The 60,950-nt window shown below is 42.2% G+C and overlaps 1 protein-coding gene across 4 annotated transcripts; it reads left to right on the top strand.

The window, feature by feature from the left end:
- The first annotated feature begins 549 nt into the window (after positions 1 to 549).
- Positions 550 to 30,977, top strand: bcl11bb (BAF chromatin remodeling complex subunit BCL11B b). Of its 4 annotated transcripts, XM_034228707.1 has the most exons (4): positions 563 to 972; positions 1,067 to 1,373; positions 8,491 to 8,868; positions 26,133 to 30,977. In XM_034228707.1, the coding sequence occupies exons 2-4, from the start codon at positions 1,310 to 1,312 to the stop codon at positions 28,187 to 28,189; spliced, it is 2,499 nt and encodes an 832-aa protein (XP_034084598.1). In that variant the 5' UTR covers positions 563 to 972; positions 1,067 to 1,309; the 3' UTR covers positions 28,190 to 30,977. The 4 variants fall into 4 exon arrangements, with proteins under 4 accessions (XP_034084599.1, XP_034084598.1, XP_034084596.1 ...); XM_034228708.1 differs by having other exon boundaries at positions 550 to 1,373; positions 8,494 to 8,868; XM_034228705.1 differs by having other exon boundaries at positions 563 to 1,373.
- Positions 30,978 to 60,950: the final 29,973 nt, after the last annotated feature.

The following is a 60,950-nucleotide window of genomic DNA, read 5'->3' as shown; positions in this document are numbered from 1 at the left end:
GTGGGTGAACTTGATATTCCAGCAATTTAAAAACAGTTTGCTTCTGGTATGCATGATATGAATGGATAATTTGTTCAAACAATTAGGTTTCTGATTAAAAAACACAAGAAAGAAAATGGAAATATGATAGGATTTGATTCTCTTTTGGGGGTAATGTATATTAAAGGTCATAAAGAGAAGGTAATATAAGTGATTTGGTGGTCACTTCGTTGATACTAAAGGCAGACATTGTGACACTGCCTTTGAAAGAAGTAATAATGACTTTGTTTGGAGCTCATCAGCTCGAAGGAGCCACGGCCAGCTGCCCCAACCAGACTGTGTCCGCGCGTTTTGCTCTCCACTGTTTACATGCAAACGTCACGGACGCACTTGGACTTGTATCCCATCCCACCCCAGTGGAGGCAACCTCAGCCACACACACCCACCCTCACACACACACAAACAAAAGCTCAGGGCTTGCATATAGTCTGCGCACACACGGATCCTCCCAAACACAGCCACCGCTTTCATCGTGTGAGTCAACGCGAAGTAGCCTCACACTGTAAGGAAACTGGGAAACATTGGACCTCTTGCTTGTTGGACGACGACGAGGAGGAGGAGGTGTCTTGTCTGCCCGCGTGCACTCTCTCTCCCCCCTCTCTCTGCTTCACACTCCCTCTCTCAATCAACTAGGCTCCTGCCAGCAGAGCCAAGAGTTGCCGTTCCGCGCGCCGATGCCAAAACGCACGGGAGGAGTCAGTGCCAAAGGGTCATTTTAGCGCACCACTGCTGAAATGGAAGGACTGTAGGGAATCCTAGAATAAACAGCAGCCATTTGACCCCAGATGATATAATCATATCATTAAAAACTCAAGAAAAAAGGGGAGAAGGGGGAAAGGAGCTAAATAAGAACCCATCACCCAGTGGAGTGCTCCGTACTTCATCTGTCACCACGCTCGCTGCAGAAGTGTCCAGGATTTGTATCTGCAAAAGGTCAATGCAAAAACATACCTGAAACACATTGGCCGCTATAGTAGCCAACTGCTTCCATTACAAACTTCTACTTCTTTGGCTTCCTTAAATCCAGGTGTTGCTTCCTCCCGAAGACGCTGCAGGACATTTTTTTCTTTTTGGACAAACTCGTCTTCCATCCTCATTGCGCTCCTGTCCTCGCCTCCTCGAGCGCACGTTAAAGTTGCAGCAGAAGAAGAGTGGAGGGATTAGGAGAGGGGGAAAGTTGTTCACCTGCAAGCCAGAGGGAACCGACACCACGGTCCAAGCCGAATCCAAGTGCCGTTCACCGGGCGATGCCAGAGTAAATGCCGGGGCAATGTCCCGCCGCAAGCAGGTGAACCCGCAGCACTTATCGTTGACGCACAGGGAGACAGTACGAGGTGAGTTCAATTCCTGCAAGACATCTCACTTCATACATGATTAAGTGTACAATGTATGGTTTATTACTGGTATTAATTCAGATTTCGAGGTCTAAATTAAAGTTGTTATGTTGCTATTGATACGAGAGTTGTTTTAATCTTTGAAAATGCGCCGAAGAAGAGAGAAGATTGCCGATAATAACTGAAATTAGTCAAAAATACATTCACCAAGTTAAAACACGTGTACACACATGAATAACACTGTTGTTTTATGTAGCTACTTATTAGATAGAAATAAAGTAATTTTATATCTTGATAATAACGGTTTTACAACTTTAAAATGTATTAGGATAATTCTGGTGTATTTCATATGCCGTTTGCAGCTTTATATGACTTTACACGAGAGATGATCTCATGACATCTACATTGGGACTGTCTGGCTAAGTGTGTGTGAGTGTGTAGCATATGTTTGTTTGTTCACGCACGTGTGACCGTGTAATGCATTTCATCACAAAACAATTTTGATTATGTTTTTCCAACATGTGGCTGAATGTTTATGCCTACTTTCTCTAAATATTCACTCCTTTTCAAACAGTTATTTTATCAAGTTTCACATTTGTTTTGTGATTCTGCACCACGTTACTTCTTAATTCCTTTAAATTCGACTTGAAATGCGTTTTATTTTAAATTAAATCTCCTCTTTTCGACATTTTATCAGTTTTGAATATGTTTGGTTTGACACAAAGGCCTTTCTGCACTTTAAGGTAACCTTCGAGGAGCATTGCAGAACTCAAATCGAGCACGGAAATCAATTAATTTAGCTCTCACATCAGAAAACTAAAATCAACACGCCATAAACGGACAATCTAAACTTGTATTATTACGATATTTCAAAAACAAAGGGGTCATTTAACTTAGTTTGAAGCTTTCCAAAGCTGCGACCAAAAAAAGGAACAGTGATTTAATTGCGCAGATTTAATCTGAAGAAGGTTTTTTTAATGTCTTTGTGGAGCATATGATAAAAAAAGTCCTATAATCCAATTTCAAATCAATTATATCAATCTAACCTTCATCTCCCAGCGCTGTGCTTTGCCTAAATCCAATTTCATAGAGGCCTAATCTGGGTAATTCATTGCAGAAATTCATGATGTAATCTCTGGCCAATCTGTTTTGTGTTGGAAAGACGCATTCCGTCCCTCCCGACACATTTAGCATTTAAGCTAATTATTCACCCCACTCACTTTATCTCTCTCATGTCACTGACCTATCTCTCATTTCGTCCCTCAATTGAAATAATTACGGTTATTTGAAAGAGCAATCTGAAATCTAAATGTTTGCTTTAACCAGTGTTGTTGTTTTCTAAATGAGAAAGTGTGGTGCATCCCTCAGCAGATTTCTAACAAATATTGCTCCATCAGTTTATTCTCTGTCACAGTCACTGCCTGTCAGTTAATTAAGGAAATATACCCCTCAATACCTTTACAAATGTGCAAAATTCAAACAGTTTCACCTCCGGCATGTGTGTGTCTGTTCAACATTTACCTGCATGAATCATGACCAATAATTGCAACGTTTTTTACACATTAAAATGTGCCAAATGGTACATATTTGGACTATCTTAAATATTTGCCTTCCCTCCTTCCAGCCATGGGTCACTTTGTTTGACATCTTCCTTTCATTTCTTTTTTTTTTACACATTAGCACCTGCTGTACAGTCAGCAAATTCTTCCCTGGTGCTGAATGCAGATTCTTGCATAATTAGCCTGATAATTAGTTGTCACAGATTCGCTTTAAATGTCCTAATTTCTTTGTCCGAGCCGTTCAGATGTCCCCGGGGTGCATCGGATCTTGCCTGAAGCTTTTAATTACTTTTCACAGAACATTTTAATCACCGCTCACCTGTCAGCGGAGCCTTATGAGTGTCAAACAACAACTTAAGTTGAGATATTCTGCAAACGCTGACAAATGTTTGATGTTCAGCTTGATCATATGAGGAGTAGTGTAAATGCTAAAAGTGGTTATTAGAGTGCAGATGCTGGGCCTTGAATCTGGTCCTACCTGTTCTCTGACATGGAACACTGTCTCCTGTCGATGGCCTTGATGACCTAAGAGGCTAAAAAGTTCAAAATTAAGGAAAACATCTCAATATGCAGGTATATTTTTGTTTGTTTACTTTCTGATGTTATCAAGGAAAACTGAATTTTTAATATAGCAACAAATATATTTTTCTTTCCATCCAATGTTGTGAGAACAATGCTCGCCTGTGCGGCTGTGTGCACTGATGCTCCTGTATTTGCATGAAACGCCTAAGCCATGTTTACCATTCACCTTACAATTTCTAACTGATTTCACATCTGCTGCTGTGATGGACAGAAAGCGTATGATGGACCTATCATTCAATGGCCTTGGGCTATGTGTCGCTGTGGGCTGTTTCCTTAAGCAGGGTGGGGTCTGGAGAGGACCTCAGCATGGAGGATCTGAGCAGTGCTGGGGAAAAAAACACACATTTGATTAAGTCAACACCTTATAGAGAGCTTCGGGTACATATGTACAGTTTTATTGTCAGTTTCGTGAACTTAATGCTTAATTTGAAAGGTGTCAACTGTCAAGACCAGTCACGAGGTATCTCTTTACATAAGTAATAATATGAAGATTCTGCTGGGTGCCAACATATGTCAGATCAGTTGGTTATCCACTGTAACTAAACACAGTCTTGTGCCCTGCAGACATGCCGCTCATAGGTCATACTCTGCTTGGAAGTGCAGAGAACCTGAATATCAGCATATTTCTGGACAGGCTTTTATTGGAAGACTGCGTTCAGGGGATTTCTACTTGTCAACAAGGGACACTGAATGCACACAATGTACTCACTGCATATTATGAACTGTGAAACTGCCCTCAAAATGCGTGACCGCTGCATATGTTCACAAACAAACCAATCACATGTATAAGATATTTGGTCCAAGTTAAATTTGACCTTCGGTTTACAGCACATCCTTTGTTTTATTAAGGCTAATGCAGGCTAACACCCCCTCTAGGCTTTTTGTTTTAGGCTCATTGATTCAGCTTGGAGTCACATCCATGACAACGAAACCTATCATTATCATTATGAATTACTCACACATTAACGTCTGGTGTTTAGCACCAGGCCTCTCCTTGTTCTAGAGATTGGTCTTTTTTTTCTAATATCGGAATTATTAGAGGACTGTTTTCTTGACCTAGCCCTGGAAACGTCTTGTGATAACTGTTTACTCTCAGGATTGGCATTCTACTTGTGAAACAGTTAATGTTTTCGCTTTTATTCCCACCATATGGCTGTCAAATTGCTGAGGGGGGAGAAAACCCAGCGTATACGCAATGCAACGCCACACTAAATATTCACACACATTGTGGTAACCGGATGATAATCTCACAGGGGATGATTGGTGAGCGACGTGTGATTTACTACGAGCAGTTTGTTCTTAGATTCTCTTTCAATCGAACACATTAAATCAATTTTGCAACGCCGTAAAGCTCCTTCTTTTTTACTCTTATTATTATATCTCTTAAAAAATTGTTTGTCAAATTTGATTTATACCCCTAAATGTCATGCCCCACAGCTTGCAAGCGATTTAAGTCACAGTCAGCTGCAGAGCCTTATTTTTGCTCACTTTCAGGCTGATCATTTAAGATTTATGATAAGAAATGAGACTGCAGCAGATTAAATGGTGATAAGATAATGAAACACACAGGCCTGGCCTTACACAACACACACTGGTGCAGCTTTCGTTGGCAAACGCAACCGAGAACAAATAAAAAAGGGCTAGGCTAAGCGAGGCCGCTTGTTGTTTGAATTTTTGATTGCAACCATCTGCAACGTTGCTGGTGTCATTTATTTTCAATGACAGCGTGCATCTTATCCCACTTTCCCCTGTGGGGTTTACACGTATGTGTGTGTGTGTGTGTGTGTGTGTGTGTGTGTGTGTGTGTGTGTGTGTGTGTGTGTGTGTGTGTGTGTGTGTGTGTGTTTAGCTCAGCAAATGGAAGGGGGAAAACAAAGAAATGGAGACAGGTCTGAACCCATACAGTATGGTCGACTGTCATATGAGTGCCCCTGGCCTTATACTCTGCCTTTTACCAGCAGAACACAGTGTGCAGCTGGTATTAAAAAAATGTTCTATAAGGTCAGGAGTCGAGCGGAAAAACAGTTTCACGCTTTCTGTTTTTAACGCCGCTCGGAAGAATCTCATCAAATTCACATCGTTAATTAAAAACAAATGTTTCACATCCAGCAAAATTACAATTCCACAGTTTCCTATTCGACTTTTAAGGCAGAGTGAAACATGTCAAACCAGATTTCCTATCACCTTCAGCTCAAGCTGCGATCACAACAACAGAAACACCTTTATAAGAGCATATAAGGACAAGCACAATAATGATCGATTAGAAGGATTTATATGGGCAATTAATGTCAGAGGAACTTTATATATATGATGCACCTTGGCAAGCTTTACCTACTTAGCTGGTTTAAACCTGGCCAATAGTCAAGAGGGCGTCACATATTATTTACAGGTTTTCGCACTAAAATTACAACTCCACAGATAAAGAAAAAGCTGCAAATGAAACAATTCCTCGCCTGTGGCAACACCATTTGATCATTCAGTGCTTATTGTGCGTTTTGAATATATTTTTCGACCTTTCGCACAACTGGAAATATTGGTGAAAGAGGCCCATTGTCTTCAGCTGTGTCTCCCATCTGGTAAACATTGTGCAGCGGCAGTGTGCAGCAGCAGTGACTGACTGACTCTCTCCTCATCAAACTGATAGGGGGTGCTCTAAGGCTGCCTGACTTAACTCACACTTGATAAGACAGAGTAGCAGGAGGAATACTCTGTGTGTGTGTGTGTGTGTGTGTGTGTGTGTGTGTGTGTGTGTGTGTGTGTGTGTGTGTGTGTGTGTGTGTGTGTGTGGGACAGAGACCAAGAGAGAGGAATAAAGTGTGTGTGCTATCATGTCAGACAGCAGGGTTTCATTGCTATCATCACGCCTTCTCAGCGATGGCATGTTTGACATGTGTGTGCTATGCTCCCTTACCTATCGAGCGTGTTCCTCTCACATAGCAGTTTATACAGAGAGAATTAGACACTGTCTGTCACGATGATAGGCTACATTTAGTTTTATTCTTTCCATTTCAGTGTGTCCACCAAGGTTGCTTTTTTTTGCAAGCATTCCAGGTTCAGTTCCTTCTTGCACCTGGCTTTTTTTTTTTCTCACACAGGTGAGCCTCGGGATACACGAGTGAGCGGGTTTCGGGGAGAGGTGTGGTTTTAATAAGAAGTCCGACTGATATTCCAATGGCATGGTGACAATGCCAACGCCTATTCATTTACGGCCTTCCACCCCCAGGCCGTGTTACTCAATCATATGTGAACAAACAGGCCTCATTCTATTTGTCTCTTGCATCAAGTCCAAAAGCAGGTGTCTGTCAACTGTCTCCCCCCCCCCCCACATTTCCAACACATCGAGGCTCTTATGCCACCTGTCTTGCTTTCAACGGCTGAAGTGAGAGCGAGCGCCATGTTGTTAGCTCCTGCACAGTGCTACTTATATGCATCGCACATATGCGCACATGCACGCACGCGCTTGTGTGAACACTCTGGAACATTGCTTCATGTGAATCGTGGTCGCAAGCTGTGAACTGTAGGTAAATATGTGTTTGTGTTCCTTCTTTGCCGCCAAAGATTAGGAGATGGAAATTATTTGGCAGGCGTCCAGGAACCCATCTCCATTTAGAGAAAAGATATTTGGCATCGGATCATCACTCCAGGGCAAAGCGAGTGGACTGGAACGCATGTGTGGGTGTGTGTGGGTGCAGAGGGGGGTGATTCATGGTGGCAAAGACTTATTTGAAATAATAAAAAGAAAACTGGGTAAAACTGTGTAATATTCAGCTGGAACTCTTCCCTGAGTTTAACGGTTATGACGGGGAATTTAGAGGAGCAACGCCTCCCTGGCAGTTTGAGATGGGTGATATAAGAGTTTAGGATCTCTGCTCTGATAACTACACACACACACACACACACACACACACACACACACACACACACACACACACACACACACACACACACACACACACACACACACACACACACCCTCTTTGTCTAATCTTTGCAATTATTAGGGTGTCATGTTTGGAGAAGAAGAGAGGCGAAAAAGGGGAGGGATGCGGGGTAATAAAAGTAGAGGAGCTGCAGAGACAGGCAGACGCTGCTCTGCTCCTCTCCTCCTCTCCCAGGCATCAACACCTCTCCCTGGGTACCCGCTCACTCAGACGCCCCTAGAGTATCTGGAGCTTCTGATTTCCTCAGGGTTTTATTTTTTTTAAAGAAGAGGACACATTTTCTGGTACATCAGGGTAGTCTTTAAAAAAGGAAAAACATTGAGGTTGTCCATGAGGGATTTACGTTAAGCTGAGGGACTGAGTCTCCACCATAGGGGAGGTGGCGGGGAAGAATGTGTAATGGTTATTAATGACCGTGTCAGATCTGTGAAGAATGAGATTTACTCTCTTAACAGGACCTCGGGTTTGGCTTTATAGATTTTCTGTCTGTGGAGAATAGTGTGTTCATACTCACCTGTGATCTCCTCCAACATTTAGACATATTTTCTCTGTCTCATTCCGAGATAACACACACACACACACACACTGAAACACATACACATGCCAGTGGTGGCTGTGGCCTCTGCTACGCTACATTTTGTTTTACTGCACAAATCCCACGTGGTGAAAGCAGCCATCTAGCTATGACAGCTTAGTGTAGCGAAGGCCCTTACCGGAAACCCAGCATGCACCGAGATGAATAGCTTCCTGGCCACAAACACACACACACATACATAAAGAAGCACACGCACGCATTTTGAGAATATGTGCTGCTGGGTCCCGCCCACGCAGATCTCTCCTGGATAAGCTGTGCAGGTGTTTGTCTCAGCGGAGTAGCTTTACAGAGTGCATGCAAGTGACACAATTGTGAATGCAATGATCTCGTGTAGTATGGGGGGCTGGCTTTTAGCAGGTAAAACTCAACTTGCCTGTGTCTTTTTTGTCTTTCTTTAATAAAAAAAATGTTTATACATCTTCTTCTTTATTTTTTCCCAGCAGTAGAGGCCAATCATGACTCAGGGGCGGGATCTCCTTCTCCGCAGCCGTCCACCCCCAGCCCTCGGAGGGTGGGCCCCGGGGAGCATGACATGCTGACCTGCGGCCAGTGCCAGACCAACTTCCCATTGGGCGATATCCTGGTTTTCATCGAGCACAAGCGCCGCCTGTGCCGAGGGCTCCGAGGGGGACCGGGGTCCTTCTCCAAGCCTGGGGAGACTGGCAGGGACAGGGGCATCTCCATCTCTCCCAGGTCGCTGGAGCTGAGTGGAAGGGCCATTCCGGTGGAAGTGGGCATCCAGGTGACCCCCGGCAGGGATGAAGATCTGGAGAGGAGGCTGACAGCGGCCAGGGGGATCTGCCCCAGCCACAGAAGAGGTATGGAGACTATAACACAAGTTCAATTACATGTTTAAATAGAACTCTTTTGTCAGTATATATGCACGTCTTAAACACACATGTGTAAGAACACCTACACACACATATCTCTCACCTGTTCAAGACAGATAGCTCCCTTTAAAGAATCCTGGCTGCTTGTTATTTTGACAGTGGCCTTCAGGAGGGATTAATGTAGCCTGGGATGATTTCATTAGAGTGAGTGAGAGCCGCACTGTATGTCTATTCTAAGTAAAACATCACACACACACACACACACACACACACACACACACACACACACACACACACACACACACACACACACACACACACACACACACACACACACACACACACACACACACACACACACACACACACACACACCACACACACACACACACACACACACACACACACACACACACGCACACCGGCAGGCCTGAAGGACTTCTTCAGCTGAAACCAATTGTGAAAGGCGAGGAAGAAGGTGATAGAGGAGCCGCCCCCAGTGTGTGTGTGTGTGTGTGTGTGTGTGTGTGTGTGTGTGTGTGTGTGTGTGTGTGTGTGTGTGTGTGTGTGTGTGTGTGTGTGTGTGTGTGTGTGTGTGTGTGTGTGTGTGTGTGTGTGTGCGTGTCGGGGTGTTTGTAAAGAAATATGAAGGAAAAAAAAGAGGTTAAGAAAGCTGATTAAAATTCATCTGTGTGCGTGGTGAGGAGAAGGGGATTAATAAAGCAGGAAGGCCGTTCTTCTGGCTGTGAGGGGGGGGTTATTGGGGGGGATGAGGCCTGTGGACTTCCAGCGCTGCAGGGAAACCAGTTCAAAGTTATCAGAGGAGACAGTTGCCACCATCACACCCAAAGCTGGGAAGGCTGTCCAGGATTACACAGACTCCAGGAGACTAAGAGAGGCAGGGTGTTGTAGAAGTTTCCAGGCAGAATTACATGTAAAAAGATTATACAGTTAAACTGCTCACCAATGTGTATTCAACTGGAGACTTAAAGTGTAGAGCTTTATGTGCATTTTATCAAACCATATGGATGTAGTTATAATAAATATATATCAAATGATTAAATAAAGTGTCAAATTAACAGCAACACAAGAGAGTAGCTATATGCATGACTTATAATGGTGTGTTTACTTTCCGAATATAGCAGTCTTGACACTTAAATATCTATTATTTGCTTGGCGACACTACCGCTAAACATTTTTACTGGATATCACTTCAAAACGTTCCCAGTACATTTACATTAAGACAATAATGTTTTGTATTACATGATTTTTGGAAATATCATTTTTAATATTCAAATGAAGCATTATCTAATGCTAACTTTTAAAATAGAAGAAATCTACAGATGCTGTAGGGCTTTAAACCAGTCTGTTAAATTGTGTAAAAAAAAGTCATATTGGGACACAGAAAATTATAGACTTACACAGTTGGTTAATTTGAGCTCAAAGCATGGTGTAGACATCTTGTGTCATCACTCGAGAAATCAGCCTATATGCACAGTTCAACTATGTGGCCAGCAGATGTGTGTGGTCACCAGCTTTTGCAGTGGGAAAAATGTATTGAGAGAGATCACACCGCACAATATTTTGAAAACAAAAAATATGATAATTTTTCAACGTATTCCTTTAAATCAGAAATAAAACTTTGAAATTGAATGAGCGACAAACCGCCTAAAAGCCCCGCATTAAAAAAGATATTGCAATGAAGAGGACTGAATGCATTTTATATGGAAGTTTGTCTGTCAGGTGGTCAGAGGCAAAACATTTAGTCAGCCTGTGAGTCAGCCTGTTGGAGCGCAGTCAGTGACAGACAGACAGACAGTCTTATCACTAAGAGAACAGGACATGAAAGCACTCCAAGCCCCAAATGACAGAAAGGAGGAGAGCTTTGTTCAACACATTAGATTGCCACTCAAGGCAGTCTCAAGTTTCAACCAAATTAGATTACATTATTAGGTCTAATTAAGTCCAACGTGTTAGCGGCACACACACTCAAGGAAATATCATGACATTTGCTTGCAAGCCTTGCTGCCGGAACACCCACAAATATTTGCAGCACAGGTGATGGAATAACACACACCTGCACACACATAACTACAGAAATGTTATCATAATGTACTATTGCGTGCACGACATACTTGAGCTGTATGAAAAACCTTTTAACCCTTTCCTCTCCTGGATTTTTTTTTCTTCACCTGGTTGTGTTTTATAACATCCTGTCTGGCCTCTTTGTCTGTCAGCCTGCTTGCTTAAACTGCAAACATGCTGCAAGGCTAGCAGATTCAACCCCAAAATGTGCAAACACACACACACACACACACACACACACACACACACACACACACACACACACACACACACACACACACACACACACACACACACACACACACACACACACACACACACACACACACACACACACACACACACACACACACACACACACACACACATCTACACGGTGTAGATGAAAAATGGCCCTTCCGTGCCCTATTTTTTTTTTCCTTGAGTTTCTCTTGCTGATGCATGCACTCTGTGTGTATATGTGTGGGCTTTGTCAGAGTATGCTAATATATGTGCGTGCGCCTTGTATGAATTTGTGCATGTGTGTGAGCGCAACGTCTGTTGAAGAATGATGCTTGTCACCAGGCAAGCGAGAGGTTGTCGCTAGGGGAGCGTTACCAATGCTAAGGCGACCCTGGCCCTGCTTTGAACCCCCTCCCAGGGCGGCTCGCAGGGCCCCCTCGGAGCACTTTAAGACATCCAGAACATACGGGCAAAGTCACATCATGACAAGCTGTGTCTGTCTCTTTCAAACATTATGTATAGAGATCATACGGTTAATATTTCATGAGAATGCCTGAACGACATTGACATTCTCAAACATCTTTGCTGGCCACTCCTGATGTCCCCGCTGTCCATTTTTTTTGGGGGGGCTAAATGCAAGGATGATTCGATACAGATACTGAACCAAACTAATGATCAAAGAATTTAAATAAGTTTCCCGCCGCTTTCAAACGGTCACACATTCACAAACTATTGTTGTTGCAGGTGTGAAAGTGTGTTAAAGTGCACGGGAGCATTGTTATAAACGTTTTTGTTTTAACACCTGGAATGACTCATGGTGGTTTCGTGATGAGAACAAGTAGTGGAAGTAGCAATCCTAACCATGCCCAGAGAGGTCAAATCTTTCTCTGTCTCACAAATAACTCATCCCAGCTTTCACACCTCACTACTGGTGTGCTTGTCTCTCCCCTCTTCTTTCCCCCCTCCATCTTTTTTTTCTCTCCTCTCTTTTTTGCCCCACCACCCAATGCTCCTTTAATCACCTGGCTTGCTCTCATTTCCATATTAAATAGGCTTTAATCATGAAAAGCAATCAAGCTTTTGCATATTCATACCTTCCCCTGTACGCCGGCTTCCCTGTCTCGCTCCAGTGCCAAGCAGCCAGTAATCAGTAGGCAGGCGGCGTAATGCCATAGCCCCGGCCCATCGCATGAAAACACACACACTGTGTGAGTTCGAAATAACTTCACATGCTACTTACGCATTATCTCTACTCCGAGAGAGAGAGAGAGAGAGAGAGAGAGAGAGAGAGAGAGAGAGAGATAGAGCAAGAGGAAGAGGGGTAGGAGATAAAAAAAGAAAGATGGCGAGACTGATCCCTGATTTGAGCTGCGAATATTTGTACAGAGGCTCAAGGAAAAGTCGATTTGCATAATGACTTTGTAGTTTTGCATTAATCACATTTGCATATGAAAATGCGTTAATTACTCCTGATGATTTTTTCAAAAAACTTGCTTCATTTGATGTCCAAGCTCTAGGGTTGTGATTAGGGGTTACATGGTGGCAGTTGTGTAAGTGGTGTGTGTGTGTGTGTGTGTGTTTGCATTTTTGGTGCAGTCTCAGTGTATTTGTGTGTTCTTACATGAGTGTTTTGAATGCTTGCCAGATAATTTATCGTGTCTGCTTTTAGGCATGTGTGTCTTTTTTAATTTTCTCATTTGTGTGTGTGTGTGTGTGTGTGTGTGTGTGTGTGTGTGTGTGTGTGTGTGTGTGTGTGTGTGTGTGTGTGTGTGTGGAAAATATTTTCCTAATTCCTCTGTGGGAAAAAAGGAGTGCACTCTTTCCACGATTTGAATACACACATAACCAAGAACACACTCATTCATGATAGACTATGTCCTTCATATGTGTCTCTTCTTGATGCTGCAATAGTTGAAAAGAAATGTAGACCATTATGTTAGAGGTAATTAAAAAAGGAATATCATTTATAACTTTATATATAATACTTTTGCCTAGAAATATAATATATTTGAATGCTTTTTCCTATTACAATGCAAAACCGAAGCAAGGCTGAATTATTTTTTATTTTTAAAACATTTTATGCAGTTTTTAAAATGCTTTGCTAAATTAAAAGTCAGAGATACATCTAAGAACAATCAATCAAAAATTTATGCATGTTCATTTTGTGTGATTATGAATATATTAGCAATTGCTTTTGCAGAATGTTGCATTTCACCGCACGGCCACTTTGGCGAGCTAGTTGAATGAATCTTAAAGATGCACAATTCACTGCGTTAAAATTACCTTATTTGTGTCAATTTCATTTCTGCATAGAAATGTGTAATAATCATGCAATTAAATATTTCCTTAGATTAACACAATAACTTTTTTTTTTAATTGAAGGTCAAATAATTCTTAAATTACATTTGCAGTCATTTATTAATTGCTTGGAAGTCTATGAGCTACTATGAACATGTTGGTTTGCGTACACATCTTTAGGTGTGTGTGTGTGTGTGTGTGTGTGTGTGTGTGTACAATTACAGTATACGTGTCCCTGCCTGTGTATGGGCCCCTAGAGTTGTTGGCCCATAATAATGCGCCTCAGACAGGACCACCCCAGGGGCCGTCTGACTCTGCTTGTGTCTGTCTGTTTGCTGTATCCAGCAGGGTCAACTGGGTCTATAAGAGCTGCTAAAATGGCACAGCTGCACACCTGACACACACACACACACACACACACACACACACACACACACACACACACACACACACACACACACACACACACATTCACATAATACATATATGCAGTAAAATGGAAACTCAACGTGCATGCACACAGATAAGAGATGCACGCACACAAAACATGTGTGCGTGCCGGAACGCACACAATAGCTCCCATCGCACATTAAGGCCTGCATCTCCCACCAAACACACTCATGCACACACACACACACACACACACACACACACACACACACACACACCCACACACACACAACACACACACCACACACACACACACACACACACACACACACACACACACACACACACACACACACCACACACACACACACACACACACACACACACATACACACACACACACACACACACAACACACACACACACACACACACACACACACACACACACACACACACACCACACACACACACTCACACACTCACACACTGCTTAAAGGCTCCCACATGAAGGCATCAAACGCTCCATAGCCAGCTTTATGGCACTCATATGGCAGCAGATTTGATATTTTCCTACCACAGCAGGGGAATAAAACTCGCCACTAATTTGGACTGCGAGCGCCACCGCTAACTTTCAGCATGTGCCGACTGACTGTGTCTTCCAGATGTGTGGACTCTTTGCTCCTTAACAGCCTTACTTAAGAGGCATTAGAAACCTCACACCCTGTCCCCGCTACGCATGGAGAGTGATGACGGCGCTTCGGTATTCAACACAAACACGCTGCCTTCTTTGTCGAGCTTTGACTGAAGTGCTGATGTGAACTTCATGGTCTTGCCGCCGTGGACCATAAGTTGCCTTGTGTCAGTGGGAAATCTGTGAATGTGTTTATGTTCTCTGCATAAATAGCTATAATCAAGGTAATTTGGCTGCTGCACTGTAGTTATTCAAGCTCGCATCCCCTCTCTGCTTGTGATATTTGATAACAGGTGTGCTGTGATCAGTGCTGAGTAATGTTGTACATTCTATAAAGAACCTGCTGTAATTGCAGCATGCGTGTGGATGTACATTTTCAAACGCAAGACCCCAAACGAGAAACCTGCTCTGCAACATGTACACCTTTCTCCCGTTCTGGAAACACTCTTTCAGATAAAATCCTCATGGGTCTGTGTGTGTTCAGCTATTATGCAGTCTGCCAGACATTAGTGCATAATACGCCCCTTTCAGGAGGTAAACGGGGGAGATTTTCTGACCGGGGCGTTCACTCACATTTTTCTATTGAAAAGTAGTTTGTGTTTGCCTTTGGGAGGGAAAAAGAGCTGCCATTAGTGTTTGTGAAAAGGAAAAGAAATGGCGCTTGTTAGCAAGTCAGACATGGGTAATCCTACTTTGCTACACTGTTGTTGTGCCTTTCCTCTTATCTTATTAGCGTCCCACTCTGATTGGGTGGGATTGTGGGAGAAGAAAATGAGGAGACAGCATTTATGGCCGTATTTTCCTTTTACAGGCTGCTTCACCGCAAGAGATATTGAAAGCCTTTCATGGTACACTTACGACTGCCCTTATTTCATCCACTTATTTGTCTCCAGCAATTACTCCGTGAGGGAAAACTAGACACAGGCAAACACATAATGACCGTAAGATGCCTTCATGTCAGTTTGTCACTTAGATTTAAAGCAGGGGTGTGCCAGGAACAATATTTAGTGTGCAAACAATACATTGTATAATGATACAACAATGTTACATGATCATTTTTCTGTCATACACCTTTTTCTTGTAAGCAGTTATGCTTATGAATGAAGAGTAACAAATGGCAATGTAATATTAAAGGGTCCTTTAAAAAAATAAAGTAAGATTGTGTTCTTATACCTCTGAGATGTCTACCTCTATAGCACTGTATTGAAAAAGGCAATTAAAAATGTAAAAGCCACATCTCTTCCCTGAAACAGTGTCACTGTGAATTATTCTCACAGGCACTACTTTTTTTTGGTGGAAAAAGTAGTTCCATTTCCATTGCAAACTGTTAACAGAGGATAATCCGGAGTGAGGGGGACATTTTATTTGGAAAGACTATGATGTTGAATATTTCAAACATATTTTTTCAATGCTGTGAGCACCACAGATATATATGAATGGGGTGGAGGCAGAAATATTTCACAAATACCTCCAAACCTGGGGTAATAAAACCTTAAGTATTTGGGTGGTTAGATTTTTTAAGTTAAAAGACTCTTTGGCACCTAAAACGTGATTTTTAATTTTTTTTTCATTTTAGCTCATAAAACCTACACTGTCATCTTTGAGAAAAAAGGAAGAAACATCTGCTCTGGTCCGCTTTTTTTGGATGAAAGAGGGCTTGCACTGTCATGTCCATAGATGGCTTTTCAGACAGGGGAGTTAACTACTCAAGGTTAAGGGGCTACACTCTCTGTATTCTGCCATAATTCATATTTTCCAGAAAGCTCTCATGTCTGTGTCTGTCTTTCCCAGAGCAGAACAGAGCAAGCCAAAATGAAATAAAGCCTAAGATGTTATCAGGGTGATTGGTGCCAGCGGAGCTTGTCTGGGCCTGTGGTCTGGCGGGGCAGCGCTGGCCCGTACGTATACTCGAGCTCGTATGTGTGTGAGAGAGGGCGTGAGTGTGTTTGTGTGTGTGTGTGTCCTAAAGGCACTGGATAGATGAAAGCTTTCTTTAACCATAAGCTATGCAGGAGCCGTGCCAGGAGCAGGAAATGTATCAGCGTGATAACAGCCAGAAAGACAGAGAGAAAACCAGAAGGAAAGAAATGGCAGAAAGAGAGAGAGTGTCAGTCCCACAGACACATGTCACTTCATAAATATGTGTTGGGTGTGTGTGTTGAGAGATGAATCTACAGTATGTTTGCATTTGTGTGTGTGTGCGTGTGTGTGCGTAGCATTGAAGGTTAGAGACAAGTCAAGAGACGGTTTGACACACCTAAGTATGTTTCAGGACACATGAGAGAGAACAGAACTCACCTGGGGACATGACCGTTGCAATGCTAATAATGCTGTGCTGCCGGCCTTCACTGGATCACAAAAGGGGCTTGCAGATAAGAGGAGGAGAGCAAGGAAAAAAAGGACACAAGAAAAACCAAAGCAAGTCTTGTGTTGCGGAAGTTTTTTAGGAAGACAAAGCTAATTCATTTTAATCTACATTTTAATTTTCAAAAGTGATATCTTTTTTATAAATAAAAAATCACTTTTAAACATGTTTTATGTATGGGTACATGGACTGCTTTTGCAGTGGGAAAAATGTATTGAGAGAGATCACACCGCACAATATTTTGAAAACAAAAAATATGATAATTTTTCAACGTATTCCGCATTGAAGGTTAGAGACAAGTCAAGAGACGGTTTGACACACCTAAGTATGTTTCAGGACACATGAGAGAGAACAGAACTCACCTGGGGACATGACCGTTGCAATGCTAATAATGCTGTGCTGCCGGCCTTCACTGGATCACAAAAGGGGCTTGCAGATAAGAGGAGGAGAGCAAGGAAAACCAAAGCAAGTCTTGTGTTGCGCATAAAAGCTAAAATGTATTCTCTTGTAAATAATTGTGCTTATTGTAGAGCATGGCTTGTTTTTTATCAAGACAAAGCTAATTCATTTTAATCTACATTTTAATTTTCAAAAGTCATATATTTTTTATAAATAAAAAATCACTTCTAAACATTTTTTATGTTTGGGTATATGGACTGCCTACCAACACATAGACTGGGAAATAAGCCTACTATTTGTTTTTGCCACTATTTACAAGCCACTCAGATTTGTCATCCCTTCCCATGTCACATGTAGGCTCATTATAGTATATTATATTATAACACAGTATAGTATTTTGAAAACTGTAGCATGCAAACACGTTCTACTACTGTAAACAAAACCACAAGTATGAACTTTTAAAATAATCCTAATATGTCGTCTTTAATAGTCTGAGGGTATCACATACAGCATTGCTAAATTGACACAGAACTTGAGCCATATCTTACTTGCATAGTAAATTATTAAAAGTTTGTCTTTTGGGGAAATAGGCTTATATTATTATTAAATGTGAAGATCGACACCATTGTCATGTCTGTACGGTAAATATGAAAGTATATCCAGCAGTTAGCTAGCTTAGCTTAGCCTAGCACAAAGAGTAGAATGGGGGGTAAACAGCTAGCCCGACTGTTACAAGGTGACAAAATCCACCTACAAGCATCTCTAAATCTCAGTAATTAACATGTAGTATATTGTATATTCAATCCACACAAAAAGTGAATTGCAAAACAACAGAGCAAGGCTCCAGGAAGTCACTGCTGCTCATTTGCAAGAAAAAACCTCCTCTAAAACCACAACATAGTTTTTACACTTCGGCTAACCCAACCAGCTCCCGGGTGTAGCCTCATATTTAACGGACAAATATGATAAAGAAAGGGTTTTTAACAATATGTGAGACATTTGCTTAGAGAGTTCCAAGCACACCCACATCCTGCTTTTGAAAATGGGCTACAAAACCCTTATTTTCAAAGATCGAGTGGAGCAAATCAAGAGAGCTAAATATCAGTGTTCCATTTTAAAAAATGTACGCTTTCCCCTTTTGTTACTTCGGTTTAGTAACATTAGTTAGATAGCTTGCAAATTGGTGTCAAATGACGCAACACAGTGTGCCCTCTCCTTTGCTTTGTGTTCTTGCACTGTATCCTCTCACAGGCCTTAAGTACCCCTGACTACATATTAAACAGTGGAGTAACAGTGAACTAGATCATGAATGTTTCAGGCTCTCTTTCCCAATCACTGGAATGCACTGTACGCCATGTCTCAAGCATGCGAGGGGCAAGTTTTATAGCGGGCTGATTGGGTTGGAGAGGCCTGTGTGCTTCATTCAGGGCCACGGTGGTATTTTCCTGTGGGCTGCTAGTTAAGTGGGACTGGCTGCTTGGCTCCAGTGGGCAAAAGCCAGCTGGGGACCATTACTACTGCTGAAAGAATAAAGCACCCTGTACCATAATGGTAGTCTGAGATACACACAGTGAGCATGGGCATATACATGCAAACACATGCATATGGCAAAGATCTGTACTTAATGAGTATTATCATTCGCAAACATTTGTCCTGATGCATAGTTTAATCTAAAAGTCCAAAAATATGTCTTTTAGGTCTTACTTTGGTCAAATTCAAAGATATTCATTTTAAAACGATGATACAATTAGAAGAATCAGGAACTATCCATATTAAAATGACTTTTAATCCTATGTCAAAATACTGAAGTAAAGGTATACTTAGTGTGAGTGTGACAAATCATAGTAGAACACAGCCATGGAGAATTTTGCATAAGGACACTCACAGGTGGAAATGAACACTGCATCTCCATTGCGTTTGTTTCATTTAATTTAGTTTGGTTCAGTCCATTGACCATTGGAGGCAAAAACATCCAAAAGCCGAACACAATACATTTCACGCCCTGTTTGTATAAAATGATTGATCCGATGAAAAATGTAATAAACCCACAAAGCAGAATTCGTAAGTCACTCACATGTCAAAGTCAATTTCATATTCACTGCGACTGAGTAGGAAATTGACTTTCTGGACAAAGTCAGAGCTCCCGAGGGTATGACTGGAGCTCATTTGGATGTAAAACCTCAAACAAACATTGTGTGAGTCCACAAAGTCGCTCTCCGTTTCATTGTCAAAGCAGCGTGACTTTTTCCTAGTCTTTTGATGCCATCACCTATCCAAATATTTTGCTGTTTTTGTAGCATCAGTGGGGACCTCCTCTCCTTATTATTCTATTACTTTTTGGTTGAATTGATCCTTTAATTAAGCATGCTTGCACCACTACACTCAGTGATGACGCCATTTGTTCCTTTTTCTGTCTGTTCTCCTTACTGCTGTGTCATGCTAAGAGATAGAATGAGAGATGGTTGTAATTCTATTGAAAATGGAAATGCAGGTGATAAAGAAAAAGAAAGTGCAATCCGTCTTCTGTTTCCATTCCTTTTTCCCTCTTCTCCTTTTTCTCCCTCCGCCCTCCCTTTTTTAACCCTCCTTCATCCTCTCCTCCATCTTGCTCCTCTCTCTTACATCTCCTTCGCAACCACAAGCACGACTGAGTGTCATCCATTTGTCAGCGTCACATGACAGACAGCAGACCCCACAAGTGTGCGCACATACCCCAAAAAAGCACAGACGCTGGGACTAGTTAGGAGCTGATGCCGATGAGTCAGGCTTACAGAAATGCCACAGAAGGCTTAGCTAATGCACTTTATAGAGCTTCCTTTTTCTTTTCATTCTTTTCTGTCTGGATCGCTCCCTCCCTCTATGTCCTAGAAGCTGAGCAAAAAGTCATAGCTCTTCGCTGACAGAGAGGTCTTTCCAGTTATTTTTCATAGCGTGTCCCCTGCGCCCTCGCTGCAACGTGCTCCCTCCGCCGTGCTACATGAGAGCCTCCTCCACTCATGCATTGTGGTGCAGCTGGATACTCGCTGTGTGTGCCTGTGATCAAGTTGTCGGAGATACCTGATCCCTTTTATTGTTCGTTTGACCCGCATCCCAGGAGGCATGAGGGTCAGGGTGGAGTACCCAGATCCGTTTTGTACAGATGCTAGTACGTGAGAGGAAAGGAAGACAAGGAAGACCAAGAGATTTAGGAAGTGAAAGGGATTTTTACGCACTTTCCAGCAAACGCATTAAGGAGCACTGTTTCTTTAAAAACTCTTTAAAAGCTGGTCATATTGGCTGCAGACAGACAGACAGACAGACAGACAGACAGACAGACAGACAGACAGACAGACAGACAGACAGACAGACAGACAGACAGACAGACAGACAGACAGACAGACAGACAGACACACACACACACACACACACACACACACACACACACACACACACACACACACACACACACACACACACACACACACACACACACACACACACACACACACACACACACACACACACACACACACACACACACACACACACACACAGATGTATATGGTTAGCAGGCCGAAGCTGGTTTCAGTTAGCATGGAGCCAGTCACACTGTGTGAGAGCCTTACCCTCTGCCTGCTACTGCCACCCTCCACAGCCTCTTTCCTTCTCTCTGTCTCTCCGTCTCTCTCTGTTTTTAAAACTGCATGTGTGACAGTCGCCGTGGCCGCAGTGCCCCCTGAAACACACACACACACAAACACACACACACACAACACACACACACACACACACACACACACACACACACACACACACACACACACACACACACACACACACACACACACACACACACACACACACACACACACACACACACACACACACACACACACTTGCAGAGACACGCAAGGTTGATCTGCATGGCCTTGCTTCTCCTGATTAGCCCCTTCCATGACAAATAAGCCATCAGAGCATACTGTAGGAAGGAGGAGGAGGAGGAGGAGCCGGAGGGACGGATGGGAGATGTGAGGTGGAGGAAAGGAGCAGAGGTGTAAAGGGCGTGGGGGACGAGGTGAGGAGGCTGGGACCCCTGGGGACCCCTAGATCACAGCCATGCTAATGAGGAGCTGCTTTGCCAGCAGCGGAGGTGTCAGCTAACCCCTGACAGGTGCACACACACGCGTGCTCCCAGGGCTCGGGCTTTGCGCGTGCACATGTGTATGCTGCGAGGGGTGTGAGGGAGGGGCTGCAGGTTTGTGTCCCAGTGGCCTAGCCTGCGGGCGGCTTTGTTCTGTATGCAAATGTGTCGCGGTGGTGTTCTGTCGCCCTTGATGGAATGTAGGAGCAGTACGGCGAACCTGAACCCCAGGAATGCTGCAGTGCACACACATGACATACTGTAGCACATCCTCACTCACTTCCTTGTTAACGACCTGCACTGTCTGTTTCTGCAGTAAGGCAACATTACTCACACTCCAAACTTTGCCCCCTGGATGTTTTTCACCCCGCCTCCCGCAGAACTGTCCATGCCAAAATAATGCAGTACAGCAGGGAAGTTGGTGGGCTAGCGTTCAAATGCTACTTATTTTCAATTATGATTCTTTTTTTCACCGAGCTTTCTGAGAGTTAATTTGGCATCAGCGAGCTTTCATTACCAGCCACTCACTGCTCCTAGTTTGCCCATGTTGTCGAAAAGCTGAGCCTTTTGGATTTTTGTTATTCTTCTGCGGTTTTATTATAAGTCCCTCTGGATTATAGCATCTGATAAAGGCCCCAAAATGTAAAGTGCAATGTAAATGGAGTGAGCTTGTGCTTTAGGGAAATATAAATCAAACTCAGGCTGCAGGGAAGGCATATGTGAGTTCTTAAATTAAACACAAATCCACATGTCTGCACCATACGCCTGGTGTCTGCTTCAACCGCGCCAAGCTCACACCGACTTTTCTACACTGGCCATATGCAAACAGTCAATATCGTGGCTCCCCTTCATTCACTGGCATTTTGTTTGTACTTTTGAAGGCAAAATAATGGCTATAAAAGGCAATCTGGAAAGAATAAAATCTGATGTAAAGCTCAGATCTAAGTCCCTGAAGACTGGGTTAATTGGCTCGGTGGTTTAGTAAAAAAAAAAAAAGAAACCCTGGAGAGAAGGGGAACATTATTACTGGCCCACCTCAGCTCCATGCATGTGCCAATGTTTTAATAACTTCCTCCAGGCCTCCTGGCCCTTAGCCCTTGTTTTGTTGCACAGGACAAAGAGCTGCCCTCCTTAAGCTGGTCTCTATTGTGTTCGTCTGTCTTCATGGGAAAGCCTGTCCTGGTGGACACCTGGGCAGAAATATTAAAGATTCAGACTATTTCAATGGAATGTCATCATGCTGAAACATTTACAAGCAGTTGTACTGCCAGCAAAATGACCCACACCGGCAGAAATTCAGTTCCTAATGCAGCACCGTATTACAGAATCCTGCTGTGACTCCATTTCATTTAACCTTTCATCTCAGCCCCATTCACAGAACAGTGCGAGTGTGTGTCAGTACGTGTGTCTGTGTGCATATGGCATGCCAGAGTAAATTGGCCGATTAGGTCCAGCATCAGTGACTGCGTGGAGTGGAGAATGTAACTCTTCTAACTGGTAGTTGACCTTGGCGGTCAGCAGTGGAGGGGTCCCTGCCTGCGTGTCAGGCAGACGACTGTAATTACCACAAAGTGAAGCATGACACGGCCCACCGTGATTCTTTAATGAAGGCTTTTATTGGCTTGAGCACTGAGCGGCGACAACATTCACACTCTCACAGCATGTGTGCAAGTGTGTGTGAGGAGAGGAATCGAGTGAGGATGTGTGCCACTTAATGTCTATCGATAAAATATGTATCTATCTCGTGATACATCAGTGCATAAAGTCCTCCATTCAAAATGCAGCTTTACTAAAGGTTTTAAAGTACCAGGCTCAAAATAAACGTAAAAGAAAAAGTACCCGTTGCAATTTTCTAGATAGTTTATATTAAATTGCAATAACTATGTGCAATAAGTGTGTGCTTTTTTTGGTACTTTATAGAATACTGGGTAGCCTGAGCATTTGACCAAGACATCAATTCATTTCATCTTAACCTGACGCATTATTTTTATTTTTATTTGTAATTGATAATCAAAATAGGAATCTTCAAATCTACCAGATTATAGTGGAGTAAATGATTTGCCTATGAATTGTAGAAGGTAACACATGGTTAGACTCATGTTTTTAAGTAGCTGGAAACTAAGTATTTACATGAGTAAATGTACTTAGTTAATGTACATCTACCTATGTATAGCTTTAATTATTTTATATGCTGCTGAAGAGTCTTTTCTTACACGTTCTCTGTGTTACTCCCCTCCCCCCGCTTGCTTGTTTGGGAAGTTGATGAAATTTGTCTTTGGCCGTCATTAGACAGCAGCCATCAGCTGCCACTCTATTAGCCGCCACGCTTCCTTTAACAACATATGGCACGGCTGTGTAAGATATGACAAGATGCAAATGTGTTGCTGTAGTGGTGGAGGGGGTGGGGGTGGGGAAGAAGGGGCTGGCATATGATTGGGTAGCTTGTATTGATGAGGCCATGTGGGACTGCACACCCAAATACATCTATAAGAAGAAGAAACCATTTGATACATTGAGAGATCTTCAATTCCTTTCCCAATCTCACGTCTTCATTTCATATTGATCCACGCCTGTTGATGAGATTACACTGATTCCAAGTCTATGGACTCCTCTTGGTCTCTTGGGGCATGTAAATACCCTCTATGTGTGTGTTAGTGTATGTGTGCCCAAGCACGTCTGGCCCTTAAAGTCCCTCCACCTCTCTTCTTACCCCTCCTCCTCCTCCTCCTCCTCCTCCTCCTCCTCCTCCTCCTCCTCCTCCTCCTCCTCCTCCTCCTCCTCCTCCTCCCTCTTTTGCTCTCTTCTCCTCGTCCAAGCTGTTAAGCTGTCCAGCTCTCTGCTGCCAAGCGGCCGTGTGAAGCCTCGCCAAACTAAACACGGGCAGGTAGCCCGCTACTCGCCCCACACACACATGCACACACATGAAACATACATCCACATACATGTCCACACAAATCCACAAGCTCTCACACGCACGTTTGTAGCAGGAGTCAGGTCATGTGGCATCCCACACAAACAGTGCGAGTGATGGCTACATCAGAGCCTCGCTAATAGCAGAGAAAAACAGACAGAATCAGTAAATGAGCCCCTCATTAACTTTTTCTGACCTCGTATCCCCTGGGGAAAGCCAAACCAATCACACCGCCAAATCAGCTTCCTGTGCTAGACACTGATCCGCTTTCGCTCATCTGTTCCTGCACCACTGCTGCGAGAGAGGTTGGACACAGAGGAGGAAAGTGGGAAGAGAAAATTGCCACGCATGTCTGCATGTGTGTTTTACATTCCTTGACAATGGGTGGCTGTGAGGCAGCCATCTTCCTGTAAGGGCTTTTTTCTTGATCACATAAGACTCTGGGCAGAAGTTACTGTCCTTCTTTGTTTTCCCCCCTCCGGGCTCCTGGCTTTGGGACCACTGTACCGACTCGACTCCGCTTGCGGTAGTCGTTGATGATAAAGTAGATGCAGATGCCTTTCAAGCAAACATAGGACTGTGTTCAAGGCTAGCCTGTGTTGAATTAGATGAATCCCAACCGAGGCTCTTTTTATGACTCATAAGCGGGCTGACAGGGCCGTGCCATAGTGACTGATAGATTCATTTGGCATTATTAAGTCATGCCATTTAAGGGGTCAATTTGTCAATGAGCGACATGGAGCTTTGGTGTGTGCGTGTGTGTGTGTGTGTGTGTGTGTGTGTGTGTGTGTGTGTGTGTGTGTGTGTGTGTGTGTGTGTGTGTGTGTGTGTTTACAGTCATACCAAATCACTTTACTGTAGCTGATATTAGTGACGCAGAGCTTTACTTCATGTGGATGCTTTGTTCAGACCGGAGGGGTCTTTACTGTTTACACATCGTCTCCATCACCTCTCCTGTCTCTTCTTTTGTGTGTCTCTCTTTCTTTCTAATGCTATATCTCAACCCCCCCCCCCCCCCCCCCCCCCCCCCCACACTTTCCAATATTTCCTTTTTTCCCCATTGGTGTGCTTTTTTCCATTGCCTCCCGTCTCTCCATATGGAGATGACAGAGTAGACGAGATGGATCTGTATATTAAAGCCTAGCTGACATTAACATTAGCATAATGTGTTGTGGCCTTAGGGCAATACCTGCCATCTGCATTAGCCTGTAGACACACATACACACAAACACACCCACACACTAAAAATGTCATACACTTACAGACAAAGCCCATGGAAGACCCTCATACAAAGACACAAACAGAGGATTAAAGGGGAAACCTAAACCTTACATTAAGAATATCAACGTGTTACTTCAATGATCTAGGAAAGTTTAACCAATATTTGAGTTTTCTTTTTTATACCCCTTATTCTATGCTCAGTTGTGTAGCAAACAATGTACTAATACACGCATATCAGGTATAAAATACATCTTTCACAGTTTATTGTACACAGAGCAATTACCTTATTCTTGATGACATCACACATTTTGAGCACTTTAGTTTTTGGATTTCGGTGAGATTGACATGTATGAATCTTTAAAATAGGCCTAGCACCTCTTAATACAGCAATCTATTTTCCTTGGTGTCCCTCACATGTTCACACAGGTTGATAAGGAACATGCAAGTAATATGTTGGTTTGAATGAATGCATAAAATTGTGTTTTTTTTACAGCATATCTTCTTTTTTTTACAATACTGATGGGGATTTTGTTTCTTTTGATCTACAGATAAAAATGAGCCATCCAGCTACATCTGCACTACCTGTAAGCAGACATTCACCAGCGCCTGGTTCCTGCTCCAGCATGCCCAGCACACTCATGGCATCCGCATCTACCTGGACCACCACCCAGTCAACTGCTCCCTTACTCCGCGCATGGCTCTGCCTCCCCCCTTCACTGAAGCCCTGCCTCGCTCCCCTCTCCCCAATTTCCTTGGCGATGCCAACAACCCATTCCACCTTCTCCGCATGGCCGCGCCCCTACTAAGGGAACACCCCCCTCCCCCGGGATACATGGAGACCCGACTGCCTGCAACACCGCCCTTTATCAGCCCTAACCCGCCCCCTAGACTCCCTCTAGATCGGCTGGGAGAAGAGATGGGGCTGCTGTCCCAGCACCCCAGTGCCTTTGAGAGGGTGATGCGGATGACCCCCATGGATCCCCCTTCCATGGACTTCTCCCGACGTCTGAGAGAACTGGCGGGCAACACGACCAATAATGGGGGGCCCACTCCTCCTCTATCGCCCAACCGTGTGCCACCCATGCACCGCTTGCTGAGTCCCATGCTTTTCCAGCCTGGTGCCAAGCCCCCGGCGTTTCTCACCTATCCCCCTCCGCCCACTTCTCAGGGGGGACACAGTTCTTCCAGCCCTCCCGAAAACCAGGGTCAGAACCCGAGCCAGGCGAAATCAAAATCCTGTGAGTTCTGTGGCAAGGTCTTCAAGTTCCAGAGCAACCTGATCGTCCACAGACGCAGTCACACAGGCGAGAGGCCGTACAAGTGCCATCTATGTGACCATGCCTGTTCCCAGGCCAGCAAGCTTAAGAGGCACATGAAGACACATATGCACAACAAGTCTGGGTCCATGAGTGGTTCCCCAGAGCAGGGAAATAGAGAGGATGGAGGAGAAGGTGAGGAAAAGAGCAGGGAGGGGAATTCAAGAGGGATGGGCATGGACAATGAGGAGGAGGAGGAGGAAGAAGAGGAGGAAGAAGAGGAGGAAGAAGAGGAAGAGGAGGAAGAACTGAGGAATGGCAGTCGGCCAGATTCCAACTTAAGTGACGACTCCCAGGAGTTCGGCCCGAAAAGGCCGAATGGCCCCAGACATTGTCCTGGGGAAAAACAATTGAGTGATGTCAGGGATAGAGTAAGTGACAGTGGTGGGGTGGGCATCATGCACCCGTACAACCACCTGGACAATCACCTTAGACTTAACCTTAGCAAGAGAAGCATGGAGAGACAGCCCAATGGAGTCGCTGGAGAGAGGGGTGAAGAGAGAGAGAATGAGAAGCAGCAGGACAGACAGCGAAATGAGCAGATGGAACAGAGGCCTGTGATGAACGGCAGAATCAGTGTATCCGAAGTAGACTCCTTCCCCGGGTTGTTCCAGCGTCGGCCCACCCCAATCACCAGCCCGAATCCCTCCAACAACAAGAGGATCAAGATAGAGAAAGAACAGCTGGAGCTTCCCCCAACCTTACCCCTCATCTCCCCTGAGAATGTCTACTCTCAGCTTCTGGCTGGCTACGCTGCTTCGCGCCACTTCATCAGAGAACCCTTCATGGGATTCACAGATTCCCGTCAGTCGCCGTTCGGCACCTCCTCCGAGCACTCCTCCTCAGAGACGGGGAGCCTCCGTTACTCCACCCCGCCCGGAGAGCTGATGGAAGCAGGAAGTGCCTCGGGCCGCAGTGGCAGCAGCACTCCTCACCTCCTGCGGGGACCCGGACCCGGCAGGCCCCCCAGCTCTAAGGATAGGAGGAATGACACCTGCGAGTACTGTGGCAAAGTGTTCAAGAACTGCAGCAACCTGACGGTGCACAGACGCAGCCACACGGGGGAACGGCCCTACAAATGCGACCTGTGCAGCTACGCCTGCGCCCAGAGCTCCAAGCTGACACGCCACATGAAGACCCACGGGCAATTTGGAAAGGATGTGTACCGCTGCGACATCTGCCACATGCCCTTCAGCGTCTACAGCACGCTGGAGAAACACATGAAGAAATGGCATGGCGAACATTTGATGGCCAGTGAGGTCAAACTGGAGGAGGCGGACAGAGTTTAAGCCAGCAACCATTAGTTATACAGCCAACAATGTACACAATGTACACAAGCAAACACTCTCACACACAAACACGAAAGCAGACACATGCACACACGAGATCCCTATAACCACTTCTTCAGTTATAGGGCTTGGCTGGATAATCTCTCTCTCTTAAAAAAAAATGAGACTGATTGATGTTCATCTTTTTTTCTTGTCACAGAAACTGCCACCTGAGAATTTAAACAAAGGGAAACTTTAATGAGAACTTGTCTGGAATGCACAACTTGGTGTTTCTTGGCAAACTGTCTGAGGATTTGATCAGTTAGCAATCCATGGAGCCTTTCTACTGTGCAATAATTTCTGTATTTATTGGATTTTTGTAATGATATTTGGCATGTGCAGGTACATCTTTGTGGGATTTCATATGGAGTTAGTTTTGAAATGTGCTAAAATGTTTTTTTTTCTAAAATGCAATGGGAAGAAGTCATCCTTAATACAAATGTTCTCTTTTTTTCTCCTTTAAGGAAGCTTATTATCATGTGCGAGATAAATTGTGTAAAGCAGTTCGCTTTTTAAAGTTAAAATAATTGTTTTCTATATTAACTGCAGCAGCGACTACAATCCACTCCCTCATGCAGGCCTAAAGCACTGAATGTCAGCCTGACAATAAAACATCATGCTGGATTTAAAAAATCCATCATAATCTTAAAGACCTGATTAATTTATTCAGGGAATTTGTCCTTTTAAATATTGGCGTGTGAAGAATTCCTTAATGCAGTTACTGTATTGCTGTCCTGCTTTGGACAGGACACAAATCAAGGTTGCACTTCATAGGAGGTACCTTTTAATTGATGCTTATTACATTCCCAATGTAGAATTAAAAATACCATATTTAATATGTTGAATAAGTTAAGACTACTTGTGATTAATGTGAGAAGGAGGACAGTCCTGTTTATGGTTTGTAAATATATTCATTTTTTTTTACATGTCAAAGTAGCCCCGACTGTACGTGAAAGATGGCCTAAAAACGAAACAATCAGAAGACCAGCTGCTTGCATCACCCACCGTATATGCTAAGTGTAACATTCATTTTTGCTTTATCAGACCCACTTAATTATCTCACCCACTCCCACCCCCCACCCCATATGTGCTAACTCAAAGGCAATTTGTTAAGCTAAAGCAACTTCAACAATTGTAACACGTTCTAAATCACTCTGCATCTTCTTCTCGTGTCCGCGGTGGCGTCTCTCTCCGACCCGGGTCGACTCCCTGTGTGCCCTTAGGATCTGCAAAACAGTTCCAAATGAAATTCATATCAATATGTGTTAGCGTGTGTGTTCTTCTCTCCGCAGTGTGCTCTAAGCCTCGCTCTCCGACGGCGTCTTTTCACAGTTCACTAGCTCAGATTCATGCATTAGAGCGGCTTTTAAAAGGAAGCCTGTTCATTCGCCTCACAAAGTGATACGGGTTTAACTCCCAGTAACAGATTCTGAGACAGTGTGCATGTTCGTGACTTTTGGGGATTACTTTTTTTATTTTCTGCATCGTTCATCCTGAAATGAATCTGGTAAAGAGAGAGGAAAAAAAAAATAGGCTATATGAGTTATGATAATTTCGAGCACAGCTGCAATGGGGGCAGGCCAGGCGACCTTGAGTAGGGGCTATTCTTATAGTAAAATGAAAGATTGGAACGGAGAAATGAAGAGAAAGAAATAGAGGGAGAGAGAGCAAGACTTGGCCAGGGAGAAGAGTCATTCAAATGAAATTGGAAGCATATGAAAAGTGTGTTTTTGTTCGTACCCAAATGCACATCTACTGGTCACATCTTATAACGGACAGTCAGTGTGAGACAGAGCGAGCGAGAGAGGGAGGGAGACGGGAAACCACATGAAAGGAGATTGAGACTACATCTTTCATTTTCGTGCTGCAAATCATCACAATCATCTTCACTTGAAAGTTCGACGTGCTATTGTCAGGTTTTGTGTGCGCCATTTTGTTTTGGTAAAAGAAAAGGGTGCAAATTCCTATTTTTTGCTGATTTTTAGAAAGGAAATGATGCGAAGACCACAGATCTGTTAGTCCAAAATGAGGCATACAACAATGAAATCTATCACATGCACAGATGAATAGTGAAACCCTAACAGAGATCCAAATCACACATGGACGTTCAGTCTTACAATATGTTTACAGTGTTGAAGTATGCCATTAATTAAATACTCTGTGTAAGTGTTTAAAAATGATGATAAAGTATTGTTTTTTGCCAATGTTCTTTCAAATGTTTTTGAATGCCATAGCAGTTTTGTATGATTATCCTGGTGGAGGGATTTTATCTTCATGAATATGTTTCTGTATGATTACTTGTTCACTGTATGGGAAGACAATTTTTTGGAAATGTAATATTGCAGAATCATGCCAGATTATCTTTTTTCCCCTAACAAACGTGGTGCCATTATTGACTTTCGGTCTCTTTTTTTATATTTAATTTTGAGTGAATTTCCTGTTGTTGATTTGGTGAAGCTATCCTCCATGGATGTAAAATAAAATTATATTAAAACAAAAAAAGATTTATAAGAATAAGATGATCCTAAAGGAAGACATTTCGGCAGGGGAATGCAATGCATTATGTGGAAATCCTTTTCCAAATCAATCAGAGACATTCATGAACATTATGTTTTGTTTTTGTTTTTTCTCAAGGTTGGTTGAAGGTCATGTGACGGCACTTACAACTGTAATTTTCATATTTCACTTTTCACACCTTTCACTTACACTCTTTGTACAAAAAATGGTTTCCTTGTTCTTTTCTTTTTGAGTGGGGGGGCGGGGGGGGGGGGGGAGTGCATCATTGTGAAAAAAAGTGATTTCAGAACAGTACACATCTGCTGTTTTGAACATATATGTATTTTTGTAATGTGTTGAAAAATCAATACAAGAAAGCCAACACTTCAATAAATGTTGCAATTGCTCTATGATTGAAGCAGCTTTTTATTCTGTTTATTTCATCTTCCTTTTTTCTAACACACACTGGCACAGCTCCATAGTTTTAGTGTACAGCTACACAACTATTTTTTTACAATACCAGCATTACTGCCTATTCCTCAAGACATGCCTCATCTGTTAACACCAACACAAATGTGTTATCTACTTCTGTCGGAGGGCGAAAACAAAATAACATTGTTGGAAAAATACCACACATGTGAATCATGCATTTTTACGCTATATCAACAAGGTTACATACTAACCATCAGAAATGGCTGCTATTAATGTAGTACTCCTACTCTGATGTTGTCTTTAGGGTGTGGTACCTTGTTTCACTGCCAGCAAACAGCTGCTAGCCCATACTGGATTAATACTTAGAAAGATGTGCTAATTATAAAAAAAACGATTCTAATATGGTTTCCACAACATTTATTTTGTTCATTGCGGAAACTACAGATTCAGAGATTATGAACAAATATATGTATTTATCAATGAATAGAGTATATGAAGCAGGAGGGAACATCATTTGTCTTGTTTAGTCATATTTTACCAAGACAAGGGTTTATTCTACATCATTGCTTTTTCTGAATGAGTTCAAACAATACTCTACATGATAACTTTACATGATTGCATTCACAATAATGCGTTCTTGTTTCTCATGAGTTATTGCTCCACAAAGTCAGAATTCATATATATATTTTAGGGTTAGGAAACCAACCAGTTTTGGAAATACTTGAATAAAATAATTAAACCTTAATGTTGTTTTCATCAGCAGCTACAAAATTCAACTGAATGTCATCGAAATAAAACCATTGTAATAAAAACTCTAATAAAATCAGCATTCAGTGTTTTTGGCTATCCCATCCCTGGAAACGAGAAAGTCTGTAACTAAATTAAAGCAATACAAGAACAGAAAATTGCCACATTTCGTACTAAGGAATTTAAATTTTAGAAACCGCTGACTTTATCTCCAAAAATGCATTAGTCATTAAAGGCAATGCAAACTGTGGTAGAAGTTAGTGTGATATATAAATGTCTCAGAGTTTAAATGGTTGAAATACCTACCATGTTGTCAGTTAGGAATCTTGTCGTTAATGGGCAAGGCAAGACACATCAAGACACATAGATTGTAGAGTCTTGATCATTACCTAATTAAAACATATTTTACATTGTGCCACTTAACCACTGCATTGATTAAAAATGTTTTTTCAGAAATGACACCCTTGTTCTTAGAAAACAATAGAAATGAGAGTGTGACTCACAACTTTTTTTTTACTGAAGGTAGCTGTTGACAGCCTCATGCTTCATAAATGAGTCCTGGCATGAGTGTGGGGACCCATCAGGTATTTCTTGATATCAGGCCAACAGCAGTCAAGCCTGTCCTCGCTTGAGCCTACAGGCCATTGGATAGCATAACAGTGTGTTTGTGAGAGTGTGTGTGTGTGCTAGCTCACAGAGAAAGTAGAAGAAGAGAGAGAAGAAACACAATAGAGTGGAGATAGAGGAGAGATAAAGGAAAGGAGACTTGTGCAGGGCGGGTTTGTGTGAGAAAGTCAAATCGGGAGGAATTTGAGATGTTTGCCAGACCTTGCCACACACAACAGGCCACAAACTGCGTCAGTGTCACAACATTATGTATAATTCAATGTAAAACTGTAATTTCAACGTCAAAATAGTCCGAAAATAATCAGCTACAAATTGCCTTACCCTGATGATGTTTGGAAGTTTTGCTGTTTGCAGGAGGGATCTGATTGTGACTTTTCCTAACAGTGTGTGTGTGTGTGTTTTTGCCTGAAGGCTGACATCTGGGAGCCATGTTGAGGATTTTGGTCTTATGGTCAGCAGAAATGTGCATGTTGAGAACATGTGACATTCCCACAGTTCTTAACCTAGCCATGGCGCAACTATTGACGTAACAATTGCAATAGCGTGACAATCTGAAAACGGTTTGTGGTGGCAGATGTTTTAAATGGTTGAAGAAATTGATTAAAGGTCATAAAGTCAAATGATCTTCTCTTTCTTTTTGCATTCATCTATTTAAACGCATATCAATCAATCAATGTTTATTTATATAGCCCAATATCACAAATGTTACATTTGTCTCAGTGGTCTTCACAGTGTGTACAGAATATCAGTATGACAATACGACACCCTCTGTCCTTAGACCCTCACATCGTACAAGGAAAAACTTCCAGAGAAAACCCACAGTTTAAAGGGAAAAATGGGAGAAACCTCAGGGAGAGCAACAGAGGAGGGATCCCTCTCCCAGGACGGACAGACGTGCAATAGATGCCGTGTGTACATCGAAGAGATAATACATTTGCAACATAGGTAGTCCAAATGTTTGGAAATGCATGTGTCTATAATAAGAAGATGAATCCACAAGGATATCCATCCAGGACTTATGATCCAGGACCACAGCCACGACTCAAGATCCAGGACACAGGAGCGCAGGATCATCCATGACTCCGGATCCCGGCGTATATAGACACCAAAGAGAAAGACATTTGGGGAAGCTGGGTTAATCGGAACATGAGAGTACACAGGTATAGACAGAGAGAAGGAAGAAGTAAGATGTCCCCCGACAAACTAAGCCTATATCAGCAAAACTAGGGGCTGAATCTAATCAGCCCTAACTATAAGCTTTATCAAAAGGAAGGTCTTAAGCGCACTCTTAAAAACGGATAGGGTGTCTGCCGCCCGAACACGAACTGGAAGCTGATTCCACAAATGGGGCGAAGCCTACAAGCTAGTTCAGGCAGTCAACTCGAGCACTTATGCTGCATTCATACATAACGCCCCTTGCCACTCTACAACCAACCAAACAGAGTCTCCTTAATACGCCGCTCTATTTAACCTGCCAGATCTCTCTCCATGCATTGCTTGCTGCTGCTATTGCTGCAGCTACCTCTACGTCGCTGCTGCTCGCCTGCCCCACCACCACCCCAGCTTCCACCCCAGCTTCCACCTGTAGGCTTGGGGGTTAGTTATTTGATCATCACTCATCGTGCTATGTATATCTATGGAGTGATGATGCCCGAGCCTAGTCGCCAAACTTAACTATATGCTGCTTCTAATAAACATGTTAAAGAAACACGTGAGTTGTCTGACTGAAATGTGGAGCTTGATAAGAAAAGGCTCTGGATAGAGGATGCATTGTGTATGGCATTGCACATATTTTTCTTATCAAAGTGACATTCAGTTATGTAATTGTATTGCACAATTGTAACTCATATCATAACCTCAAGCATCCTATTATAAAGCTTATTTTGGCCCATACTGAAGTGTCTATTTTTTTAAAGCGCTACTTTCCATATAATCAGGTGGCCACACATTCCGGCCACTTCTCTGCCACCAGCCCATCTTGCGCAGTTCACATGTGACATGAGGTTAAAAAAGCTCTCTTTTGAGCTTGTTTAGGAGAAGGCCCCCCCTTGCTGTGTGCCCAGCGCCGTGGGAGAAAAGTGGCCTAAAGCTCCAGTGGTGAGGAGGTGCCGTATCCTCTTCACCATGAAGCGCTGGGCAGAGGCCCTGTAGTCACAGACAGAGAGTCGCGGAGCGGGCGATGGGAAATCATGGCTTGGAGTAAAACCACGTCCTCGGGGAACAGGGTGTCAGCAGGGATTGCGGTCCACGTCCTCGACCACACGGAACCACAAGTCCACCGCAGAGACCTGACTTTCAACTGGATCACAGGGCTCAGGCCCCACTGGCCCCTCTGTAGATATACACTCACTAATCTACCGGCCCTGACCAGTACCCAGTCAAATAGCGCTGCCCGCACAGCAAGAAGACTGGGCTTCGCCCTGCGACACAGTGACCAGAGTAAATCCGGCCCAGCTGGCTGCTCTCGGGAAAAGAGGGTAAAAAAGGAGGTAATGGATGGCGGGAAAGCAGGGAGAGCAATTTGGAAGGGTGGTCAGATGACAGAGAGCAGTGTGGTCGAGCGTGGTCACTCAACAGCTGTGGCTCGGGAAGATTATGTCTTCTGGGGGAATCTGACCCAGAGCAACAAAGGCTTTGTGGTAATGTTGAGTGTGTAACTAAAGGACAGGAAATGCAGACTCTTTTAAGAGGGAGGAAAAACACTGAAGCCACTCGGTGGGAGGTTTTGGTCGTTTACGTCGTAACCATGTCGTCAAGCATCAAAACGGGACTCATCTCTAAACAGAAATGACAACTTATGGTTCCTGTAATTACTTCCCCCTATATTCAGAAATTCATAAGGAAAACTAGAATCCATTGTTTGACCTTAAACTTTCCTTAAAAGTATTTTGCACTGCCAATGATGGGACGGATGAGTGAACGGACATGAAAACTGATGTGATCCACTTAAATTGATTTGACTACAACCAACCCTGTTTTTACCACAAAGGACTTGTCCACATGTAGATGGGTATTTTTGTAAAAGTAACTCTTTCTATGGTTTTTGGTGTCTTGCTCACAACCAAACGGCGTTTAAGGTCACTGAAAACGAAGCTTTTGAGAACTGGTGTAGATGGAGAGATTTCTTTACTTGTTTGTAACCCAAGAGTTTTGGCCTTTTCAGGTTTGGAGCGTCATGTCACACAACAGTGGCTTCAATACATCCATGAATATCATAATTGATCAAATAAACTTACTAACACATAAATGTAAAGTTACTTTGTCACTATATCAGAAAGTGCTACAGAGATTACTGCTTCATTATCCAACATTCCCACAACCCAGACCGCGCCACTACCAACTTTGCCAACCCTTACCCTAACGGTTACCCTAACCTGCCCACGTGGCATTGAAAGCGATTCAATTGCATTCAATTGAAATCAATTTAGCTTTTGATATGGACATTCTTTTGAGAACAAAGGGAGTATCAAGCCTTGTTTACATAGATTCCTACTTTTGGACTAGGCCTAAAACAACTCATTGGGTAATGATCGTCAAAGCCTTCCTTAACTTTCGCCATGGAAACACAGTCAAGCAAAACGTTTATTTATCTCTGCCTTTCAGCCACACCCTTGCTGTCTGTGCATTTAAGTCTGCTGCTTTCTTTTCATCTCATAACCTCACTTGTGTCTTTTTTCCTTTCTTAGTTCTTTTGTTCTCCGTTTCCTCTCCCGCCGCGAGTACTTCTACTTGATTGATTCATTCCAGATAAACTTTCTCTCTGCATAGCTCCCTCCCCCTTATTTCAAGAGATTGTCTCTCTTTTCCTCACCTCTGTCCCACTGTCAGCGTAATTCCATTGGTGTCAGACCTCCCATATGGGCCCAGACACAGGTAGATAGCTACCGCGGTGGGGAAGCTTCTCTGCTGTCGGCTTCCTGACGCCCGACCTGCCCCCCCGCACACCTTGCCTCAGGGGGGTCAGTGTCATTGTTGGCATTGGGGCACATGCTCGTCGTGGTGCAATATTAAATCTTCTCATTTGATTTGGACTGTAATTATGTCGTAAAAACAAACTGGCTGTGAAGCCGTGGCCCGCCAGTATGATCTACTTTCATCAAGTGCAGACTGGCTTAATTATAGAGTGCGCTATACACCCATCTTTCACTGGGCAGCTTTTCCTGCTGCTTCTTTAAGCCATCACATTCTTTTATTGTGCGTTAATCACAAGGCAATTGGGCCGTGTGCAATGGCTGGGGGTAGATTTTAACACTGGTTTGTACACATCCTGCACATTGTGGGGGAGAAAACACAAGTCAGGAGTTAAGCAGTTGTACATGGTAATGGAATCTGATGCCTCCTCTATTTCAGCGATGTACTTAATGATATGGTTTTCATACCACAAAGGTATTCAAATGTGAGGAATCTCTGCGGAGAATAAAGGATTCACTGTTCTTTGTGCACTTCAAATTGAGTGTGTGAGGTGAGACGGATAAATGAGGAAATTTGACAATAAATGACCAAAGCTCATCAAAGGAAATCACGCTGATGTGAACGACTGTAAATAAAACTTGGATATTTCCCCCTTGGGATTTTATTTCTGTTTCATTATTTTAAGAGGGAGCCATAAAACACATGAAGGAATAACACTCAAGTATGAAGATCTATTAATTTTATAAGCAAATTATTTTCTCATATAGACGTTGCTTTTTACAGCCAGACATCTGAAATGCATGTTTGTTTAGGCCTGTATGTGCCACATGGTTAAGTCGAACCAGATTCCACCTTCACATAAACTCGCACAGGAGGACGCCAGATGCCAACATGCGACATATGGCAATATGTATATTCATTTTTATTTTGCCATGCTTCATGCAATATGTTTTGGAGCGCTGCTTCAAATCACTCTAACGATTAAATGATTTGCACTGTGTATTACATGTCTCAAACTGATTTTCCATTTATATGTTTCCAGTTAAATCATGTATGGTTATAATGATGTCCGTTACCAGGAAGGCCTTATGGTTGATCATTAATATAATAATTCCCTCTAATAATTCTCCAAAAACAGAACTCTAAAAGCCGTTGTTTTCACAGATTAAAAGCCAAGTGATAATTATAACCTTGATGTCAAATGCTCATTGACGACCAACACGAGAACACAGCAAGGTTTTCTGTTGGAGATGAGTGTGTGAGGCAGGGATAAAGGAAGGAGCTGTCTGGGGGATGACCCCTTTATTTCTTAATAGTTGAGCAGAAAAAGAGGGGAGACTATGAAAGCTGAAGGGTCACCAGGGGAGAACTCCCTTGTTTTTGTCCCGCTCCCCCGGCCTTTTATGATGGGTTCATCTGTGTTGTGACAGGTGTGTGAAGTAGGCACCTTACTAGAGGTAATTGCCATTTCTCTCCTGTGGGTCATTGTTTGTCCCTCTGCCTGAAAAGACCATTAGGAAGAGAGGATTTCAGCACCAGAGATACAGATGAAGACTTTGTAATTCTCTTGTTCTCCCAGGGATAAATTGAATAATTATAAAATATTCTGAGTGGATCCATTAACGGCGTGTACATAAACACACCCTGCTGATGCTGCTGTTCTTCGGCTGGAACACATGGCTGTGGCTTCACTGCAGAAACCATTATGGTGCCACGGAGGAGAGTCATAAAGGTGATTAACAGTTGCTTCTAATTAAAGATCAATGGAGAGTCTTTCTGAGGTGATTTGTTATATGAATTAGGATGCCCACTGTCCATTAATGACATCAGGCAATGTCACTGTAACAGATTGGCTATTGATTCACCCTTGTTTGAAACACAGCTTGAACCAAACCATAGATCATGACTGCCCAACACATTGGGATTTGTTTATGAATGCCCCTTGATTCAGTGTGGCAAAAAGTCTGACGACCACCACATGTTCGGAAAGGCATGGCTTTTATTAAACGTATGCATTGCATCAGAAGATGGATGTGTGGCATATGTCTATTTAATGCTGGATGTGAGGTAGTACGATTTGTAACCTGAAGTGCATACTCCCACATCCTGATTCAGTAATCAGACTTCATTAGAGATCAGCAATGCATCACATGGGGTAAAAGGTGTAGAGCTGATTTCATATGACCATTATTCTAAACATCTACTCGGAGTAATTCTATGCACTTTACACTTCAAGGCTCTGAACTACTTACAGACCGTTCTCACAGTGCATATATTGATTTGTCACATCAGGAAAAGCACTGCTATACCTGATGATATTAATGTGGTTCCATTGTGTGGCAGAATGTTAAATCAGAGCTGAGTATCCTATGAAATGCAGGCGTTAGAGTTCCCTGGAGAATATTTCCGTCTGAATAGGCACTAAAATAACCTGGTTTTGGTAACGTTTTGTTGCATCATAAGATACACTTGATCAACATTTGCTTAACATTTGAGAACTAAAAAGTCTGTTCTTGAAATGAGGCATGAACAATCCAGTGTGCAACATCGAGGGAGTCTAAAGGCAGAGGCCGGATGACCCTGACGTTTTTCCAAGACAACCATTACATTTGTCTAAAGTTTACCTTTAGTGCATGCAGAAAGGAATTGCCTTTGCTGCTACTAGAGAGTAGTTAAACCAAGTTGGACCAATACACAGTTTGTCTTGTCAAAATATTGCCTCTGTTGTCCTTTTAGGTTGCCTCTTGGCAGGACTTTACATTAAAAACCAGGGTAAAAATTACAAGTAACAGTTCCTTGCTCGCATGCACCTATTGGGCCCTCATTGATGGTCCCAACCCCCTGATTGCTGTGTCAGCATGGTCCTTATGTGGGGAGAGTCTTTACGTCGCAGATTGGTACTGCAGTGCATTAGATTACACCGTTTTGTACAACAAGTCCTCCAACTCATACGACCAAATAGGTCAATTGTTCAGCAGCTTATTACGACCTATAGTCACGTTTTAAAGTTTAGCACCTCTAGTGGTCGTGTAAGAAACAACAATTTGCGGCAATTGCAAACGCTCCGGAGACTCGTATATTCACAAATAACCCTCTATGGAAAATCCTAAATTGTAGAATAGTTTGGCCATTAAAATGCTTTTTGATTAAATTTCTAGCGAGAAGTGTATATTGTACTTTTAGAATCCACGTCCACCAGTGGATGTGTAGGATCTATAGTTTGATAGATATTACGAAGATTATTTGAGGTCTCGCCAGGAGAACGTGTATGTCTTTCCGTAAAGTTAGCGTCAACCCTCACAGGGTGAAAAAAGTATTTCCGGTCTCTAAGTTTTCATAATAAAACCGTATTCCCCTCACTGTCAAATGATTTCACAGTGATATCTGCCGTACTCATCCACTAAAACACATCAGTTTATCCTTGTTAATTACACAACATGAATTGGTTTAAATTGTGTGCTTTGCTTTTGTGTTTTTCCCAGAGATTTTCCCTTCAGATAGGCTAAAACATCAAACTACCCACAATCCTCAGCTATCGTTGAAGCTCAGTGATTGGATGTTTTAGCCGCAATGCACGTTGGGATATGGTGTTTATGCGATGTGAAATCCGAAAACATTTAAAAAAGAAAAAGAAAATAATACTTTATTCCGAGTGTGCTTGCTTTTCTCTTTGAAAGTCATCACATAACGGCATTGTAATACACGGTTCGGCTGCATTAAATATAACACATATGCTGTAGTTCTCTATTTATAGAGCCCTGATTAGAAGACTTCTGGACAAACTGGAAGAAATGCCGCCGAAACTGAATATGTAACGTGGATCATAAATATATCAGCAATGCTGGACCCGTTGGAGTCCAGTTTTGGATAATCTGACGTGGTTTCATTCCATTTCAAAGAGCTGTTTGACGCTCTGCGTAACCTTGGCGCACTGCCACTCCAACATCCAATCACAAAGCTTGAGGACTAATCATGGGGTTTGTCAAGCAAAGCGGATGTTGTAGTCCCAAACGATAGCTGAGGATTATGGGTAGTGTAGTGTTTTCGGCCATCCTAAACTGCCAAAAAACTATTTGTTTCTCCGAATCGAAGGTTAAAAACACAAAAGCATTGTACACAATTTAAACCAATCAATGTTGTGTAATTAACAAAGATAAACTGATGTTTTTAGTGGATGAGTAATGCAGATATCACTGTAATCATTTGACAGTGAGGGGAATATATCCGGTTTTATTATGAAAACTTCGAGACCGGAAATTGTTTTCACCCCGTGAGGGTTGACGCCAACTTTACATGGATGCTGCGGAAAGACATAGTATATTGACGTTCTCCTGACGAGACCTCAAATCATCTTCGTAATATCTATCAAACTATAGATCCTACACATCCACTGGACGTGGATTCTAAAAGTACGATATACACTTCTCACTAGAAATCAAATCAAAAAGCATTTTAATGGCCAAACTATTCTACAATTTAGGATTTTTCAGAGAGGGTTATTAGTGAATATACGGCCCTCCGGAGCGTTTGCAATCAACGGGAGCATATGCCGCAAATTGTTGTTTCTTACACGACCACTAGAGGTGCTAAACTTTAAAACGTGACTATAGGTCGTAATAAGCTGCTGAACAATCGACCTATTTGGTCGTTTTTTGGAGGAGGACAGGCTGGTTTTGTACCTATAGTAGGTAAATGTATTGCCTTGGGACAGCCATAAAACCCAGAGGCCTATCGTGTGGCTTTACTGGAAGGGTAAACATTGGAGCTGACAAATATTATAAGCACATCTGTGCAAACTTAAAACTCCAATTCTTTGTCAAAAAATCATCTAAAAGAAGAAAACTTTGACCCAACCCATGACATGAAGAACATATCCTGAAGAAACTGACAAACCGCACCTCTATACGAGACATCTGAATGTGTTTGATGGAGGCACATCCCTTCATTAACATCTTACTCCTCTATACCCAGCTTGAGACTGTGCCAAATGTGCCGTGGTTCTGCATTGTGACAATTTCCGGCACTTCAGATGTGTATTTCCTGGCTTTCTAATCAGAATGCTATTTTGTATCTCAAAAGGGGCTCCATTCAGCCCAGCATTAACAGCCCTCGTCTGAGATAATGTGGAGGCTTCGGGCCATAGGCCACCAGCTGCATCCACTTGTCAGTCTTTGGTACAGATGCCCTGTCTGTCTGCTGTGGCGAATGAAACTCGTGGACTAAATTGGCACTTATTGTGCAGAATGTTTTTATGTACGTATTTTAATGTGCCTCATCCAATTCCTTAACATGGCTTAATTATATCTGCTGACAGCCATCTCAAATTTAAAAATGATTTAAATGGAGTGCTCCTGTCCCTCTTTTAATTCATATCTTTGAGTGGCCGGCGGAGAACAAATGGAAAGGCTATGTATCTACTCTCAAGCAATTTATCTCAAATCTGCTGGATTCTCTCTGCATCATAGTACTTTCTCATTCAAATCAAATGAAGAGAACTCAATTATGGCAGATCAATAATTCAGCGTTCTCAATTATGCTTTAATTGTAAGAAGCAATATCATCCAATCTTATTGTGTGGCTAGGTGTTGTTGCCTCGGCAGAGCTTTAGCTGATTGTTTATATGAGATTAGAGCCGTGTATCACGGGAAAGATCAGGCAATGTCACAGAGCCTCGGATAGCCAGCAAGCGCCACACATAAACACACTCGTGCACACTCCTGAATACACACACACTCTTAATGACACAAACACGTAACATAAAGCCAAATGCTGCCACTAAAATTTGCATGGTGCTCAGTAATGCATTAGTGAACATCACTTGGCAATCTGTTCATACGGGCTTAATTGGATTTTAATACCGCCTCTGATCTTGTTTTCTAATTAACGGCGGTGGCTGGCAACCAAGCAGAACCATGCACCCAGCAACACCTTTGATCCCGGCCATATGGAGTTCCTCCAAGCACGCCGGGGATGTAAAAATCCCTCACCTAGACGTGGGCGAACAACAGGCCCCCGAATCAAAATGGATGGGGTGAGGAAAATGAAGGAGGGTGGAGAATAGAGGAGTGTGGCAAGGGGTGTTGAAGGAGGAAGGGGGGGGGGGCGGCACAAGGTGGCGGTGGGCAGTGGCATGTGTCACCCACACATCCCAGCGGCATTGTTATTGATTAATTTCTCTCACGATCAGTTGTGATCACAGATACATAAAACATGAGAGAGGGGACCGAATGCCTGTACACCTTATCATCCTCGCTGCCATTGCAACGTGAAAATGTCAATAGCTTTTCTAATCTGTTTACTTCTCCCCTTGTGGCCACTGCTTTATGCTTTTGATGAAGGGCTGCCAAAAACATGTCCTTTTTTTACCCTTGCTTTTCCTGTTTTGGCAGACAGAGTATGGGTATTAAACTTTACATCTGCATAGTCACCCTGGCTCTCTTGCTTTCATTGTAGTTGTTTAAAAGGATCACTTAAAGACCCCGCACAGTTTTAAAATGTTGATTATTTAAAAGATATTAAGACAGCTTTGGGGCTCGTTTATTTAACCAGTTTTGGAAAGCTAGATATGTGGCATCAGCATGTTAACCAAAGGGACCCTGCATCCTTAGTGCTACCAGAAACATCTAAATAATGAATGCTCATGGTGCAATCGATGTTAGAAAACGTATTTATTTGTTTTTAAATATAATATACTTTGAAATATATTTTAAGCTGTATCCTCCCTCCTACTGTATACTGTACATTAGAAACACCGTTTATCCTACCAAAAATATTTCCTATACACCTACCTGCTATCTCAATTCCGTTTCAAGGTAAACATATTAGCTCCTGGACCTTTTTTCCCAATTGGAAATGCTGATAGAGTTGTAAACTTAAATAAAATTGAGCAACGGAACTCCTTATGTTGAGGCAACACACTTGGTAGAAAGAACATCATGGTTTTGCATAAACAAATTATGTTTGTAATGTTATTAAAGGAATTGATGTAAATCAAAAAATATATACACTTCTGCGTTATTTGATTACAACATTATTTCGTATATTTAATCATAATAAAGCTTTGTTTATACAGCACTTTTCATCCAGCATGTGCAGCTCAAAGTACTTTACAAAATGGCACACATCACAAGTTAAAAATAAACCACAAGAAATTCCCCTCAGATCAGATGTTAAGACCTTTTCAGATATACAGCATAGCAACAAAATATAAAATGTTAACAGGTTAAGAGACACAAGGAGGTAAATAGGTATGATAATAAAAATAATATACAATAAAATAAATAATGATTCCTCTCGTAAAAATAAGACAAGTCTAAGTGAATCGATTGCAACAATATTAAACGACTTAATGAAATAAAGTAAACATATATATACACAACAAAAATACAAATATAACAATAACATTTCAAAAATAACATTATCCAGGACAATGTATGTATCCCTTGAAATATGTTTTGTTGTATCACAACATATTTATTTAGTAGCTCGAATTAGTCATACAGGAATGTGTTAAAATGTATACATAATAGTCTTTTCAATACGCCATTATGCCATTGAAGGTATATTCTACGTTTAACAATATGCCATTGTCATGAAACATATGGCCATTATTGGAGGTATGGGATGGAAACATCTGAACATAAGACATACAGTATATGTCAAATGCTTTGGCTTTTGAATAGACTTGTGAAGATGTATGATCACGCTCACTAAAAACGTATTTAATTGGGATATTTCTCATGGCCATCCCTGGGTAACAGTGTTGAAATCCTTACTTTATTTGAACGATTCATCTTTCAATATCCAGAACAGGTTACATTGTGATATTCAGGAGTGTAGCAGAAAAATGTTGTTCATTTATAGAGATGAAATGGTCGGTTGATATATGTCGTAAACAAAAGTTACACACTTATTGTCTCATAAAGAACAACTGCGGTGTAGAACTTTATGTGAAGTATAATTTAAACAAAAGACAAAGACCCCTATGTGGGCAGTTTCGCTCAGGAACACATTAGCTCAAGAGAGCGGCAGGTTTAATGCCACTCCAGAGGAGGACACAATTTGTTTGTTGCATGAGATGATGAGGCACACTTATGTTTTACTATCCTGTCTATGAGATGCACTTTTTGGTAAAATTACCTCCATTTATTTTTTTCGACTTGGTGCTGTGAAAAAAATAATCTTTTCGAATTGAAATAGTTCTGTAGCTGTTTTTATGTGTTTAGCTGATAATATTTACTTTAAACCAAGCATTAAAGTAACTTGAAGGTGATGACATTTTGAAGTGAATTGGTTTTCTTGATGTCTTGTACACTAAAAACCTAACCCTAATCCTAACCCTAGTTTAGTTTAGCACAAATACTGCTAGCCGGGTTCTGTCCATAAGCAAGTAAAATCCAGCACCTTTAAAAGTCCCCGATTATCACCTTACATCTTTCTTTTTTAATCCACACAAAAACCAAAATGTAAAAACAACAGTTTGTGGTTTTTACAAGGGGTGGTTTTACAAAGGGTTACACAACTATTCTTTTGGCTGGGATCATTTTCTTCCTGGAGTCTCCGCAGGTTGCCTTGCAATCTCATTTTGATACCGCGGCTCCTGCAGAGTAAACAAATGAGATATGACGTGTTAATTAGTGAGCTTAAGAAGTGCTGGTAGGCATATTTTGTAATGGTTAGAGCCAGGCTAGCTGATTTCCTCGTTACAGTCTTAATGCTAAGCTAAACTAAGCTAACCAGCAACTGGTGTGGCTTCATATTTATCAAAAAGACATCAGAGAACGCTATCAATCTTCTTATCTAACTCTCGGAAATAAAGCAAAAAGTAAATTACTCAAGACCCCAGCCCCTTTCTGAAATACACTGCAACCCTGAAATTATCAAGACATTACTCAAGTCTATGTAATGTTGTGATGAGCCCATTGGCGATAAAGACACTCATTCTCCATTATAATTCAAGGCGAGTATGGACTTTTGTTTGCATTGCGGCTGGCCCTAAACTGGAAAAAAATAAACATCAAAGGGTGACAAAAAAGCAAACAAAAATGTAGAGACGACAAGATTCTGTAATTTATGTCAAAGACTAACGCAGAAATTGTCAGTTATTTATGACCGGATTACAAACCGGCTTTGTGACTGCTGTATAATCCGCATGTCCTGCCTCTAACCAGGAGACACCTCTTAAAAATGTTTCTAGTAAGTGACACTATGCTTCTGACATGTACAGTTTCTTCTTGTGTGCTAAACGTGTTAGGGAAAAACATCCACATGGTGTACAGACCTGATTAACAAGACATTATCCCAGAGTTTATATAGTAAGCATCACCAGTGTTTTAGTTTCTGTGCATCCATTTTTGTACAGTATGTACAGTATGTACCCGAGGGAATGGAAACTCCTGAGCATCATTCTACATTATGTGAAAACAGTGTACAGCATATCTGTGAGAAGTCAAGACAGCTGGATTTGCTGTGTATTCTTGAAGACATGTCACAAGTCATCCTGCACAATTTGACAGTTTTTCTGACTGGTGGGGGAGATCACCAGTATTTAACCTCTATGGGTGGTTAGAGCCTTGACTTGAATGTGATGATAATACACAAGACAATATGGCAGTCAACCATGCATGGTGATTTTGTTTAGTTCAGCAAGCTGCCATTTTGCTGAGAGAAAGCAGCTCATTAACTATGCACATCAATTAAAAAAAACCTGAGCAAATGTGACACATTTCATATCTACAACAGTTTGATTGACAACCAGAAGGATGGTGTTAATAAAGGGTGACACATTTTCCGAATACAAACGGATACAGTGTTTTGGGTAAGTTTACAGTGACATGCAGTGAGTGTAGCAATATCATTAGACTGGGGAATGTGATTCTTAAAGTAATGTATTTTAAAGTGTTGATCATGGCAGCAGCAGCTCTGATTAAAGAGTGTTTAACTCCACACACACATTCTCCTGCTTATGTTTGGCAAATCAATCCAGCTTTTATTCTTACTTTTGCAGAGAGGCACTCTGACATCATATGGCCTTCTACAACAAAAGCAGAGAAAAAGGAAGGCCTTAAAGTCCCCGTGAGTGATTGCACCTGAATAATGATGCCTTTTTACATGCTGGTTGTTTGTCCTTCACAGGGCAATTATTTGAACAACGTGTATAGACACTTTTGAGGAGGATTGTGACACATTGTGCCCTGGCTAATGACTAGAAATGCATCAAGACTAAAGTGGGGTTTCTGATGAAGATGGTTGATAAGGCCTGAAGGCCTTTTCTTCATTTTATAAGGAACTCTTTATTTTTATAAAAAGAGAAATCCTTGCCCTCCTTAAATTATCAAAATGTCCTTCGACCAAAACATGTCACAAAGTTTCTCTTTTTTTTGTTCAATCAAAGACACTTTCAAGCATATTATGTTTAAGTGGTGTACTTGATTTGGGAGTCTTTTCTCTTACAACTTAATGGGTGGCGGAAATGTCCTTTACTGATGTTTGAAACAATCACATGTTAATGAGTAACTCACTTTCTGCCATGCTACTGCCTCTGGTGTGTGCTTGTGATGTCTATTAAAAGGTCAATAGGAAAGTTAACCAGTTAAGCCCCGAGTTTTTCAGGCCTCAGGCTCGAAAATGTAATTCCCAGAACAATTGACTATATCTTCACTTCTAAAAGGGGTAAATTAATCATCTTTTTTCTCAAAGCAATGATAAACCTGTGAGTTGGATGTAGAAAAGTCAGAATCAATATAGATTTTTTTTATTTTAAAGTAAATTCAGATTGAATATAGTAAAAAAAAAGTAAATTATAGTGTCCATCCAAAACAAAAACATTACTTATAGTGAAAACCACCCTTGAATGATGGGATAGTAGACTAAAAGCTTTAAGAATCCAAACTATAACATATAATAAGTACCCTGTATCAAGATTGATGCAAAACAATTGACATTTTAACTTTTTAGAGAGGTTTAGCAAAAAAAAAAACACTTCTGGGGTCATTTGGGTGCATTTCCATATGTCTGGCCCCCCTCGGTCGATTTTGATGATTGACACCTCTTTTTAACCGTTAGAGCCAATAGAATCGAGGGGAAGTTCCTAAAATCCATCTAAACATTACCCATTGGTGAATGAGTGGTGCGTAGCTAGAATGCCCAATACCGGAAGCTGTCATACACTCTCGTAGCAGCTAATATGAAATCTCCGTCAATGACATAAAAATTGATTATCAGTAATCCAGTGTTTCCCCTACCATTGTCTTGGGGGGGCGCCACCCCAACGGAACCCCGCGCCCCCCCTGACATTCAAGGTGTTTTTATATATATAGCGCCAAATCGAAACTGAAATAATCTATCTACGGTCACTTTTCACATTGAACATGTGCTCTATAAACTAAACGCTTATGTTATTTATCCAATGTATGTGCATGTTTCAGTGTCCACTGCATTGCTTTGCGCATTCACATTCTTTCCTCCGCTCTGTTTCCGAAGGGCGGGGCTCAGCTCCCCACACACACTGAGGCCCTTTCTCATTTCATCAAATCCCCCTCCTCGACTCCTCAACTCCTCGGTCCTCCGGTAGTGACCCGGAAATGAATTTCAACGCGCCATGTTGAAGGACATCTCATTTCTCTAAATGCACTTCGAGGATCGAGCGTCGAGTAGGCTCTCTGGAGGAGCTCTAACCGAGGAGACACTGATGCATCCTCCACGGTCCTCCACGGTCCTCCACGGCTCCTTCGCAGATGCATTTCCGGGAACAGAGATGTTTCAAAGAGTCGTGACGCACGGCCGGACTTATCTCAGCCAATGACAGCTCTGCATGCATCCCTGGATATTATTTTAGAAACTGCTTTCATCGCAACGCGATGTTTCCAGTGAGAACAGCTGTGAGGTCCGTGCAGAAAGCAGAGCAGTGTTTATAATATATATCACTCAGTATAACAGGCCTACTCTTTTTATTTGCTTTAGTTTAGTAGATATCTACAAACGATAGAGGTTTCTCAATACTCACATTTCCCCTCCTCGACTCCTATCCTCGACTCTTATCCTCGAGACTTGGTGCCGCCCACAGGAGATGCGAGCAGAGGACTGAGGAGGGGAACCGAGGAGAGAGGAGGGGAAGCAGCAGGCGGTTAGAGAAATGAGAACTCTTCTCCTCTGAGCGGTCATTTTAAAGAGACGTCCATTAATGATGACAGGAGGCACAGCAGCCCTCTGATGGACAGATGTGTTCATGACGACTATTTACTTTTAATTCATTGACAGTGCGGTATAATGAGACAATAACAGGCTACAGATGCGGACATATACACACACACATATATTTATATAAATATATACAATTTCAGAATCAAACAAGTATGAGAGAGCACTCTCATAATAACGTAACACAATCAGAGACTGGATATATCCCCCCCTCTCTCTGGTCGCTGAAATGGGGAATTGAAATTACGGGACAAAAGTTGTATTTACAAGTATTAAAAGTAAGCATAGGACACCAAACCAACTGAGACCCGTCTGTCCGCCGGATCTACGCACTGTACAACACATACCTACACACTGTACCACACACACTAACCTACACACTGTACCACACACACTGCTCCTAAAGCATAATCAGGCTACAGCCGTTGTGTATTTTATTATGTGAAGCACTAATGGTCTTAGAAAAATATCGACTCTTTGTTTGTAGATATCTAATAAACTAAAGCATACAAATACAGAAAGTAATGTAGGCCTGTTATACTGAGTGATATATATTTTACACACTGCTCTGCTTTCTGCATGGACCTCACAGCTGTAAACATCGCGTTGCGATGAAAACAGTTACTAATATAATATCCAAGGGATGCATGCAGAGCTGTCATTGGCTGAGATAAGTCCGGCCGTGCGTCACGCCTCCACCGTTCCCGGAAATGCATCCGTGGAGGAGCCGTGGAGGATGCATCAGTGTCTCCTCGGTTAGAGCTCCTCCAGAGAGTCTCCTCGATGCTCGATGCTCGGTCCTCGAAGTGCATTTAGAGAAATTAGATGTCCTTCAACATGGCGCGCTGAAATTTATTTCCGGGTCACTACCGGAGGACCGAGGAGTCGAGGAGGGGAAATTTGAGTATTGAGAAACCTCTAGTGAGAACAGCTATGAGGTCCGTGCAGAAAGCAGAGCAGTGCTTACTTTTAATACTTGTACAACTTTTGGCCCGTAATTTCAATTCCCCATTTCAGCGAGAGGGGTGGGGGGGGTGGGGGGGGGGGGGGGATATATCCAGTCTCTGATGGTGTTACGTTATTATGAGAGTGCTCTGTTTGATTCTGAAATTGTATATATTTATATAAATATATACATATATATATGTGCGTGTGTGTGTGTGTCCGCATCTGTAGCCTGTTATTGTCTCATTATACCGCACTGTGAATGAATCAAAGTAAATATATAAGTGGTCATGAACACATCTGTCCATCAGACAGAGGGCTGCTGTTCCTCCTGTCATCATTAATGGATGTCTCTTTAAAATGACCGCTCAGAGGAGAGGAGTTCTCATTTCTCTAACCGTCTGCTGCTTCCCCTCCTCTCTCCTCGGTTCCCCTCCTCGGCTCCTCCGCTCGCATCTCCTGTGGGCGGGACTAAGTATCGAGGATAGGAGTCGAGGAGGGGAGTAGAAACTGCGACACCGCGTTGGCAGAAGGAAGAATGGAGAGAAATATGTGGAAATACCATAAACTAAATGTTACCTCTCATTTATCATATATGAAGAATGCATTTTTAAACATCATAAAGCCAATCTTAAAATGATTAAACAAACGCCTGTTTGCGACTCCTCAGTGCACACAAAAACATAACTTGGAGAAATAAATAAATACGGATATGTTATTTAAAACCACCTCGAATATGTTGTCTTAATGTTATGAAATGTTTTCTCATAAATGATGCGGTAAGCAGGAGGACAGAATTACGTCTAAACTGACGCCGTTTTGCATTTCTATAGGTTGTAGATACGAGCATGGTTTTCTATACTATCACGTTTAATCATGTTTTATGCCGTTTGCCAAGACTTGATAAGTCGCTCGTAAAACACAGGAGGTATGGAAAAAGAACACCATTGTGTGGTAAATTGTACACACACACTGTCAATGTGTGTGTATAACACAACACATTAGTTGTATTTCCTTTAACTGGTGGATTATGGATATATAGTTGCTGATCGAAAGCTGGAACACAAACCACCAAATACAAACAAATAATTCAGATCCAGTCGTCATGACTCCACTCCGGAGGGATTCCCCCGATCATTTCTTACAGTTTCTCATCCAGGGGGTGTCTCCTGTCCCCGGTACAAACACACTGCCTGAGGAAGGCTATGTGTATTGTTTTTGTCATGAACCTTTTTCGGACCATTTATTTATTTTGGTGACTCTGGTTCAAACGGCATCCACCAAACAATATGATTTATCTCGACCTCCCCAAAATAACCTAAATCTGACACGGTATGAGATGTCTTTTTTAGCTGTTCTGTCGTCATTTCCTGCGATCTTCTTCATGCAGTCAGTCAAAATGAATTAATGAATGGCCGTTTGTTTGACTATTTATAGGCAAATATGGGCGTTACGTGAAGCCCGCAAAAGCTGCACCGCATTTCGAGTCGATTGTGATTTATAAAGGGAAACCGGCGTAGGAAGTGCTGTACGCACTTTCCTCGCCGGTACGCAATGTTTTGTGAATCGGAAAATGTCGGAACATTTCTGTACCTATTTTTTGGATTTCTACTACGTAAGCAACCTTCCCACGTGAGTCCTATGCACGGCGTTATAAACGAGGCCCCAGGTGAGGTAAAGGACTCTCTGAGTGATTGGATAGTTAACTTTACTCTAAGTTATCTCAGTGAGTCTCAAATTGTTTGATGATCTATGTAAACAAATATTTCCAATGCACACCTTTATCTATTTAATATAGTTGTAAAAAATAAAGTAATAAAGCATTGCAATGTGTAGCCTACTATTGGACAGTAAAAAATATAATACAGTTTAAAAGGGAGTGATTAGTAAAATACGCATAAATAAAAAGAAAGAATGCTAACTAAGAGAGAAGAGTTTATAAAATAAACAAGTTTAAATTATTTGTTATTGGTTGTGATCATATTCTAAAGATGTTTGGATTAACCAAAGCAGTACACCTAGGGGAAACACTGACACAGACACATTGGATTAATCTATGGATTAACCTTCAGCATCGTTTTTATCGTTTTAATGCCATTGAAGACAACTTTTGATCAGAAAACAACAGAGGTAAGACGTTCCGTAAAGCTAATTTATTTGTTGTTGTTTGTTTTCGTTTCGCCGCGAGTTCTGATCGCTCAGTGATGATACGTATATGTCTGTAATCTGTGGAATCTCAGTTTGCTAATCGATATCTTGTTTGTGCAGATCCGATAAGTAATAAGGGTATTATACCGTGAGTTCTGTGCAAAGTGCGTTAATTTTTTTTCGCAACCAATCACATGAATCTCCCGCCCTGGACACACAAGCACAAGGTTTGATTGGCAAGAGCTTGTACTGGCATATGATTTGATTGGCTGACGCTTCCGTCCAAGCTTCAAAAGTAGAACATTGCTCTACTTTTGAAGCGTGCGACGGAACCACAATGCAGTTCGGCAAAGCATGACGTCACCCCATTCAAAGTGAATGGGCAGAAGCGTTGAAGCTTCAACACACGCCGCCGTGTGGACAAAAAATGGGATTTCAAAATCTGATCGGATCTGATTGAGATTAAAAGTTTTGAACTCCTGGGCCCAGTTCAAAACCAAAAAACAGGATTAGGATCACTTTGATATCCGATCAGATCAGGAAATCCAATCCAAGCTTTAATCTGGATAAAATCTTCAAAACGGGTAGTTCAAACCGACAACACAGGATTGGGATCAGTTTGATCCCAAAAAACTGGATTATCCTGATCCCACCAGAGGGGTGGGTTTCCAGTGGATTACCAGAGCAAAATGTACTGTACCATTTATTTAAAAATATGTTTCAATATAAATAAGATGGCAAAGTTTGTTAACTGAAATAATACACCATTTTTAGCCTTCATGGCAAATCAATTTTATTTTTCATTTGTTGGTCACGTTTGTGGTGGCCTATTTTGTTTTCAACCAAATGTTGACATAAATGTTTATGCTCATGAAAGTATCACAACAAAGATTGTCAATCACAAATGTAATTTAGATTAACGACAAAATATCTTCAACAAAAAAAAAGTCCATCATCTGTCATTACCTTTCAAAAGTAATTGCGGACAATAGAAGTCTCTGTAATGTGTTCTCTTGTCTTCCTTGTATTATTTTTCATGTCCACTAGATGGCGATCGGTAGGATTAAAGCACTGATATTCAGGATCTAGTCATCTTGAAAAATCGTAATCTGGATCAGGCTGATCCTATCCAGGGACAAAATCTGGCCGATTTGGATCACAACAAATGGGATTTCAAAATCTGATCGGATCTGATTGAGATTAAAAGTTTTGAACTCCTGGGCCCTTGGTATCTGATCAGATTATAAAAAAAAACATAACATTTAGATTGTATGACAAAGTGTTTATTTAATATCTCTGGCTAGCTATAGCTAGGCCTACTTGCTAACGGTTTAGTTTACCCCCGACATCCAAAGTAACGTCAACGTAGCTGTAATTTATGCTTTGCTTACATGTTCGCATAACTTGGAAGTTTACTTACATATCTTGTTTACCTGGCTCTGGGGTTGTTGTGTGGGCCACCACTTGAGAATTGTCGTGTTTTTTAAGAAAAAAAATCCTTATGTCCATCTTCAAAAACTCAGAGTCCGACTGACAGTTTCAACATTGTCACAGCTCACAGGATAGGTACCTGTCAGCCAATAAAACAGATGTTTATTTCCATTCAACTATCTGGTTGGTCTGGTGTCTTGCCTCTGTTGCATTCACTGAACACGGGAAATTACAATCCTGCCGTCCTCTCTAGTGTCATGATGAGGTTCAGGTTAATGTTAATGTTAATGTATTATATTAAGATAAAATGAACTTTTATTAATCCATCGTGGGGAAATTGTTTCTCTGCATTTGACCCATCATAGTGTTACAGTAGAGCAGTGTGCTGCCATTTTGAACGGCGCCCGGGGAGCAGTGTGGGGAACGGTGCCTCGCTCAGGGACACCTCGGTAGCACTTGGTCTTGCCGGGACTTGAACTGGTGACCTTCCAGTTGCCAAGCCAAGTCCCTATCGACTTCGCCACCACCGCTGCCACATTATTGAGGGAGAATAGTCCGGGGCCGAGGCCAGGCGACGCCACTGGTCCTATCTATTCAATTCAATTATATGTCATAGGTTTATACATGGCATCTTAGTTCCTGTTTAAGTGAACCAATTTGTTGCTTTATAAAAAAGGTTAACGCTTGTATTTTTTGTGCATTTTGAAGATTTGTTATTTTGGTAATAAATAAAGATTAATTCATGCTTATGTATTTCATTGTTACACTTATAAAAGCAATGTCCCAGTCACTTAAAATGAAGCACTGATATCATATCGGTTGATCCTTAATTCTTACCGACAGATCTAGTCAATCATACAATAAAATATTTAGAATTCTTTGTTGTCATAAAATATAGTTGCTTTTACTCATCATTGCATGACTGTCTGAACAATTACACCTGTCTCTGTATGTCTCACAGTGTTTTATAGTATGTCAGTCAATTTGCACATAAACTGGCCTGTGCAATGAAAGCCGCTCCACCAGTTTGTCTGACAGTGACACGCAGGCCTGTTATTCAAACTGTTAGCACAGACAAAAGGTCACGGTACATAAAAACTGACATTATTATTACAGCAACTTAAGAAAAATAAATAAATTGTAAGTCTTTAATTTGCAAAGGATGCTCAAACACGAGCACACCATTTATTAAAAACACCAAATGATGTTACTTTAAAGGCAACAATTCATGTCGACCAAAGCCTTGATAAGCTCAGGTGTTTTGAAAAGGAGCATAACCACTTAGTTGCGTAACAGTCCAAGGATCTTTAATTCAAGTTTGGAAAGGGATTTACAGTGAGGTTTGGATTGAGCACAGTTGTCAACTCAAGGCGGATCAAGGTTTCAGCCATCAAATGCGTTGGGGTTGCACTTTACAATAAATAGAATAAAAGTTGCAACTCTAAGCTGACTTGGCCCCTTAAATCAAGATTTGACCATAACATGATAATTGTGGGATACTGAGATGAAACAAGAGCAGATTTCATTTGATCCTAGGCTTAATCGCGAAGACAGAGAGATAGTAAAAGAGAGATGAAAACTCCCACATGGGATCCTCTTTGTATTTCTTCTAAAGGTAGATGTACTCTCTGTGTACAGTATGTGCGCGTAAAGCACAAAGCGTAAAGTATGTGTGCTTAGCCGGGAGTCGAGGTCTAATTATAGGTTCTACAAAATGGACGCGTCTCTTCTCACACACTTACACGTACACGTGTATGCATCATACACATTGCAACGTCCAAAGCCGTGTACACGCCCAGTGTACTTAGCCCAGGGTGATCTGGCACGGATACAGAAACCAAAAGACAAGTCATATCAGCAATGCAAACCATCCCTCGGGTCAAAAGTGATCAAGTGAAATACCACAGCGAGTTATAGTCTGAGGAGCAGTTGGGTTCAAGCGCAGGAATGAGCCATCTTGCTCAATCAGCGTTATGAAAACAGACGGTGTAAACATTCAAATCCAAGTTTGATTTATAAACTGTGAGTCAAGCTAAAACTAAATGTTGTGTGTCACTCGTATAAAAAGACTCACACAGCCAAGAGACAGGAATTTGAAAACAAGTCACTGATTGCAAAGAAAGTCAAAACTCATATGTCTTATGGGAGCAACACACGTCAGAGCAAAAAGGACAGGAATACAGGTCGTCTTCCATTGAAGAGGAAGGAATTTCAAAAGAATATGGTCAAGTTAGAAGCCTTTTGTCACATGGCAATTCACCTCTTTTCTGCCTGCCGTCAAAGAAGAGATTAAGTTGTCAAAATGTGGGTCCTGGTCCAGACTGGTCTTTTGAGTGGATATCCACTAGTCTGATCTCCACCACTGCTAATAGACAGAGCTCAAAGGAAAGCAGTGAGAACAGAGGAGGGAGAGGGGTAAGAAGGCTTTAGGATCACTTTACCTGGATTCGGCAGTGTGGCGCTGGTGGATTAGTGCCCCGGGCCTCATGGCACGCTAGTCTTCAAACACCCCCATAACACTGCTCTACAGGTACTAACACACATGCACATACACGCTCATTTACAGCACAGTGGCCAGTCAACACACAAACACATCAATCCCAAAGTATTTCCCATTCTGGTTTAATAGCCAGCAGGGGGTGACTCCTCTTGTTGCAGAAAGTAGTCAGATTGTGTAGCAGTCTTTGAAAATATTATTTATTGATCACCTCATTTGTATGCGTACATGTTTTAAATCTTTAGTTTTTAAGTATCTTTCAAAAGAGCATGATGTTTTTTCTTTTAATTATGGGCCAATTTAGAGTAAAATAGACGATAATAAATGCAGGGTATGCTAGGGCGTGGTTCCTTAGTGATTGAAAAGTCTGGTTTTGGTGTTGTCCGTGTTTTCATCTTACAACGTCAACCATTCTCAGATGTAACATTTTGGTCACCTAAAAATGTCTTAATCACCCTTTTTTATCACTTCAACACGATGATAAACCCAGTGGCAGTCCAGAAACGAATGGATGACGTCACAAATTGACCAAGTATGCTTCTTATTATCAGGTCAAGGATTCAAAAACACTCATGCTTCACATACATTCTTATGTTCTTGCAAACACACCCACATCTGGATAATATACACACCCCAATTGCCCAGTGATCTCTACAGTCTCACAACATCTCGGCAGCAGCTTCCCAGATGGAATAGCACAAGATAAAACAACCACTCTTAGTTCCGGTGGCTTAGAAAACGTATGCACTGATTTCTGGCTTCAGTACAGTTGGGATGCCTCACACAAACTTTCTTCGACATCCTAGAAGCTTTTAAAAGTCTGTTCCTGGTCTGATACCACTCTGTAAGGTCACTCACTCATCCATAACTGCAAAACCATAACCCATAAAGGAGGAAATACAGGTTGTTCTTGGCAGGGAGGAGAGAAGCCCTCTACAGCTCCATCCCTCTCTGCCGCTTCTGCCTGCTCTCCCCCCAGTCACTACCTGATGACTTCTCCATCCGTTTTAATTGGTAATTATTTTGCGGGGTTTAATGCCTTTATTCAGACTGTCAGTGTGGAGTCAGGAGAGGAGGATTAGGTGCCCCAGGGGGACGAGACACTGGCACGGCCAGGACAGCTCATTTTTACACGGGCAGGGGAGGAGGACAGCTCATCTTTGATCCGGTTGGGGCTTCGCAGGCCAGAGGGGTGACAGCTGCACTTTCTTTAGCCCACATTTGAATTTGAATTCTATCTTAGGATGCAGTGCGCCGCGGACTTGGCAGGGCAGTGGGGTAATCTGCTCGGCACAAACGCCCGGGCCTTTTCTTCCTGTGTGCCCTCGCAGAGATTGGAGTAATTAAAGTTAAATGGAATGCATTAAAAACTCACTTGTGCCGAGGCTGTGGCGGCCGTGCCAACAGTGAATGGGCTGGGGCTGTCCTTTTACGCTACTCTAATCCTGCGGAATATATGTGTGCCCCGTGACTTTGATGCTGCGCTACCAAAGCATCGGAAACGGCTACCAGTGGAGCTACAACTGACTGCTGGCTTTCACCTCAGAAGAACATCTTGGAGAGCAGATTCAGCTGGATTCTGACATTGGCAGGAGGTGGGATGGAAGGCTATTAGCACTTTCCAGACTCACATGTCACTCTCAAATTGCTACGCTGTGTTGTACGGTTTATTTAACTTCCACACACTTTCCCACTGACCTGTAGTAATGTTAGTCCTGCCTAGCTGTCTATATCACATTAAGAACTTTTACTTCCAATTGTTCTACAAAAACATTGGCCTATAAATAAAAAACAGCTTTCCATGCCAACAACTTTTGGCTCTTTGCAGAAGAGATGGGCGCTCCCAGTTCTTAAGCCAACTTGATGTGGACAGTAATTGCAGAAAACCTGCTCCTATAGCCATAGGCTGGCAACCAAACCGGCTCTTCAAAGTGTATGTCAAGAGACTCGAGGCATCAGACACGAAGGTAATTGTCGCCGTCTTTCATTTTAGAGGAATGTGGACAGAGACAAAGAGGGGCAGGCTTCAAAACTATCATCATAATCTCTCTCTGGCTTTGTGTGTGATCCTCAAGCCCTTCTAATGAGGGGAAATAGGATGGGGAGGAACGTCGGGCTGTGGGAGGACAGTAAAAAAAGTGTTTCGTGGAACAGAAAATACTGAAGAGCAAAAACAGTCAAAAGAGTATAATATGCTAATCAAGATAGAGAGAAAGAATGTGCATGCTCACTGATGTTATCTGTTAGGTTTACTGTCACGAAAGCTTAATAGCAAACGCACAGATCAATAAATCCGTCAGTCAGTAACCGGTCTCTCAGAAAGCACACCTCCCAAACAACTCGAAAACGTGAAAAGAATGGATGGAGCCAGCAAACAGTCATTACAAACATGTTCCCCAGGTTTCCCAGAAAAGCATGCACACATTTGTCCGATAGCGCCACATGATATACCAAATATTTCCTTTTAGGCCCATCAGAGACCATGTGTATTAATGTGGTGACAACCTGGTTTGACACCACTATTTGACATTTACCAGAACATATTTTGTCTAAAACACACCAAACAAGGCATGCCAAATGTTTCAGTGAGCCAGAATTCTGTGCAGCATTCTTGGAAAGGCGAAAAGTCTGAATGACAATGACCTCTGTGCAGTTCTGAAGCTTTCCTTCCCTGTTTGAATGCCCTTTACCTTGCAGCAACTTCCCATTATGCCCTGCTTGGTTACATCAGACATCTTCCTGCTCCCTAACTGCTATTCTTCTCTGTGTTGGCTGGGAAAAAAGTTCAAATCCAAAGCATAATGGTTAAGGTATCTTCACTGTCAGTATGATGCAGTTAGTATTGGGAAGGTTACTTTTGAAATATAAACAGATTACCCGTTTATCGCGTTGAAATCGTAAATGAGTTTAATATTTAAACTACTTTATTAGATATGCATATGCCTACATTTAACAACTTTTTGATTACTTGATAATAAAATACCTGTCAACAATGGGGAGACAGACGGGGTACACCTAAAAAATAACCTTCTTCCAGCAACAGACACATGCCCAAGCCAAACAGACAGACTGCTTACCCTCTCAATGGCTGTATTATCGATATGTACACCCATCCACCTGGACATTACACCTGCAGGTCACGATTCAAGTATATTTTAAATGCATACATCCTCTCTTTAAGTGCATAATGTGGGGAAAGTGCCATGATTACAATCATACCACTATTGTCTGTAATAAACAGGCAAGCTGGAGCTTCTGTGGAGGAGGGATTCAAGTGCTTGTTCACTTAAAAGTGAAAAGAAAGCCTGAATAACTAATTATAAAGAATCTGAATACCAATATAAGACCTTGGTTTATACTTTTGTGGACTTGATTAGTGGTGATTTGTCTATTCGCTGACAGACGCCTGATGTTGGCGAGATAAGGGAGAACAAAAAAGCCAAAGCTTTTGGCTGGAAAGCCCTATTATTCATGGGCAGCAGTTGAGTGTGTGTTTCCATTAGATGTGTGAAGGCCTCTAAGGTCTAAGAATGCACTTTAATAGATACCTGTCAAATGTAATTAACTATGTTTTTCCTATATCATACGCTTTCCCATCGCCTCCAGCCAGAGGCTCCACAGTGTTTGTGTGTGTGTATACGGGTACACATGCATATGTGTGTGAGAGAGACAAGAGTCTGTCTCAGCGCCTTTTGCCACCCAGCGATTGGAGACAGTTTTAATTGCAGCATGACAACCACAAGAAAGGACCAGAAGCCCCATAAAAGCCAAAGCAAGCTGGCAGCCGTCCCACAGTGGAAAGCTAGCCATGCCATAATTACAGGTAAAAAGACCTCTAGCACTGTAGCTCAGCACCGTGTTTATTTGACACCAATCATGCAACTATGCAGGTATCCCAACAATAACGTGCTCTGTCCCGACAGGACTGAGGAGCTTCTGAGAAAACACTTGGACATCACCGGTAATCAAGGAATGTCTTCTTGCGGCTCCGAGACCAAACCCGTGTCAGAACATGAAAGCGAGTGCTGAGACCTTGATTTTAAAGAGCTCAGATGAATTCGCCAGTGCAAGTTACATTGTTCCCAGTCAGAGAGGAGCCTCACATGGCATCAATAATTCATTCTACAAGACTCACTTCTGCCTCCAGTGAGCAGGTCGATTTAAACGTTTTGATATCCACATTCAAGGGCGCAACGGGCCGTCAGTAACACCTCCCCGCTGTAAAGGAAACACTTTCCTGTGTCAGCTATAGCAGATGATCACCTGGGCTCATTTTAGCAGTAGGTTGAAGATTTGTATTCACTATTTTCTTTGTAGTTGTAGAGTATTTGCTTTTGTATGAGCAGAGGGGTGTTTAATGGCTCTATGCTTGATAGCACACACATTTAGCCTGGCCTTTGGGAGGAGCAGGGGTGTCTCTCAAAGTGACAACAGTGGAAGAAAAAGGTCTCCTAGGCGACAAACTAAATAAGAAATATATTGGAGTGAACTAGGGACTCGAGTCAAGTGAACACTGAAGGAGATTTTGAATAATATGCTCAACCCATTCAAATCATGTCCCAATTTTAAGCAATCGCATTGGTAATCATACCAATACACTAGCAGTGTAAATCAAAAACATTTTAGTGACAGGCCTCGGTCTCTATTTGGAAATCCAGACCCTAGCACATAAATCTCACCTCTGTAAGTGCTTTACGAGAGTGCAATGTGTTTTATGTGTTCTTTACGAGTGAGGAAAGGCCACATCTTGAATGACACTCACTGGCAGAGCCATCGGGGGGGGGGGGGGGGGGGGGGAAACACACAAAACATAAAACATATGCTCACTTTCCACTAAGAAGGTGTCTGAGTGAAAATACACGGCTACATGTTTTCTCTCACCTCTTTATTTTTTTGAGTAATTCATTTTCTGACTCTGTTATTTACTTGTATCCTGGTTATGGTGATTTACTTGTTAGGTAATGACTGTCAAGGCAATTGGCTGCTAAAGTGGTGAACCGGGGCTCAAGTGAAGGGCAGTGTTTATCACAGTATTGACTTTCTGACGAGGGTGCCTCTGCCTATTTTGTCACTAAGCCTGGGCCACAGGGATAGCTGGCCGAGGGGGGGTCACATGACCAAAGAGCTCATACAACACTGCTGTTTTAATTTGGTTGGTTGGCATATTTTTTGGCTTAATTAGGAGAGACTAGTGATTGCCCCTGTCTTTACGATAAACTGGCATGGGTCATCCAATCTGGCAAAAAAGGTTAATACTTTATAATTTTACTGCAAATGTTACATTGGGGC

Source organism: Gymnodraco acuticeps, unplaced genomic scaffold (genome assembly GCF_902827175.1).
Source record: "Gymnodraco acuticeps unplaced genomic scaffold, fGymAcu1.1, whole genome shotgun sequence".
Lineage (NCBI taxonomy): Eukaryota > Metazoa > Chordata > Actinopteri > Perciformes > Bathydraconidae > Gymnodraco > Gymnodraco acuticeps.
Note: the sequence above shows the minus strand (reverse complement) of the source record. Positions and strands in the feature narration are given on the sequence as shown.

What these genes read in the sequence shown, in the direction of transcription:
- bcl11bb (XM_034228707.1), top strand. Translation starts at nt 1,310, where the DNA reads ATGTCCCGCCGCAAGCAGGTGAACCCGCAGCACTTATCGTTGACGCAC. An exon ending in GCACAGGGAGACAGTACGAG is followed by an intron (nt 1,374 to 8,490) that starts GTGAGTTCAATT and finishes ATTTTTTCCCAG; the next exon opens with CAGTAGAGGCCAATCATGAC. An exon ending in CTGCCCCAGCCACAGAAGAG is followed by an intron (nt 8,869 to 26,132) that starts GTATGGAGACTA and finishes TTTGATCTACAG; the next exon opens with ATAAAAATGAGCCATCCAGC.